General features: G+C 46.8%; 2 protein-coding genes and 2 long non-coding RNA genes across 14 annotated transcripts; 3 read left to right on the forward strand and 1 right to left on the reverse strand.

Annotated features, from left to right (window-relative positions):
* Positions 1 to 23,181: 23,181 nt before the first annotated feature.
* LOC141025840 (uncharacterized) lies at positions 23,182 to 25,191 on the forward strand. Its single transcript, XR_012187923.1, has 5 exons — positions 23,182 to 23,784; positions 24,177 to 24,281; positions 24,502 to 24,589; positions 24,673 to 24,741; positions 25,130 to 25,191. It is a non-coding gene; the product is annotated as an uncharacterized lncRNA (long non-coding RNA).
* A 2-nt stretch (positions 25,192 to 25,193) lies between these two features.
* LOC109779703 (uncharacterized) lies at positions 25,194 to 29,898 on the forward strand. Of its 8 annotated transcripts, none has more exons than XR_005760359.3 (8): positions 25,194 to 25,474; positions 25,619 to 25,688; positions 25,791 to 25,807; positions 25,986 to 26,102; positions 26,295 to 26,468; positions 26,997 to 27,203; positions 28,719 to 29,292; positions 29,703 to 29,898. It is a non-coding gene; the product is annotated as an uncharacterized lncRNA (long non-coding RNA). The 8 variants fall into 8 exon arrangements; XR_012187921.1 differs by having other exon boundaries at positions 26,022 to 26,102; XR_006665483.2 differs by having other exon boundaries at positions 25,194 to 25,465.
* Positions 29,899 to 34,325: 4,427 nt separating this feature from the next.
* Positions 34,326 to 40,547, forward strand: LOC109779707 (PH, RCC1 and FYVE domains-containing protein 1). Of its 2 annotated transcripts, none has more exons than XM_020338347.4 (9): positions 34,326 to 34,786; positions 35,267 to 35,353; positions 36,097 to 36,186; positions 36,272 to 36,358; positions 36,456 to 36,650; positions 37,229 to 39,256; positions 39,407 to 39,553; positions 39,639 to 40,039; positions 40,125 to 40,547. In XM_020338347.4, the coding sequence occupies exons 1-9, from the start codon at positions 34,736 to 34,738 to the stop codon at positions 40,222 to 40,224; spliced, it is 3,186 nt and encodes a 1,061-aa protein (XP_020193936.1). In that variant the 5' UTR covers positions 34,326 to 34,735; the 3' UTR covers positions 40,225 to 40,547. The 2 variants fall into 2 exon arrangements, with proteins under 2 accessions (XP_020193936.1, XP_040248592.1); XM_040392658.2 differs by having other exon boundaries at positions 34,530 to 34,786; positions 36,456 to 36,680.
* LOC109779708 (uncharacterized) lies at positions 35,516 to 44,268 on the reverse strand. 3 transcript variants are annotated; one of them, XR_012187924.1, is made up of 11 exons: positions 44,049 to 44,268; positions 43,837 to 43,935; positions 43,631 to 43,742; positions 43,486 to 43,547; positions 42,922 to 43,299; positions 41,542 to 42,199; positions 41,391 to 41,431; positions 40,744 to 40,878; positions 37,438 to 37,623; positions 37,239 to 37,364; positions 35,516 to 35,865 (listed from the first exon to the last, which is right to left on the reverse strand). XR_012187924.1 is itself a non-coding variant. In XM_045229972.2 (7 exons), the coding sequence occupies exons 1-7, from the start codon at positions 44,061 to 44,063 to the stop codon at positions 41,346 to 41,348; spliced, it is 1,410 nt and encodes a 469-aa protein (XP_045085907.1). In that variant the 5' UTR covers positions 44,064 to 44,268; the 3' UTR covers positions 41,027 to 41,345. The 3 variants fall into 3 exon arrangements, 2 of the variants coding, with proteins under 2 accessions (XP_045085907.1, XP_020193937.1); XM_045229972.2 differs by lacking the exons at positions 35,516 to 35,865; positions 37,239 to 37,364; positions 37,438 to 37,623; positions 40,744 to 40,878 and having other exon boundaries at positions 41,027 to 41,431; XM_020338348.3 differs by lacking the exons at positions 35,516 to 35,865; positions 37,239 to 37,364; positions 37,438 to 37,623; positions 40,744 to 40,878 and having other exon boundaries at positions 41,027 to 42,199; positions 44,049 to 44,263.
* Positions 44,269 to 71,273: the final 27,005 nt, after the last annotated feature.

Genomic DNA, 71,273 nt, shown 5'->3' on the forward strand with positions numbered 1-71,273 from the left:
CAGGGAAACCGACATGTGGGGCACAGCTGTCGGGACGACGTAGCGCAAACTAGTCCAATGGAGGAGCTGGCCCACGACCTCCTCGCCACCGGCAACCGTTCATGTGGGTTGTGGGGACCAACAACGTGGCGCAGCTCCAGCACCGCCTCTGGACACGGCGACCGCGCTGAGCGACACGCTCATCGTCGCTAGACACGGTCGGTTTCAGTGTGCCGAGGGTGGCGTTAGTGCTGTGGCACGACCAACAGTATGTTTGGTTTGTGCCCAAGGTTGCCCCATCAAAGCATTGGGTAGCCAAAATTTTGGTTGAGGTTTTGGTTGCCCATGATTTGGCCGACATCGGCAAGAAAAATGAACTAGAGTTGGCTAGAGTTCATTGGCATGTCAAAAAATGGCAACCATCCAAACAAAGACCAATCTTTGGGTCATGACCAAAATTTTGGTAAGGTGCACTTTGGCCACAATCCAAACACACCCCAACACCCGGCTCGTCAAGGATGCACGGGGCGCCGGGACGCGTCCACGGAGAGGTGTAGCGCGGCCAACTGCATCCTCAGGACCCGAGACCATGCCGGGTCGTCTTGCTTTTTCAATGACATGCGTCGATCGCATGTGAGCAAAGGGCATCTCCAACGTCGCCACGACCGCAGCTGACTACCCTGGCACACCAAAAACCCTCATCCCTCGCGCCGTCGCGCGGTGCGTTCCCAGCCGGCGCCAGCTGCCCGCATTCATGTCGTCCGTCCGTATGCCGTTGTTAAGAGGCTCGGTGCCCGAGGAACCAACTCCGGCGACTTAATGACGCACCAGGACGCTTGGCCTCACCGGAATGCGCTACTTAAAGCGGCAACGCCCAGCTAACCTCCACACCATAGCGCATCGTCCTCCTACCTGGCACCACATCCGCCATGACTGCAAGCGCGAACGCTCTGCGGGAGAGCTTGTCTTCGGGGATGGAGCTCGAGGTCGCCGCCCTCGCTCAAGTCGCCGCACAATTGGTGGCCACGCTGGCGGTCGACGACGGGAGCACCGTCAGCCACGCGTCCTACTTGCCGTCGTCCAACGTCCGGCACCGCCGAGGTCGGAGACTCCTCCGAGGATGAGTAGGGCATGGGAGGCGGAAGGGCATGGTGTGCCAACTGACCGATCTGTCTCCCGTGTTCTACTTTTCCTCGCCGGAGACCGCACCTTCACTTCACGGGTCTTGAACCCCGCCCCCGTACATGGAGATCGCAGATGGAGGACGTCGGTCGCCGCCGTAGAATAGGTTTATGGTCGGTTTTCTTTTATTTTTCTTTCCTATAAAAGTTCGAAATGTAATGAAAATCTGTCGTGTTTGCATTAATCTCGGTCGGTGTATATGAACTTTCACAATAATATAGTATATTGTAGGAGTACTAGCAAGATGCCCGTGCGTTGCACGGAAGATCAAGATCTTGTGGGAGAAAAGGATGAACGAGGGAAGGCCTTACTTGCAAATGCACATTCACGCATTTCACATCTACGGGAACCTACGAAAGGGTTAACGTAAATTGCTTCTCTCTCTCCTCCCCTGATTTTCATGGTGGTGGGCCCCTCCCTCCCCCCAATCTACAATCAACAGCTCACACGTTTCACATTATGTTAATTACGTAACTGGGACTACGTAGGTGTAGCATTACTCGTCCTAAAAAAACCCAACTAAGCCAACCTCCCAGCATATCGCGCGGAAAAAGACCCAGCCGCGCCGTTTTAGTCGGGATTACTGGATTACTAGTAGTAGTATCGATGGATCGCGCGAAGCAACAAGTTTTTTTAGGGGGCGAAGCACCTAGTTTAAAAGGGAAAAAGGCGGTACACTCACAGCACCCCTGTCGCGGTCGCATTGCACCCCACACACGTTCAGTCCTGCACACGGCTCACGCAAACGGAACGCGCTTCGGCTTGCCTCTTCACTGACACGTGGGACTGCACATGGAGAAACCGACCATGCGCCAAACTCCCCCTGCCCACCGCACGAAAATCCTCCCACCCCACCCAAAAATTCCCCCCAAATCCTAGATTCAACCGCCCTTTGGCCAACTAGCCAATAATATTCCCCAACCCCCCCCCCCCCCCCGTCCCCCTCCACTCCATTCGCTCCGCCAAAGCTGCCCTCCCCGCCACGACGATACGTCAGCGCCGCGGTTCGTCGAGGGGACGCACGGCGATCCTCTCGCTCCCACAGTACGCTCTTGTAGACTGCCGTCCTCTAGCCACGCCGCCACCGTTGGCGACGTTCTTGTGGAGGCGCACGGCGGTCAGCGCCGCCACCACTGGCGACGTTCGTGTGGAGACGCACGGCGGTCATCTTCTCCCACGCTACGCGCATTCTAGACTGAGGCCCCGTGCATGTCGGTGTAGCGTTGAATGTTAGCTAATAGACGCTGTTAATCTCACTGTTTGCCGAAGTAGTATACAGTCAATATGCTCTGCTTAAGAAGCTTCCTTGCCCTGTTCTGCACTCAATCTGCTTAGCTGAGATGGCATGCCAAGGCCGATTAGTTGCTAAAATATCCTGCCATATATTTACTGTGACGTAGATTGCCATGGTCTAGTAGCCAATCTGTTAGGTGAAATAGCTCTACACCGTTTTATACTCGATCTTTGTTGCTGCGATGGCCTTTGATAGTTCGATGGCTGTGTGCTCGGCCTCATTGACTGCTGAAACAGCCTGCCATAATTTAGCACTCAAATCTGTTTGCTGAATTAGCTTTACATATATTTTGTTACTTAGATCTGCTCGTCCAAATATCTTGCCATAGCTTTAGACATCGACCTAGGTATTTTCTTCTGGACTTCATAAAAAAGCATATATGTTTTTCCTGTAATATCTAGTAGAAGAACTAATTTGTATGTCTAACAGATGGAAAGGACTTGGATAACTTCTGCTCGAAGATTCTCCGCTGCATATGTCGAGGGGGTTGAAAACTTCATGAACTTTATCAGAGCTGAGTACGGTGGTCCGAAATCAGATGTGCTCTGCCCGTGTAGTAGTTGTATGAATTCAGTTACAAGACCCCAGTCAACTGTGCAAAATAATCTACACTTGTATGGGATGTCGGTCACATATACTAGGTGGGTTCATCATGGTGAAGCTGTGAACGTCAATGTTATGGACTATGTGGAAGCAGCAGATCACCATCTTGATCTGCCTGATGCTCAGGTGGAAGAGGAGGAGGAGGAGGTGGTGGCGGAGCCAGTGAGTTTGACCAACATTGAAACAATGCTACGAAATGCTCGTCCATTCCGTGAACTTTCACCTGCAGAAGAAAAACGTTGGGCCCGCATGTTGGAACAATGCAACGTGGCTATCACCCCAGGAAATAAGTTGTCAGTATTCTCAGCTATGGTCACCTTTCTTCAGGTGAAGACATCTGAGCGGATGACCAACAAATCATTCGATGCGATGTTGGCTGCTTTCCACAAAGCTTTCCCAGATGCGTCTGAGCTGCCACACACCTACAGTAAAATGAAGAATTTCCTTCGTGCAGTTGGAATTGGATATGATATGATCCATGTTTGTAAGAATAATTGTGTTCTGTTCCGGAAGGATTATGCCAACTTAAGTGAATGCCCGAAATGCAAATCATCAAGATGGAAAGATGGCGATGTTGTGAAGAGGATTCCTCATAATGTTCTGAGACATTTTCCAATTACACCAAGATTGCAGAGGTTGTTTCATAATGCTGAAACAAGAGAGGATGTACTGTGGCATTCTAGGAACCAGGAGTACAGAGATCAGAATGTAATGAGCCATCCATCACATGGTAGTGAGTGGAAAAGCTTCAATCAGAAGCACGAAAAGTTTGCTGCTGACCCGAGAAACATTAGACTTGGCTTAGCTTCAGATGGATTTAACCCATTTGGCCACCAGAGCGCCACATATAGCATGTGGCCAGTGCTTGTTATCCCTTACAACATGCCTCCAAATGTCTGCACCAAAGAATCAAACTACATGATGGCCTTGCTCATCCCACGTCCAAAAAGTCCTGGAAAGGATTTTGATTTGTTCATGGAGCCTCTTGTGGAGGAACTTCAACAGCTATGGAGGGGTGTTCTCACTCGAGACCTATATAGCAGCCCACCAGCTGATTTCTTTCTGCGTGCTATTATAATTTGGTGCATCCATGATTATCCAGCTTTGGGCACTATGTCAGGGCGAACGACGCATGGTTACAATGCATGTGTTCGCTGTGATAGGAATCCGCTGTCATACGTAATACTTAGCAAGATCTGTTACATTGGACACCGCCGTTTCCTTGCCAAGGACAAGCCGCATCCTAGAAAGTACCGAAGACATGTGTTCAATGCAAAGCATGAAAACCATGATGCGCCAAAGAGGCTCACCGCCGATGAGTTGCAAGTGGAATTAGAGAAGGTCAGGCATATTACACCAGGAAACCATCTTGATAATGGTAGCGGGAAAAGGAAGCATGGCAGGGCAGAAGAGAGATTATTGTTTACCCGCAGGTCCACTTTGTGGGACTTGGAGTATTGGAAAGATTTGGATCTGCGGCATAATCTTGATGTGATGCACATCGAGAAAAATATATGTGACAGCATTATCGGCACACTTCTTAATATTGAAGGCAAGACGAAAGATACCTTAAAATCTAGGATTGATTTGACACACCTGGGTATCAGACAGGATTTGCAGGTGCAAGATGAAGGTAAACCACGGGATATGGCACCAGCTGTGTACGTCTTGGACAAGGTAAAAAAAGAATTCTGCGAGGTCCTGTCACGTGTGAGATTCCCACATGGATTTGCTTCCAACCCTGGAAGGAGAGTCAGTGCAGATGGAAACAAGGTACAAGGGTTGAAAACTCATGACTGCCACATCCTACTTCAAAGGGTTTTACCTGTTATCCTTAGAGGATTGGGCCGCCCTGACTTATACAGAGCAGTTGCAGAGTTGGGACAATTCTTCAGGGAACTCTGCAGTAGAAATATCAGGATAGATGCTTGGGAGCGTCTTAGAGACAAGATACCAACTATCCTATGCGACCTTGAGAAGATATATCCTCCGGCCTTCTTTGATGTGATGGTGCATTTGGCTGTTCATCTACCTGATGAGGCACTACTTAGAGGTCCAGTACAGTATGGCTGGATGTACCCTATTGAAAGGCGGCTAGGCACTTTCAAGGGCTATGTTAGGAACAGAGCTAGACCCGAGGGTTCTATTGCAGAGGCCTACATTGCTACAGGAGCATTGACATTCTACTCAAAATACATTGAAACAGCTGATCAGCTTAGCAAAGACGTGGATGAAGACAATCTCGGGCTCAATGTTTTCGATTATTCTATTTGAGTTACAGGGAAGAGTCGACAAGAGGACAAACCTAAAGATTTGGACAAAATGGTTTGGTATGTGTTGAATAACTGTCCTGAGATACTACCTTATATCAAGTAAGTGCTAAGTACTGCAGCTTATACATCGTAATCTACTAAACTTGCAGCACATTCTTATATATTTAGATGTTTGACGCGATCACTATGTTGTGCAGCATCTACAAAAAGGAGTTACTGCTGCAAAATCCAAGAAACATTGACAAACTGGTTATGGCAGGATTTGCGAAATGGTTCAAGAGCCATGTAAGCTTTTGAATTGCACTCTCAGTTTTTTTAATATATTGAGTACATAAGATGATCAGCTTGTCTATTTTCTAACCATAGGTTAAGAAGATGCGGGAGGATGGGCAGGCAGTTGATGATGCCCTTTACTCACTAGCAATGGGTCCTGATACTCGGGTAAGACATTATGAATCTTGCGTTGTTGGAGATGTGCGCTACAACACCCATGCACGAGACGAAGGCAGGAAGACACAAAACAGTGCCATCATGAGCACGGATACGTACGACAAAGAGACAACTGAAATGTATGCTAGCATAACAGACATTGTTCAGTTGCAGTATATCTCCAGTTTCGAGGATCATCAGTGTGTGGTTATGTTGTGCTGTCATTGGTATAACCTGTTTTACAGGATCGCAAAACCCAGAGCTGATGATTATTTCAAATCCATCAATGTCAAGGCAGCGTACCAGACCAACGAGCCTTTTATTTTGGCAAATCAAGCAACACAGATATTTTTCTTGGAAGACACATTTGCACGTAGCGATGACTGGAGAGTAGTGCAAAGGTTTGAGCAGAGGAATTCGTTTAATGAAGTTGCACAACAAGATGATGCTTACACTGCTCCTGATGTACAAGATAACACAGATGCTCCTAATATCTTTGAGAACCATCACGTCAATGACGCCGGCGAAAAGATTGCATGTCGTACTGTGGGCATACAAGAGTTGATCAAGAAGAAGCCAACGTTCGAGGACGTTGAAGACGAAGAAGAAGATGACACCGTGGGGAATTACGATTCAGACTGATACACATGGTGAAGATGTTGACACTGCTGCTGTGGATGATGATTACATTGCTTTTGTCGTATTTGCCTGTCAGAAGACGTTTTTTTGTCTACTATGTGAAATTGTGTTTGCTATGACAACTGAAACCTGATGAACATGTTGTTTAGTATTTTCCTATGAGAACATCACTTGTTATGTATGCTGATTTGTGTTTGGTGATTGTATGACGACTAAAACATGATGACATTGTTGTTTAGTTGTACTCATATTTGGCTGTGAAACTTGAATTTGATGACATAGTTTGCTGTTGGACTGCAATTTGCTCGACGTCTTCGAACGACAACAAAGTTGACCCGACAGGTCCTCTGCTAATTTATTTATTTATTACCAAAAGGGCCTCTGCTATTTATTTATATATGAGCAAAAGGGGATACCCCCTGATTTCCGTTAATAGAAATCATTAGATGTTCACAACACTACGCCCAGCCTGCTACACAGGTTTCATTCATTACTAGTTTCAGCAAAGTGCTCATGTCATAGCCACTGAATACATCACGAGTGCTACATACACTGCAAATAAAGAGACAATCATCCTACAGAGCACATCGATTTTGCCCATTATCTTCACAAGATCTTTCATCTCCTCATTGCTGTCAAGGCCGTTCAGCAGCTGTTGCTTGGCCATGATCAGAGGAACTACATCTTTAACCTTCTGCTCTGCATCTTCCTCTTCTGTCGTTCCTTTAGTTACTTGTCCAACACCCCAACCTGCTGGTATTGGGATTCCTCGGCTAACCAAATAATTAGCGTAGTTGCACTCCCCCACATCAGCAACTTCCCAGAAATACAAATCACACAAATCTTTCCTTTTCTGCACGAATCAAATTGGAAGATCATCAACCAAACTATTAAAAAATCAGCAACTGAAAGCAGCAGAACAACACTTAAGCATATTATTACTCCATGATTCGGGCATTTGTAGAAGACTCGGCCAGGGTTGAGGATTGTGGTTGAGACGCGACGGATGACTCTGCGTGATTTGCAGCAGTGACACCACACCAACGGCAGCGGGTTGCGATGAGCAATCGGCTGTTGTGCGCATGCCGGCGTGGGTGTGATGAGACCCACAGGCGATGGTACGGGTGGCGCCTTGGCGCATATTTGGTTGTTGCCTGCTGAAGAGCAGGTGGACGAGCAGCCAGCGGACATGGTTGCTGCGGCCAGAGCTTCTGATGCTAGGCAGAGTAAGTAGAGAAGAGGAGAAGCGAACGTTGGATATGTCGGTTTCATTACTTGCAGAGTAGCATAGCACCATATATAGTCATAGTCTAGGTTTGGATTCGACCAGCTACAGGAGCACGTCTCTCTTTTTTCTAAAACTTAGCAACGTCTCTTTACTGGTACACTACCTTGTTATGTACGCCTTCTCAAGTCTTTGATTCCTCCACCTGACATCTGGGACCCACCGGAAGGGCCTCTATATTTTGCGAAAAAACGTACCCCCCGCTGACAGGTCGGACCCACCAGCTATCTTCGCACGCAAGGAAGTGCCTCCTTATTACGCACAAAAAAATGAATACTCCCCCTGCCAGCTGGAACCCAGCATCGTGGGAGGCTGACTTGTGGGCCTACCAAGTTGACGGGGACGGAGGGCTTTGTCAACTTAGTCAATATGAACGATTCTAGCTCCAGTTACCATACGATGTTCATCCAATGGCAGTAGTGCTTCTTCAACCTCTGGTCTTCTTGCTCCAGCCGCCCAAACCAGTGCCGGTCGTGCCGCATGCTCCTGCCTCCCGTGGCCGTCTGTGATGCCGCGGAGGCCTCACCGCCCCCTACTACTCCCACAGCTGGCCAGGGCATCAATCTACTCACCCACACCCCCTGTTATTCCGCGGCGACGGCAGCCTCACACCGCAGTCGAACCAATGAACCCTCGTACTCCTCTCTGCCTGGGCATCCACTGCCGCGTCTTCCCCGATGATACGTCCATTTTGCATCATGCTTTTATATCGATATTTATTGCATTATGGGCTATTATTACACATTATGTCACAATACTTATGCCTATTCTCTCTTATTTTACAAGGTTTACATAAAGAGGGAGAATGCCGGCAGCTGGAATTCTGGGCTGGAATAGGAGAAAATATTGGAGACCTATTCTACACAACTCCAAAAGTCCTGAAACTCCACGGAAGTTGTTTTTGGAAATAATAAAAAATACTGAGCGAAGAAAATACCAGAGGGGGGCCACACCCTGGCCACGAGGGTGGGGGCCCGCCCTACCCCCTTGGGCGCGCCCCCTGCCTCGTGGGCCCCCTGTTGGCCCTCCGGTGCCCATCTTCTGCTATATGAAGTCTTTCGTCCGAAGAAAAATCATAAGCAAGCTTTCGGGACGAGACTCCGCCGCCACGAGGCGGAACCTTGGCGGAACCAATCTAGGGCTCCGGCGGAGCTGTTCTGCCGGGGACACTTCCCTCCGGGAGGGGGAAATCATCGCCATCGTCATCACCAACGCGACTCTCATCGGGAGGGGGCCAATCTCCATCAACATCTTCACCAGCACCATCTCCTCTCAAACCCTAGTTAATCTCCTGTATCCAATTCTTGTCTCTAAGTCTGAGATTGGTACCTATAGGTTGCTAGTAGTGTTGATTACTCCTTGTAGTTGATGCTAGTTGGTTTATTTGGTGGAAGATCATATGTTCAAATCCTATATGCATATTAATACTCCTTTGATTATGAACATGAATATGCTTTGTGAGTAGTTACGTTTGTTCCTGAGGACATGGGAGAAGTCTTGCTATTAGTAGTCATGTGAATTTGGTATTCGTTCGATATTTTGATGAGATGTATGTTGTCTCTCCTCTAGTGGTGTTATGTGAACGTCGACTACATGACACTTCACCATTATTTGGGCCTAGAGGAAGGCATTGGGAATTAATAAGTAGATGATGGGTTGCTAGAGTGACAGAAGCTTAAACCCTAGTTTATGCGTTGCTTCGTAAGGGGCTGATTTGGATCCATATGTTTCATGCTATGGTTAGGTTTACCTTAATACTTATTTTGTAGTTGCGGATGCTTGCAATAGGTGTTAATCATAAGTGGGATGCTTGTTCAAGTAAGGACAACACCCAAGCACCGGTCCACCCACATATCAAATTATCAAAGTACCAAACGCGAATCATATGAACGTGATGAAAGCTAGCTTGACGATAATTGCCATGTGTCCACGGGAGCGCTTTTCTCTATATAAGAGTTTGTCCAGGTTTGTCCTTTGCTATAAAAAGGATTGGGTCGCCTTGCTGCACTTTATTTACTTTTGTTACTTGTTGCTCGTTACAAATTATCTTATCACAAAACTATCTGTTACCTATAATTTCAGTGCTTGCAGAGAATACCTTGCTGAAAACCGCTTATCATTTCCTTCTGCTCCTTGTTGGGTTCGACACTCTTACTTATTGAAAGGACTACGATAGATCCCCTATACTTGTGGGTCATCACCCGACTCCGCGTTGTCCCCTTCCTAGGCCTCGCCGTCGTCCACCGCCTTGGTGCTCTCGGTGCGGCGTGGTCAATGTGGTCAACGACTGACTTCCATCGGAAGAGTACTGTACGTGGAGAGGCTGACAGCTGGGTCCACGGCCGTAGCTGGGTCCATGGCCACAGCCCAATTTTTTGTGATTTGCCAAGTAAGTCGATTTGTCAGGCCTGTTGGGCTGCAAATCTTTCAAGACGAGGAGAGCTTCATTCGGCTGGCCGAGAAAATGGCCTATCAGTAACGAGAAATGGGTTGTACATTTTTAAAACACATCAAACCGGCAATTAGTTTCAAATTTCTTTTTTTTCATTTCGAGATTATAAATTGCATTGATTTTTATGCGTGGACAATTTGTTGGATTTTATATTGATATACATTTATTTTTTAAATCAGTTTGAATGTGACTCGAAATTTCAGGATTAAAAACAGTTCGGACCGTACCGAAATATGCAAAATTTCGTATAATTTTTTAACCGTGGCCACAATATGGGCTGTAATGCTAACAAAAAGAATATGGGCTCCAAAAAAACCTTAAGAATTAGTAAATGGGCTGTAAATTATTAGAAATAATGGCAGATGGGTTGTATGATATTTTCCACAGATTTGAGGCTTTCCTAAAAAAGGGTTGACGCACAAGCAGTGACTGTTGGATGTCCATCCAACGGCCGTCGTGCTTCTTCAATCTTTGCTCTTCCTGCTCCAGCCGCTCAAACAAGCGCCGGCGGGACTGCCTGCTCTCTCCTCCCCGCGGCCGGCTGTGCTGCCGCGTAGGCCTCACCGCCCCACCGTACTCCCATCGCTGGCCTACCATCCCTCTACTCACCCACACCTGCTGTTATTCTTCGGCGACGGCAGACGAACCAGTAAACCCTCGTACAGTCGTACTCCCCTCTGGGTGGGAAACAACTACCGAGTCTTCCCTGCCTCCGTGTCATTCCCTTCCTAGGCCTCGCCGTCGTCCACCGCCCTGGTGCTCTCGACGCGGCCTGGTCAACGTGGTCAACGACCGACATGCATCTGAAGTGGACTGTACATGGAGAGGCTGACAGCTGGGTCCACGACCGCACACAAGGAAATGCCTCCTTATTACGCGCAAAATAATGATTCCTCCACCTGACATCTGGGACCCACCGAAAGGGCCTCTGTATGTCGCGAAAAAACGTTACCGCCGCTGACAGCTTGGACCCACCAGCTATATCTTCGCACGCAAGGAAGTGCCTCCTTATTACGCACAAAAAATGAATACTCCCCTGCTAGCTGGGACCCAGTATAGTGGCAGGCTGACTTGTGAGCCTACTAAGTTGACGGGGACGGAGGGCTTTGTCAACTTAGTCAATATGCACGATTCTAGCTCCAGTGACCGTACGATGTCCATCCAATGGCCGTAGTGCTTCTTCAACCTCTGGTCTTCTTGCTCCAGCCGCCCAAACCAACGTCGGTCATGCCTCGTGCTCCTGCCTCCCGTGGCCGGCTGCGATGCGGCGGAGGCCTCACCGCCCCCTACTACTCCCACCGCTGGCCAGGCCATCCCTCTACTCACCCACACCCCCTGTTATTCTGCGGCGACGGCAGCCTCACACCGCAGCGAACCAGTGAACCCTCATACTCCTCTACGCGTGGGCATCCACTGCCGCGTCTTCCCCGGCTCCGCGTCGTCCCCTTCCTAGGCCTCGCCGTCGTCCACCGCCCTGGTGCTCTCGGCGCGGCGTGGTCAACGTGGTCAAGGAACGACTTCCATCGGAAGAGTACTGTACGTGGAGAGGCTAACAGCTGGGTCCACGGCAGCCGCAAGGAAGTGCCTCCTTATTACGCGAAAAATAATTATTCCTCCACCTGACAGCACGGACCCACCGGACGGGCCACCATATTTGGCGAAAAAACGTTTCCCCCCTGACTGCTGGGACCCACCGGACGGGCCACCGTATTTCGCAAAAAAAACATTCCCCCCGCTGTCAGCTCGGACCCACCGGAAGTGCCTCCTTATTACGCACAAAAAATGAATATTCCCCCTACTCGTTGGGACCCACCTTGGTGGGGTGGTTGACTTGTGGGCCTACTAAGTTGACGGGACGGAGTGCTTTGTCAACTTAGTCAATATGAACGATTCTAGCTCCAGTGACCATACGATGTCCATTCAACGGCCGTAGTGCTTCTTCAACCTCTGGTCTTCTTACTCCAGCCGCCCAAAGCAGCGCCGGGCGTGCCGCATGCTCCTGCCTCCCATGGCCGGCTGTGCTGCCGTGGAGGCCTCACCGCCCCCTACTATTCCCACCGCTGGCTAGGCCCTGCGGCGACGGCAGCCTCACACCGCAGCCGAACCAGTGAACCCTCGTACTCCTATTCGTGCGGGCTTCCACTGCCGCGTCTTCCCCGGCTCAGCGTCGTCCCCTTCCTAGGCCTCGCCATCGTCCACCACCCTGGTGCTCTCGGCGCGGCGTGGTCAACGTGGTCAAGGAACGACTTCCATCGGAAGAGTACTGTACGTGGAGAGGCTGACAGCTGGGTCCACAGCCGCAGCAAGGAAGTGCCTCCTTATTACGCGCAAAATAATTATTCCTCCACCTGACAACGGGGACCCACCGGACGGGCCACCATATTTTGCAAAAAAAACGTTTCCCCCTGACTGCTGGGACCCACCAGCTACATCTTCGCACGCAAGGAAGTGCGTCCGGGCAAAAAAAATGATTCGCCCCCTGACTGCTGGGACCCACCAGCTACATCTTCGCACGCAAGGAAGTGCGTGACAGTCGGGACCCACCTGGTCGAAGCGTACATAGCGTTGTCATGCTGGTCACGAACGTGTATGTACATACTGGTCGATGTAGAGGCGCGCACGTGTCGTAGCAGAGGTGCGCACGTAGCATGTACACGTACGTACAGCGGCCAGGGTGCAAGAAAGTAAATACGGCCACGTACGTACATACGGGTGGGGTCTCGAACGCCTACTCGCGCGTACGTACGGCCAGGGCTCATGTACATGGCTGGGTCGAAACGGAGAAACATCGTCGTCATCGTGTTCATGGGGATCCAACCGGCTGGGTCGGAACGGAATGCGTCGTCGTGTTCATCGGGAGGGCTTGGACGGAACAGCCGATGGAAACAAGGCCTGGCGTACCGCAGAACGGAGGAAACGGCCTTGTGTTCGACCAGCCACGGTCGAAACGGGATGTTGTTCATCGGGAGGGGTCTGGCGTACCGCAAAACGGAGGAAACAGACCTCCTACGGTCGAAACGGGGGTCCTGTTGATCGGGAGGGGTATGGCGTACCACAAAACGGAGGAAACAGACTTGTGTTGGAGCGCTACGGTCGAAACGGGGGTCCTGTTCATCGGGAGGGGTGTGGCGTACCGCAAAATGGGACTCCACGGGATACTGTTCATCTCCACCGTTGACCCCCTCCAGCCTCCACGGGCTACTGTTCATCCACCGTCGACCTCCTCCAGCCTCCACCTGCGACTGTTCATCCACGGGCTCCTGTTCATCCAGCCTCCACCGCACGCTACTCCACCGGCTACTGTTCAACCAGCCCTCTCCACGGGCTCCTGTTCAACCACCCCTCCACGGGCTACTGTTCATCCTGCCCTCCACGGGGTGGTCCTGTTCATCCAGCCCTCCACGGGGTCCTGTTCATCCAGCCCCAACCGGCTCGATCGATCGGGGTCCTATTCATCCAGAGGGAACACCATGGGGTCCTGTTCATCCAAACCCCCCCAGCAACGCTCACTGTTCATCCAGAGGCAGCATCGACCGGCTTCAGTTAGCAGCAGTAGCGAAGGAATCGCTCGATCGGGTTCAGTTAACAACCATCGATCGATCGCTCGGGTTCAGTAACACGTAGCATGCAGTGCAATCGCTCGGGTTCAGTTAGAGCCAAACGCCTCGCACCCACACGCATGCGTGTACGAGAGAAACACGCATTGCTCGGCCCCGACCACCCACCCCAACCGGGAACACCCCGATATTTTCCTCGCCCTCGCTTCTACCATGGTTTTTTCCGTCATGGACGGCCCAAAGAATGTCATGCAGCTGCGTCTCCAGCCCGCCAGGACAAAAAGCCCATTTTCTGTCATGATTTTTTGACATAGAAGTAGGACCCCACCACATCTATGATGATACCGGGTTTTGTCACAATTATCGTCATAGAAGTGTCATAAGTATGACAGAATTTTTTTTCGTTCGGCCCAAAATGTCACGGATGTGTCTTTTTTTTGTAGTGTGATACTGACAATGTGTACTAGGGGTACGAATTAAGGGGAAGAGTCTAGCTACGGCATAGGTGTAACACACAGTGTTTAATGAGTTGAGGCCCCTCACTCGGTGGAGGTAAAAGCCCTACGTCTCGTGCCCTGAGGCTTGCTTTGATCTGATGGATGAGATTACTGAGTTGAACCTTGCCCGGCTATGGAGAGGGGTGTGGCTTATATAGAGTGCACCGTAACCCATGTCTCCCACGTCGCCGGGGCCATTAATGCCATTGAATGAGGCGGTTACTAATGTAATGAGCCTATACTACAGTAGTTACATGTAATGGTAGTTATAACTCTATTTAGTGGACGACTTAGGATCCCTCGACCGTTGCAGCTCCCATGATGTCTTCTCGCTTTGCGTGTCTGAGTGGTTGATCATCCGCCGAGTGACATGTGGTTGTCCGACTGCTGCCGGTCTGTCCGAGTGATCCTCCTGAAGTGTGCATTCGGATGCGGGCATGGTCCAAGGACATACATATGATGATGATGGGCCCAGGTGGGTCCCGAATGATGGGTCCATGACCCTACCTGTAATAGGTGACCACATCAGCCACCCCCTGGCGTGCCCTGGTGGGTGGTGGGGCCCTCGGGGCTTTGCTGACCCTAATCCCGACGCTCCTATTTTTCTAGAAAAAAAGGGGAGGAAGTTTCATCTCGTTTCACGATACGGAGCCGCCGCCACCTCCTGTTCTTCATCGGGAGGCCAGATCTGGACCCCGTTTGGGGCTCCGGAGAGGGGAATCTTCGGTCTTCGTCATCACCAACCCTCCTTCATCACCAATTCCATGATGCTCCCCCACCGGGAGTGAGAAATTCCTTCATAGGCTCGCTGGTCGGTGAGGAGTTGGATGAGATTCATCATGTAATCTAGTTAGTTTTGTTAGGGCTTGATCCCTAGTACCCACTATGTTCTGAGATTGATGTTGCTATGACTTTGCTATGCTTAATGCTTGTCACTAGGGCCCGAGTGCCATGAATTCAGATCTGAACTGTTTATGTTTTCACCATTATCTATGTTCTTGATCCGATCTTGCTAGTCATATGCACCTGCTATGTGTTATGATCCGTAAACCCCAATGTGACAGTAATTGGGATACTTTTGGATGATGGCCGTAGTTTGAGGAGTTCATGTATTCACTATGTGTTAATACTTTGTTCCGGTTCTCTATTAAAAGGAGGCCTTAATATCCCTTAGTTTCCTTATGGACCCCGCTGCCACGGGAGGGTAGGACAAAAGATGTCATACAAGTTCTTTTCGATAAGCACGTATGATTATTTACGGAATACATGCCTACATTATATCTATGAACTCGAGCTAGTTCTGTGTCGCCCTAGGTTATGACTGTTATATGATGAATATCATCCAGCGAATTCACCGATCCAATGCCTACGAGTTTTCCACATATTGTTCTTGCTAAGTTACTATTGTTATTGCAACTGTTCCAACTGTTACTGCTGTTACTGTTACCACTATTACCGTTACCAGTACTATCAAACTATCATATTACTGTGCTACTGATTACTTTGCTGCAGATATTTAATCTCCGGGTGTGGTTGAATTGACAACTCAACTGCTAATACTTACAAATATTCTTTGGCTCCCCTTGTGTCGAATCTATAAATTTGGGTTGAATACTCTGCCCTCAAAAACTATTCTGATCCTCTATACTTGCGGGTTATCATGGACGTGTAGTCTTCGACGCCACGTGGATGTACTACTACGCGGAATATCAAGAGACACATAGGCAGAGGAGAAAGATGAGTGAAGCGACTATCCAGGAGACAGTGTTGCAGGTGGTCGAGAAAACTAGAGAAGAGACCACAGCTGAGGCAGTCAAGGCAGCGGCAGGCTGCCTGCTGAATTGATTTTGCAGCTGCGTTTTCTTTCTTGGTTGCGGCTGTTGTCCGGTGGTTGAAAGAAAATCCAATCGCAAAGGCAGATGATTTTCCCCTTCCTAGCTTCATCGGGAGCAACTCGGTGAACATAACAGCTGCACCTGCACCCGCGACTGCACCCGCCACTGCCGCTCATAGCAGCCTGTCCTCCATCTCTGGCATGCTCGGCGGGGCTTCGACATTAGCTGAGCTAGATGCCCTCATGGTAATTACGCGTCGCATCCTCATCAACATATCTAATCTTCCGTTTCCTTTGCCTTTCGGATCTCTGATGTCACACACATGTCTTCGCAGGCCGACGATAATCTGTCTACTCTACCACATCAGCGCCAGTTAGTTGATGTGGGAAAGGGTATGATAACGAAGCCCAAGGATCGCTTGTTCCATGCCCGACAGATGCCCGGTGATGCCTTTAGGGTTTTCGCGGCTAGTGTGAAAGCGGGCTACGAGGGTTTGGCTGCTCCGCTATGAACCGGGGAGAGGATGACAAGAGCCCGACGCTGCTAGGACAATGCAAGAATTGGTCGATGTTGTGGCCAAAGAATCTTCTTCGTGTGAAGGTGGCCAGGAGCACACCAATGGCAACACCGATGCAAGGTATGACCACCCCACCTACGCAAATTACCACTGTCTGTCATACTGGGTGAGAGCGGACCACGCGAAGAAGGGGGTCCAACCGTTCAATGGCTGATCACGTCGCCCCCGTGGATGAAGATATGGATGATGACATGGAGGAGGATGACCCTCTCCACTACATCAATACTGGCTATGATGATGGAGGAATGATGAGTTAGCCATATGACTCAGGCTATGACCACCGTGATGAGCGTGAAGATCAGGATGCTAAGATACATGATGTTATACCAGAGAAGGAATGTCCTTGGGTTGAGTGCAAGATGTCTCTGTTCATGCAATCCTCCCAGGACACACCTTCAGATGCCGCCTCAACCCAGGGTCAACTAACCGAGCGTCGTGCAATGCTGAGCCCGACCACAATGGGGGCGGCGGTCAATGCGGATCTGGGAGGCTCAATACATGTGTCAGGGAGAAGCAAAGGAAGAGAACAACAAAGAAAGGCCCTGCTGGCGCCAAATCTTCTAGCTGACAGCCGCCTCCAGCGATCCAGGTTCAGGATAGTGTACCGATAAAAAATGCGTCATTTCTCCATGTCGCAGGAAACCCGATGCTACCGAAGGATGTGCTCGAGGGCATAACTGGGGATCTCAGGAGGCTGCATGATTGTGTGCTATCGACAGAGAAGAGCCTTCTCCTCTCAGAGAATCCAAGATACCCACTTTACGCGGTTCATGTGTCGGCTGCGAGGGGCTACGTCAACACTAGCCCCACGGACATGTTCTTCCTGCGATTTTATTACATCTTCGAGATGTATCACATGAGGCGGCTCGATTCTACGTACGTCCTCCTTTATGCGCTACATCTGAACTCGCGGTAACGGACCCCTACTACATGCATGAGGGCTTCTTGGAAAATGACAAAGTGGAACATGAAGCTGCGACGAAGTACATAGAATACTTCATGGTCGCGAATAAGAACAAGGAAACGATTCTCCTGTCGTATCATCCCTTGTAAGCAATTCATGGATAGCCACTAGAACACATCCTTTCGTACATTTCAATCATTCCTTTGCACGTATGGAGGCTAATTTGAGGTATATTCCTTGTAAGCCACTAGAGATCACCTATTCCAAATGCTACCATCTGATCTGCACCATCCGGGTCAAAGCATAAATAAAACAAGGTGAGTATAGGAGTACTCGCTTTATAGTTATATTGATGATGGCCTTTGGCCTTCAGCATTCTAGCCTTTCGGCATCCCCTTGTACATGTATATATGGTAGCTTTATCCTCCCAGTAATACCAAGTTGCTATTTTTCTACCATGGTATCATGTCCCAGGTTTAGGGTCTCCACCGCACATTGCAACTCATGCTACTCTGATCGATATACTTTTTTAGTCTTCTCTCGATTTCTAGATCGAGGCTACAGGCGTCGTCTTCCGCCGATCGTCTGTACATCTTCGACCTCCTGGTTGCGTCCCACTGTCGGCCACTTGTGTATCTCCGTCCTTCCAGCCGTCGTCCGCTAGCCGCCTATGCATCTCCGATATGCACGTACACCAAAATAGTAACAAATGCCCAAGGCATCAATAAGGGTTGTTTGTGGACTATTTGAGCAGAAAGCAAGCTATGCCCTAATGCACTACTATCCTAAACCACCACAACAATACACCACTATTAACCCCTCCCCCTCGACTCACCCGCGAGGAAGCAATCCATGGCACTCACACTTATCATGGTAATTTTAGATTAGCTCTTAAAGTTGTCTATGATCAAGCAATAATCTACAAGTTCTCCCTGACTAGGGACACGATTATTCAAATAGATTTAACCCTTCATGGGTGTACCAGTTTGCCCATACACATGTCGATCATCTCTTAATAATGCCAGAATGTTAAGTGTGCTACCATTGTATGCTAGCAGAGGGTGATCGACCAAGACACCTCCCCTATATTGTAGTCCAGTCCATGGAGTCACCACCTGAGTTGTACCCTAATCGTGAGTCCGGCCAAATCTCCGATATAGACCCAACTGTTGCACACATGGCCCAAGCCCATTCCACAAGATGGTTAATTCACTTGACAAGTTGTGTCGCACCTACATAAGACCAACAATACCATATATCTCTTTCCTTCTGCAACTCACACTACAAATGGAAAGCCTAAACTATGTGACTTCTGGACTGGTTTGACATAAGGTACTAGGCCAAGTGGTGGCCCATAACCCCTATGCGATTAGCACGCTCAATATTGAATCAAGATAATGAGAACTCGGGTCCTAATACTAATAGTGGCTTAAGTGAAACAATCCACCATGTTCTCCAACATGGACCCTCACCTTCACCTTTAGTCGTGTTTAACCCAATTACCTTGTAATTCCACTTTACACGTTAATCTACCACTGTGATTCGCCACCAGGGTAAATCACGACACGACCACTAGCACAACATGACTAAGCATAGCACAAAAAGTAAGTGCGGTCAGCTAGCTAAGCACAAGCAACTCTTAATCATGCTAATTATACGAATCAGGAATATAGGGTTACAATAATCAGGTCATGCAAAGGATAGCATTAACTCTAACTACTGCTAACATAGTAAATAATGAATGCAAATATAGCAGGAGAATATACTATTATAAACTATAGAGAAATAGGATATCAACATGATCAAATGAGGTTTTGCTTGCCTACATGGGTTCTTTGGCACTGCTCAATCTTGCTTGTTGCTCTCGTCATCTCCGAAACCTATTCAAGAAACCAGAAACATTGGGGAAGAGCAAACGATACATTTACTACTACGTAAAGATATCAACACGATCATGATATGCAATGCATGACATGGAAAAGATTTGCTTTCAAAATTGACACGATGCAACAATTTACAAGTTAATTGAAGTTGAAATACACTAACTATGACATCCCTAGCAACCACACCAACCAAGTGGGGGAGAAGTGGGCCATCATATGAGGCATCCGTAGTGGGCCATCATATGAGGCATCCGTCTCCTCCTCCTCGGTATCAGGGTTAGGTAGCATGCTCGGACATTTCAGAGAAACCTTTAAGCGGTCGATCTCCATACGTTTGAGCACCCCCAACAATAGACTCACTTCATTATCATTCTTCCCCATATAGACATTGTCATTCTTTAAGCTAGAAGAAATAGGAGTATTTGAAAAGGAAAGAAAAGATTTCGCAGATGAAGTACCTACCGTGGAGTCCAAATTGCGCTCAGCCTGGCGACACATTGACTTATACATAGTGTGCTCGTCGGTCAAAGAATAGCCTTCAACGAAGACGAAGTCACGGCTACTACATCGAAGGGGAGTGGACATCCCTTCAGACATAGCCATTGGTGCCTCTGAACGGACTGTAGGTGAAGTAGGAGCAACAACGGGTTCGATAGACGTTGAAGGCAAGGTTGCAGTGGGTGGAACACATGGTGCCGGTGGAGTGGCACTAGGTGACAGCGACGAAGACCACAACTTAGCTTGTGTAGGCCCACCAAACAAAGTGCAGTGGTGGACCGCAACAAAGGCGGGGGATGAACCAGCCCACCCATGCTCCGGCAAACCAAATTCTACATAGGAATATGAATTCATTCGTACGAACCAAATGATTCTAGAAAGAAAATTTTCCTATAGAAGTATTGCAAAATTCCTGTAAACCAAAGGAAGCATTATAATTTTGGAGTTTCCAACTCAATTTTTATTTGGAATTTTTAGGTGTTTGAACTTGCCTGTTAAAAGTCCGCCGTAGGACATGCACACGGGCAAGAAGCGCCAGCAGCATCTCTGCACAGTGCGCACTGCCAAATCATAAATGGTCAATAAAGAGGAATATCGTGCATAAAGACACCACTACTCCGGTAGTGTACGCACAGTAACTACATACAGCTATCCTGTCATACATACGTACTCAGTTATTACTAGGGATACATACACGCACGGCGGCAGAGCAGGCAGTACTCGCTGCTACAGTCCGCTCGTTGCAGCAACACCGTTCTCAGGCCAACTCCACCGCGCGACCCTGTCTTATCCGGATACGTCCGTTTGAGGTAAAACGAACGAATAGCGCGGCCCAACGCGCGGCCTCAAACGGACAAATGTCCGGATTCCGTCCGTTTTCGACCCATCCCCGGTCCAAACTTGCGCTCGGTTTGGGGTGAAACGGATGCGCGCGGACGGCCTCGACGCACGCCCTTGTCTCCCCTCCGTGGCTCGCCTGTCGGGGGCACTAGCAGTCCCTCCGCTCCCAACGCTTCACCCTCTCTCCCCGCCCCGCCCCGCCGCCGGCGCCACCGCTATTCTCCGGCCGCCTCCTCACCGTGCAGTCCCCGACCGTCCATACGAAACCACGTCTCGACATGGCCGCCACCACGCCTGCGCTTTCGCCGTAGTTTTGGCCGTCGCTCGAAGGAGGTTTGGCCGTCGTCGTCTTTGCCGGTGGCAGAGGGGACACGACCGTCGGCGACATACCACGGCGGCCGCGGCAGATTCCGACGAGAGCTCCAGAGCGGCCAGTAGCCGGCCAGCAACCACCCCTGCTGCGTCGAGGTGATCATCGCGGCCTCTTCGCCACCACGACTGCAAGGTGTTCGACATTTTGCCAACAAAGGTATGGACAGTGGAGACGAGTTTTTCTTCCATCACTTCCTTTGTTCATCGGACGATTCGTCGTCGGACGATGAAGATCTTGTGGTGGCTGCACTGGTCGTTCACGACCATATTCAACGGCAGCTTCCTCGGTACAGGGGGTCAGTCCCTAGCCGTACTCCCAACCTGAACCGCAACAGGGAGACAGACCACGCCCCACCTGTCAACTTTGATATCAATGTGCTGCAGCGTTCTCCAGTCTTCGCAAGGCTTGCAGAAGGCCACTCCCCACCTGTCAACTTTGAGATCAACGGCCACCAGTACAACAAGGGATACTATCTAGCTGATGGTATATATCCTCAGTGGTCAACTTTTGTGAAGACAATCTCGAAACCCCAAGGTGAGAAGAGAAAGAGATTTGCCCAAATGCAAGAGAGTGCTAGAAAGGATGTCGAACGTGCTTTTGGTGTGCTTCAATCCCGGTGGGGTATCGTTCGAAACCCTGCACTGTCATGGGATGAAAGGAAGATTTGGGAGGTGATGACTGCTTGTGTGATCATGCACAACATGATCGTCGAGGATGAGCGTGATGAGAGTATCTTCGACCAAGGATTTGATTATCAAGGTGAAAATATTGAGCCCCTGCATCAAGACCCGGCCACATTTGAACAATTTGTGCAATTCCACCGTAAGATGCGTGATTGGCACAGTCATTTGAATCTTCAAAATGACTTGATTGAGCACGTGTGGGATCACATTGACAACCAATAGACGTATTGGTTCATTTTATGTTCAGTCAAGACAATTTCAATTTGGTTGTAAAACTTTTTTATTAAGGACAATTTCAATTGGGTTGTAAAACTATTTTAATTTTCAGACAAATATTTGGACATGCAAACTAGTTTTGATGAGAATATGGGCATTTTTGGCTCCAACGGACAGGATGGGGCAAATGGATGCAGCCGCGCGCTGAGCGCACGGCCACCGTATCTCAGGACACGCCCGGACACGACCCCAAATCCCTACCCAAACGGACAGAATCCGGACAAAACGGACGTCCGTTTGGGGTCGCGCGGTGGAGTTGGCCCTTCTTAACCTGAAATGAAAGGGTACCCCCGGGAAGAGATCCAGTGGAGTAACTGGATTCCCCGAAACCACAAGAATCCTTAGAATGAGATTCCAACTCAGCACGCACGGGCAGCAAAGCGTCCAAGGCGACATCACCCATCTGCGGACGAGAGAGAGAGACCAGCCGCGCAGCCGCTGTGCTGACTCGACGGGGCAGCGCCTGCCTAGCTGCGTGGTCCTCTCCACATGCGCAGGGACACGCACGATCACCCTATGCAGGGCTGATGATGCCTTCGCATTCGCCGGGATGCTGAAGAGGGTGATGAGAAAACGGAAATCAGTTGCCAGATTTTGCGCTAATCCATGGCGGTCGTGCGCCGTCAGATGCCGGCACGGACCGGGCTTTTCGGGCCTTGTAGTAGGCAATCGTGACAGATCCTGAGATTTGACAGGAAATGAATCCAAGATTATGAAGCAGAGGCTACGCGGGCTACAGCCACAGATGTGCCTCGCGCAAAAGGAGAAAACAGCAACAGATGTAGAGAGGGGCGATGGAGCGGACGAGCTCGCCCGCTCTCGCTACGTGTACCAATGGGACAAGGGCGTGTCAGTTCATATGTTGAATCTCTACTCTTAATGTCTCAGTTGATAGTCTCCGTTCCAGGTTTATTTTCGTCCCACCTCATCCGGTTTTTTGTACCTACTCCCACCTCAGGCTGACCCGCCACGAACCGAAAAAACCACGTACCGAGTCCTCCACCAGCCCCCGCGCTCTTCAGGTCGTAACAGCCGATCGCGCCCGAGACAAGCCTCGAAGAAAAAATCTACGACGATTAACCAGCGATAAAAAAAACCTACGAAAATTAACCAGCGAAGAAAACCCGCACGTACGAGCGACGTCACATGCCCTCGAGCGAGAACGACTCGCACGAGATCCCTTGGTCGCCGCCCTCGCACTCGCATCCTTCGCCGCCGCCCTCGCACATCAAGCCGCCGTCGATCCCTGCGCTACTACGGGAGCCGCCGCCGATCCCATTGAGGAGCCACCGCCGATGACGGGAGACGCCGCCTATCCCGTTGAGGAGCCGCCGCCGATGACGGGAGACGCCGCACGCTGACCTACCCCCTCCCCAATCCCTAGCATCGCACCTCTTCCCGTCTGGCGCCTCCTACCTCGGCTGGGCGGTGGCCTCGAGTGCCTCTTCTTCCCCAATGCGGCCTCAACCAACGACGCTGCACCCCGGTGATGACTCCGCCCCACGATTCCCATCGGTCGGCGCCTCGCCAGCAGTGACCTCCCCCTCCATGTATCCTGTTATCCGGTCGTGCGCCACCGCCTCTCCAGGCGCTTAGATCCAGGCTTCCAGAAGGGGATAGGGGTGGAGGCGGCAGCGGAGGGGACAGGGATGTGGACCGGAGAAACTACATGGTGGAGGCACAACAAAGCGTTCAAGCACGGCACCCCATCGCATGCAGCTGCAGGTAACTACTTCCCTGAGTCTCCTTCGTAGGTGTGGTCACTATATTTCCTACTTGTGCAGATCCTAACTGGTTGTAACTCCGTTCATTCTCTTCCTAACAGTAGTTCGTCAGCCACATTGGACTAATCTAATGCATTCGAATTGCCTTGGTGTATGAAAATAACGATATAGGCTTGATGTGTACAAGCGCATAGCTCCTTATCTAGCCTAATCTGAATGTAGCTTATATTCTTAATCTTTTTATGCACACTATTTTAGCCAGCGGTAGGTGTTGGGCACTTTGAGGTATGCAAACCTTCCCAGAGCAGGGGGAGCAAGAGTACCGGTACTGCATTTCTTATCTTCATCACTCAAAATTCCCAGAACTAATCGTGAGCTCTTGCTTTGATACAGAACTAATCTTGAAGGTGATAGCCCTATTTCTTCCCTGTTTTAGATCAACCGTTCTTCTTTCTTCCTTGGAGCTCCACTGTTTTGGATGAACTGGACTAACCCTAGGTAATTGATTAATTTCTCATGAAAATAGAATTTAGATGGGAGTGAAATTGAACTGGAGGGTGCTTAATTCGCCATTTGTTTCTGGATGGAGGCTGCATTATTTTCTTTAGGAGAGAACCCCTTTTCCGTACTATACTCTGTACTTCATAAGGACCTAAATCCCTCTCAATAGTCTTGCAAGGTGAACTCAATTTGTTTTTTTTTGTGCTTAATTGTGTAGAAGGGATGAAGGTCATCCACGAGGTGTCTCAAGGTGAACCCCGTGGTACCCGACCAAGTGGCTGGAGGGAATGGTGTATGCTCACAAGGTACGTGATTTTGCTGTGCTTCTGACTATATGTGTGCTCATGGCCTCATGGGTTCTGATATAGCTGCGCTGGCTATATTTCAGTTTGTACAGACCAATTTGTTTCACTCGGACAAGAATCCCACGAACCTTAATGTGGCCTTTAAGTTTCAGGTACAACATTCTCTTCTGCTCTGTTGCGTCGCGTGCTCCACCCCTGTACCTTATGATTCATGAGTTTCCGGTGACAAAATGTGTTATATTTGTAGAGTCGATGCTTTAGGAGAGGGAAAAGCAGCTGCCCACGCAATGGTTTTCCAGTTATACTCTTTAAAGAATTTGTAGGAGGATCCATTGATTTAAAAACACGTGGAAAGCATTCAGTTTAGTAAATATTGTATATACCCTTCCCCTGAAAAGTTTGACGATGTTACTTGGGAAAAAGGAAAATGCCCATAGATCAAATCCTTTGATACATTGATTACTTTTTAGTTATGCAAAGTTTAAACTTCAGTCATGCTTTATTGGTCGTTTTTCCCCAATAAATATCTACCAACTGCAGGTCCTTGGGGTTGGATGCGGCAACTCGCGGCTCGAAGACAATCTTTTGTGGTGGGCCGTCGCTGGGAACGAAGAGATGCTCCCCTGATTTGGAGCTGTAGAAAGGAAGTGGTTGCAGACACAAAGTGGGGACACACAACTCCCAGTCATAATATTCTTTATCTTGGCTCGTTGTTTGGGGATGGACGCATCAATCTGATGGCGCTCTTCTCCATGCCAAACGGATCCTTGGTTCGGAGGCGCGCGGCGCCGACGATGACAGCCTTTCTATCGACGCAAGGGCAGCAGGAGCTCATGACGCTGTTGATGCCACCACCATGCATGGGGTTGATGCAAGGTGGGACAAGTATGTATACCAGGCAAAGTACTCAATCTGTTTGGCATTTAGCTTTTTGATTCTGTTTTTAGTGAGCTTGATTCAGATAATTTGTTTACGTGATGCCTTCACTCCAGGTAATCTGTTTGTCTGACATTTTGCTTTTTGATTCAGTGTGATCACTAATGGGGAGAACATAAAACTTCAATTGAGGGCACTGTGATTCTCTAGCTACATGTATCATGTAAGTAACGTCTTTCCATGAATCTTCTATTCATTATATAACCTCTCAGGCCCTTACAAAAGTATCTCTGTTGACTCGATTTCTTTCTGCTGATTTTTATAGGGTCACCAACCACACATGTAAAAACCATGTCTCCCTACTGTAATTTGATGATTTATTTACATGTGGCACAGAATAGTTCAGAGTTCACTCCGAGAAAGAATTGCTTTGCATGTACATTTGCTAAAAGACGGATGTGCTGAACTTTCGACGGTTCCGATTGGGCGCTGACATAACCTTTCCTCTTTTCATTGATAGGTCCAAAAGAGATCCTTATTTCACCTTTGTTTATAGGTATTCAACGTGAGGAATTTTATACTTTTGGAGTGGAGCTATCAAATATATATTATGAGTTTCTAAAACATCTATTATAAGGTAAAATCATTATATACATATTATTTTATTTATGTTTCATGTGAGCCGAATCTACCGCAGCCATATGAAAGTTTTGGAAGGCACAGCTTATTGCATGATCACGAAGAAATTATTGGATAGTTCATCATTTTTATGTTTGTATGAACAAGGATTTTTGGTTGTTTGGCCTCACAAAGGTTCTTTGTTGAGCAGGAATTGAACAGAGCTTCCTCTGCCCCGACAGATTCTGAGAAAACCAACCAGCAGAGAACATGAACAAATATAGTGACGAGAAAGGGTGGAGCTGAGTACACCACACATGGATATGATGGTCTACCCTATGTTCTTTTTGGCAATCCACTTAATCACTGACTCAACTTTGTATGGGTGAGCTAACAAGCCCGTGTTATGTCTTCCCTCTTTCTTTGTAAGTGGATGATTTCAGATTGCTCGTCATTATTCAACAACTATACTTGTGATAGAAAAATGTGCTAAACTATAGTACTCCCTCCGTCCCATGATAAGTTTCGCTATACTTGTGAAAGATTAATGTATATTCTTCTAAAGTTATAATACATTCATGGTCTGTGTATATCATTTGTATGTTGCAAACCTGAGTCGGGCAGGCAGCAACTGATTTCTTCATTTGCTATCTTTATATTCTTCAAAGCAATAAAAGTGTATGCGCATTTGGTGAGATTAGGGGAATGTACCGACAAGTGACAAGCATATTTCCTTGCGTGTCGTCCTCGATGCTGCTTCCTTAGTTCACACAGTACATTTCTTAATCACTTTTGTCGCAGATGTTTGACACATCCAACTACCATGTTGATTTTCTGATCATTCTTTGGTCTGGACTATATATGATATATGTATTATATCATCAGCACAATGTGATTCTTCTTCTTCTTGCAGGGCGCTTCCGATGCACAAATGGTGGCGGTGAAGCAGCAGGCCCGAGAGAGCGTGCAGGGGAGGAAGGAGTTCCTGGTGGAGGTGCTGATACTGGCGGTGCTCAGCCACCCTAACTTCGTCAGCCTGATCGGCTTCTGCGCGCAGGGGACAAGCGGCTGCTGTTGTACGAGTACATGCCCTTCGGCAGCCTGGCGAGTCATCTCTTTGGTAATACTTCTCAAAATTATTTAGACTTGCTAATAGAGCATTCGATGTTTAGCTTCTGCCAATCTGTACATTCTGTTCTTAGATTTATTTTCCCTCAATACCTTGTTTACTACAAGGAAGGACTGATATTATTCCCCAGCCAGGGTCGTTGATTATTGTTTATTTTATCATAGTTCAGTGTTTTTCATCTGAAAATAGATTTAAATGTGTACAGAGTAAGGGTCGTTAAATTTTTATCTATAGTCCTTCATCACCATCATCGAGCCGCTGGAAGGTGGGAAGCAGAGAGGACGTGTCATAGGAGGATTCCATCAGATTAGTTAGAAATTAGAATTCCGCTCAACCTAGCATTAAGGTTGGTTGAGCCTGATGCACTAGCACATTGGATTAGTTGGAAATCAGAATGTACGATTAATTATTAGAGAACTATACATGCAGATTACTCATGTGTGTCTCGGTACCATGATTGCATAGGAAACACGTTAATTATGTAAGAGACGATAGGAGTAATGACATCATAGCTCGGGCGTCTTGGGAGGAAAGTGGAGTCGGTGGTGCTGAGCCAGAACAAGTTCACTGGCTCTCCTTCTACCTGCTGGAGCATATGGACGTGTCACGGAAGCCCTTCGTCGGGCCGTTCCTGTTGGCGCTACTGTCTGTCCAGTACCTGAGCATAGCTGGCAACAGGTTCACCCAGGCGCTATCCGACAAGGGGTCCTGCTGGGACAACCTCCGGCTTGTCGACCTGATGGGGAGCATCCCCCCCCCCCACACACACACACTATCACCATCCTATCCAACCAGCCGCCAAGCATCTACTACTGCTCCCACTGGATATGTAACCCATCTGACTCCCTTCGCTTCCTGTTCTTCCCTTGATATTATCAATTTGTGTGCAAATGCTCTTTTTTAGTAACTTAGTTACGGACTCTGATTTTATTCTTGTTTCATGTAGGCACTTATATATGAATAGCGTGCATACATCTGCACAACTGCATAACAGTCACAAATGATTGTTTCGTGAATCTGCAGAGAATCTAATTATCCATGTATGGCAATAGCCAAATTAATTTGTTTACCCAAAATTATCAAGGTGAATTCCTTGTTCTCGTTTTCTCAAGTCGATGATGCATGCCAAATATCCTACCACTTTACATTCGCTCTCTTTAAATCATTCATCTATTTGATCAGGAAGCATCTTGCTATGATCAATAAAGACGGAAAAACAGTGCACACAATAGACGAGTGGCCGAGTACAATGAGCTTCTTTTATAGTCATGGATTATTCATGTGTTAAACAAGTTCTGCTCATCGATTAGTTATTATCAAACCTGTGGATTATGTTTTTACTATAATTTATGATTTAATTTGTACCTTGCAAACTCGGCAAGTAAAAATATCACTTATTTAAGAGCCGAGAGAGTGTTGTTAAAATGTGTCTGATTACCTTTTAAATGTTTTACAAGATTCAGCGATATATGAGTATACTTCCATGTCTACTTGATTTCTATACAGAATATGGAACCAGATGTAGTGAAATGTTTGGATACCATGTCTGGATTCAACAAGCTATTTACTGATGGCTGATTTTTAAGGATGTCTTATGAAGTTGTGATTATGCGAGGAAAAGCTCGTGAGTGGAATTATTCAGTATGGTGCTTGTGATGTTTCCTTCATAGCTCTTTTAGAATCAGCCATTCCTCTATTATTATTCGTAAATGGTCCTCTAAATCCTAAATACACAATAGATTTTTTGTTGCATTCATCTGTGTGTTACAATCTATTTCTTTCATATTTTTTCAGCGGTTCCATTATATATATTCACTTTGAAGGCAAAAATTATATGTTGGCTGGTTGCCCGAGAAATCAAAAAGGCTAAATCTTGAGTTGTATGGAGCATGGTCATTTGCTTGAAGTTTCCAATGGACTGTATATACCATTGAATGAGAGGAATTATTCCATGAGTGTGGACAAATTGAGCTGATCGATTGATTGAGAAAATATTGTGTGGATGTTCTCAGATCTCCTTGCTCCACTACTCCTTGGATTATTACCTTTGTCCATATATTTTGGTTTATCTGAGCTGAAGGTAACCTTCTTAAACTATCCATAAAAATAGTTCAAATTGTTAATTAATTGTTTGCTTAATTGTGTTGTCTATCTATTCTTTTGCACATAGAAGATATAACCTGCAAATCTGCACATGCTTTTGCCAATGTATCCATCCTGATATTTCTTATAATGTGGAAGTTATCAGAGCCCTTTTTTAAGCATCCACTTTGAGTTCACTGGTGGCAGGTAGCTTGTACAATACTGAATTTTCAAGGTAACAAAATCGGTTATGCGTTGCAGCAAAATCGAATGTGGTAGAGAAAATATTCAGGCTTCGTAGCGAAACAATGCCTCTGTTAGGATAGTACACCCAGATCCCTGATGCATTTGGTTTATTATGATGTATTGATACTGAAGTTTGTACCATATCTTGAATTATGATTTCAGCAGTGATAATATACTCTAGATAAAAGGATGGACACATAAGCTTGGGACATGATTGTGGCCGCTGTACTTCAAGAAGGTGCGGAGCTACGGTGAGCAGCAGGTTGCATCGTCATGGTGGTCGCCCTCGACCACGATGGTGTGCACACCTTGGCACCAGGAATTGGCTTGGGACGCCGTGGAGGGAGAGAGAAGGGGGGCGGGCAATGTTGTCGAAGGGGCCGGGGGCGGGGGAGGGGGGATGACTGTGAGAGTAAGGTGTGGGCTGAATGTCATGGTGTAGAGGGGGGGTTGTAAGAAGCCGCGGCGGGGATAGCAAGCCGGGAGATGAGATGTGAGTGTCAGCACTATGTCATGTGGCGAGAGAGTAAGATGGTGGATTGCATTTTTAAGATAAGAATAAAAGGTGTTTACTTTTTTTGGAAAAAACGATGGTTTGCTATGAGAGAAATGTCACATACTTCTTTATATAGTAAAAAATATCACAAACCCTAACAAGTTATTTCTTGAGAATAATTACTAACAAGTGATTTACAGATGAGTCTACATGTTATTAAAATTGGGATGCGACTCACCCTACTAAAAGCGGTCACGCGACTCACCCTACTAAAAGCGGTCACCTGCTTGCATGTAGCAGCTGACCGAATAAATATATACTCCCTCCGTTCCAAAATTCTTGTCTTAGATTTGTCTAGATACGGATGTATCAAGGATTTTGGGACGGAGGGAGTATTATATATGAGCTTTTTTAAGATATGTATATGTTCACTTTTGTACATCAGAGATAAAAGTCAATGGATGCGGATGATGCTACTGTTGATCGACAAAGTCACTGACGTAGTTATGATTGACCAGACTGAAAACTCATCAAACTTTACAAAATCAGAAGAGATGTATACAAATTATGGTTCTTCTTTGTATATAAACTACACACAATAATATATTCTTTTTTGTAGATTACGATAGCGATGGAGATGAATTATGTCGAAGTTCAAATGAATCCATCAAGAAGGGTCCGATGGAGATGAATTATGTCGAAGTTCAAATGAATCCATCAAGAAGGGTCCCAACGACATCGTTGGAAGGGGTAAAAAAGTCACCAAGACTTATACAACAATACAAAAAGTCATCAGAAAAAAAGTTAAAAGGCCCGTAGCAACACAAGGGAATACATTGAATCCAAAAATCCCGGATCCCACTTATTTTTATTGATCTGATTCTGAAGCCCACCTCTTTCTTGCGGCACAGAGGCGCCATACTTAACGCGGGTGATGGCAAAATATCTCAAGTTTGCATGCCAATGATATTTATCGGACTCGAAAGACGATGCATCCATTCAAATTGGGCATCGCTTCTACATGGCATTCGGTGTAACCTACCAAATATCTCCCAGGCATAAATGGTTATTATTTTTAAGTATGGCACCCAAATAATTCATCCATGGCATGTCTTGAAATTAATTTATTCTACTGATTATTCAGAACATGAGTGTTAGATTTTGTAGTCCAAAAAGATGATAATGAAGTTGAGAGAAGAGAGTATGCCTAGGATCTATGAACATGATGTGTGACAAGAGATGGTATGACTTCTTCAGAGAACCATCTTGATCCTTCTTTTTTCTTCATATATGGCCAACCATTGATTATTGTGGTGCGGAAGGTCGTGAGCGCTAGAGATTGTGGCACTATTTAGAGGGTTGGGCGGCAACTCAGGTAGAGGGAGGTAGTGCGTGACAACATTTGCTGACTGTTGATGGTGGTGGCAAGTGGTTTCGTAGGTAGAGGTGGGCGGGTCAATAGACTAGACGGAGAAAAAGGTATGCAGAGGGAGGAAGAAGAGTAGTAGCAGCAGCGGGTGTTGGCGGCAGAGGAGAGGCAAGGGGTTAGCGGTCTCGAGTGCGGGGTGCGGGAGGTCGTGGGCACCAAAATGGTGGTAGGTTTTAGAGGAACGACTGGCTTCAGCGTTGACAGAGGTGGTGACTTGAGCAAGTGGCGACGTGTGGCAACACTCGTCGGCTGTAGGGTGGTGGTGGCAGGTGCTTAGGCAGGGAGAGGCGGGCGGGTTGACAAAGTGGTCAAATAAAAAATCTGCGGCTACGGGAGGAAAACGAAGAATGAGAGGCGGGTCATCGTTGGATTGTTTTTTAATCGAGTGAAGTGGACTTCAATTATTACCCAATTATGCCCACGCTATCTTTTCTCTACATGTGAAATTTAACCTGTGTTATGTTTATATAACTTCAACAAAATATTTTAAAAGCCCGTGGCAACGCACGGTCATTATACTAGTGTGATCGTAGTCAAACAGTAACATACGGTGCCGCGGCTGACGGTGGATAACGTTTGGCGACCGTTCGGCCCGTCACACAAACGGCGGTTTCGTTTCCACCCCGCACCTCCCACCTCCCGACACTTATAGTAAAAAAAAGAATCTATCTCTTCAGCCGCCGCACGAGGCGAGCAACTCTGAGCTACGGCGATGGCGGAGGCGGGAGGCAATGGGTCAGTCCGGATCCGCCACCGCCCCGCGGAGGTGAGCCGCGTCGCCCGGATCCGCCGTCACCGAAGCAGCCGCGCCGCCGGGATCTGCCGCCTCAGTAGGCTGACGGCCCCGAGCAGGAGACGCGCCGCCGCGAGACGAGACCGCGCAGCCGGGCCGCCGCCGCCGCGGCTCCTGGTGGCGGAGAGGTGCTGGCCGGGGGTGCTGCTTGTGGCGGCACTAGGTTACTCCCCGGTCGCTCGCTCGGGAGCGACACGGGAGTTGGGGGCAAGCCCGTACAACTTAAACTTGCACACACAAATCATGATATCACAGGATACCAGATGGTATGAGCTGGTGTTATTGTCTTCAGTACATAGTTTATTTTCCCATGATAAAAGACTGATACAAGGTTTATTTTTGTTGTTTTTTGTTCCTGTCATTCTAGATCATGGATGGGCTGCATACATGTGGGATATGCTGAAGAAGGAGATTCATGTTCTGGACTCATTGTGTGCTCAAGTTGCTGGAGGAGTGCAGCGGCATATGATCCATCAGGAGGCTGTCTCACAAATTCACTCGCATTATTCAGCTGCCTACAGTGAGTTCTTTGCGAAATGACATTGTCCAGCTGGCAGATGGAAGGGCAGCTTCCCCAAGATAATGTGAAGCCTGAGCTAGATGATTGCCCAACTACACTCAAATTCAGATAAACATCAAGAACAGGAAGGGAGTTGAGGAACTTTGCTTAGGGTTTGTAGCACTCAAAGAGGAACAGGTTGAGCCAGCCGGGTCACGGCGGCTGGGGTTTAATCCTATTACAACTCTAGATGCCTCTACCGATCTCCAAATCCTGGCTTTATAGCAATTACAAAACAGAAAGTGAACTGAAAGGTGAAGTTGTTGGACGATCAACAGCGATCCTTGACGCGACGGCTGCTGTCCGATGGAAGATCAACATCTCTCAGCAGCTGCCTCTGGCGCGAAGCGGTAAGTGGAGGCCAGCATTGTTGGATGTGATTCAGACGGTGGAGTTTGAATCAACAGCTGAAGCGATAACCTGCCGTTAACTGAAGATGGCTATTGTTGATCTTCAGATAAGGGGCCTGACAGATAACGCGCGATGTTTTCACTAGGTAAATAGACATTTTTATCTCAGACCTGTGTATGTCATAAGTTTTACTTCTGGAGACCTGACGAAGATTCAAATGTTATGCCCTTTTTTGCAGGGACGAGTCTGGGATGTGTATGCTTCATGCAATCAGGCAGTACGATAGGGATAAGATGATGTTGTCATTGACAAAAGCTTCATAGTCTGTTTAACTTTCTTACTTCTTTCATAAAATTCTTGGATGAGAATTTCAGCAGCCAGAGCTTGGATGGTGTTTTGGCTCTGAAATCTGCAGAAAACTTGGCCACTTCTCAGCAAATAGCTGTTTTTAAGGTATTTCGTTTGCATGATGAGCACGAAAATTGTGGCTGACAATGCGTTACGGGCAGCTCTAGAAGACCATGAGGAATGACATATTCATATTTGACAAACTTAGCGCAGCTGTATTTTAGTTGATAGTGATTTTGCAAAAGAGAATAAAGAAAAAACAGATTTTTTGGATTTTGTCGTAAACTTTTTGTTTTTATCCTGGATGGTAGTAGCTCATTGAGACTAATATGCTCGCGGAACATTTTTGGGGGATCGTTTGGCAGAGACTGAGCGGCCGTGAGAGAGCGACAAGTGGAGTAAAATGGAGTTGGTGGCAGATCCCAGCCCGAAGTGGAGTAAAATGGAGTCGGTGGCCGATCCCAGCCCGTCTACAACCCATAACCGGCGTTACTTGCCGTTTGCACAATCGGCACAACGTCAGCTCCTCCGGTCCACAATAGGCATTAAATGAGGCGCGTACATGCCAAGTAATACAACGTATGATGCATATCCTCGAACGAGTGGACGGCTCGTGATAACGTGACCAGGCGAGCTCGTCCACGCCAATGAGTTTTCGAACAGATGTACTGCTACAGAAACAAACAGCCGCTTCCTCTCTCCTCGCACGCCAACAGATGGAGAAAGCTAAAGGCCAGCCCTGGCCATACGGCCGCATGGTAAATGGAGTACTAAACTACAAGCAAACAGATTCGACATTGTAGCAATAAGTAGGTAGCAGGGCGTGCTGCAACCAACAGAGAGAAATGAATGAATAAGATTTACCTCTGCAACCGTGTCTGCATGTGTCGAGCAAAGCAAAGCAAAGCACACCAGGCAGGCAGGCTCGGGTCTCTTCCCCGTCCGTCATCTTTAAACACACGCGGCAACAATCGCCACTGTTTCCTTTTTCCGGGTCCCGGTCCCGGAGCTGCCTCTGCCCAGCCCGCCTTCTTCCTTCACTTCCTCCCTCCCTCCCTCCCTCCCCGAGCTCTGCCCCCTCTTCTTTCTCGCTTGCTTTCTGTCGCTCTACCGCTATCTTTCGCTTTCTCCCGCTGTTGACCAAAGGCGGCTCGAGCTGCTTAGCCGGAGGGTGCTGCCAGTGCCAAGGTTTCTTCTGCCCGATCTTTTTCCCGCGGCAATGGCGGGGGAGCTTGAGGGGAGGAGCTCCGGAACCAGAGGAGCCGAGCAGGTACGTACGTTGCAGCAAGCAACAAGTGTTCTCATCTTGCATCCTCTTCTGATTGTCTGCAAGCCCCACACCTTCTCAAGTGATTCTTCTTTGGCCACTCGTAATTCACCGCATCCCTGTCAGCATAGACGGATCTGTTCTTCTTCTTCTTCTTCCTGCTGTTTTTGGCGACCATTTTCACCACAGCCATCTGCATTTTCTTGGAAGAAAGAACACGGTGATCCGTTTCAGTCTCATAATATTTCGAAGCTCGAAACAGCTTGGGTTGTTCATTTCACAGTTTTCTTCCCTGGATCCTTTTGTGTTCACTTATACTCCCCTCTGTAAAGAAATATAAGAGTGTTTAGATCACTAAAGTAGTGGTCTAAACACACTTATATTTCTTTACGGAGGAAGTACTACAAGAAGTAGCAATGCTGCAGAAGACACATGCCATGAGTTTACGGTTACATGGTTTAATCTCTCACTTCTTTTCTTCAGGCCATTGTTGCTCTCAAGAAAGGCGCCCATCTACTCAAGTGCGGGAAGAGAGGGAAGCCCAGGTTCTGTCCGTTCAGGCTATCATGTGTGAGTAGGCTCTTTGGCACTACATAATACTACAAGATCAGAAAATTACATGTTCTTTCACTACCTTCATACAATCACCACTAGAAACCTGTATAATTCCCTCAAAATGAAAATAATATAGATGGCTGTGGTGCAGTGCTACAGATTTCTGATGGCTGGACGTACGGGAAATTTGATCAATCATGTTAAACTCAACAGTGAAAACATTTTTACACAATGCACTAGAGAACAAGTTTATTTACTTTTGAACTTTTTCTACAAACAGAAATTTCTCGCAATATTTATTAATAATTGAAATCAAACCGATACGGAAATAAGTCCACGTGAAACTCATATACCAAGGTAAATTACCGACGGTCAAGAAGTTGCTTTCGACTTCAAGTTCTTCACTATATCATCCCACCTCAGCAATGATCAACACCATTTAGTAACTTCTTCTGATTTACCCACCTGTCTCCATCAGTCCATATGGTCCCCGTCTTCTTATCATGCTCCTTCACGCCTTGTTGCTGCTGACAAACAAACCACATGTAAATACCTTACAGTACATAATATATTTACAACCGCGCTATGAATAGATAACTCCAAATGTAGCTTTCAGGATTGGTCATGCATTCTCTGTTGTCATACCAAGAATGCATTTTATAATTGCACTCAAACTTGTAACTGTAAACAGTTCAGGTATAGAAAAAATAAAAGGCATATCACAATAGCCCAACATAACTTTTTTTTTCGGTTTGCAGGATGAAAAACTGCTAATATGGTACTCCAAAGAGAGGGAAAAAAGTCTGAGCTTGAGTTCTGTGTCGAGTGTGGTTCTCGGACAGAAAACAGTATGTGGTTTTCTTCCCCAAACACTTATTATTATGATTCAAGTACACGAAGGCATACATATTCTTAGAATGTCTGTATTTGCAGACAAATCTTTTGCGCTTGCATTGGCCAGAAAAGGAACATCACTCCTTGTCAGTCATATACAAGAATGGTGAATACTCACTGGACTTGGTATTTCCTACTAGGCCTGGAATTCTTGAGTTTAGAATCTCTTTGTTCCTCGTATAACTGCCTTTTCTAACATCTATTTACAATCATGTCTTCCCAGATCTGCAAAGACAAGGACCAAGCTGACTGCTGGTATCTAGGCCTAACAGCCTTGGTATCTGCTCTATATAGTCCTCTTCTTTTGGTTGATTCAACAAGCAGCCGTCGGATAAACAGTTGCACAAATAGCCCTCCTAGCTATATTCAGCAAAGGAATAGGCTATTTTCAGTAGATGACACAAGAAAGTTCACCCAGGTTGGAACCCATGCATGTCATGATTTCTATGTGAGAACATGATTACTTTGTTCAAGTATGAGTTTACCATGACTTGTGACCTTTCCTAGATTACGCTTAGTAAAACTTTTGGTTTTCTGTTAATCAGCGGCCACCCACTGCTCGGCTCAGGAAATTGCGAAATTAATAACCAACATGTTAGGCAGTGTTACAATTCTGGCCATTTTGATAAATTATACTTTCCAAATATATAAATAATAATACAATCATTAGGTAACACCCAGACTAATGTAATGTCAAGTGGGTAATGATACACTTTGTGGAGCTGCATATTTTTTCATAACTACTCCCTCCGTACATCCGTTTGAGAGTCAAGTAATTCCATACAGAGGATGTACTCCCTCTGTAAACTAATATAAGATGTTTTAGGCCACTAAAATAGTGATCTAAAATGTCTTATATTAGTTTACAGAGGGAGTACTAAATAAGCCGATACATCTGATAGCTTATGAAAGACTGTAAATTGCCATGCCTTAGCCACTAGTATTTTCAAATTGTTATATTCAATTGATAGCTTATGGAAGTATCTATTTGTGAAGGTACACTCACTGTATGGCAGTCCTAGGTTGATACAGAACAAAGTATCGAAGAGCAGTCTGGATTGCTCAGAAGCATTCGTCACTCCAAGGCAGAGAACATGGTCAGACCTAGATTTCTACTTGGAAAGAATTACTCCTGAAATGGTAAATAGAGTTAAAAACAGTTTCATGGATATACCAGTGGCTGCAAAAATTCAGGAGGGAATTACCCAAATGCCTAAACTGAAAGCTTCTGAAGGATCACACATGGCATGTGGAATAGATTCTCTGAAGGACATCTTTGCCTGGGGAGAAGTTCCAGGCAGTGTGTTGGAGAATGGAGATGCACCAAAAGATAATGTTTCACTTCCAAGGTTATTGAAGCCAACCCAGATTCTTGACGTGCAGAACGTCGCCTGTGGAGAGAAACATGCAGCAATAGTTACTAAGCAAGGGGAGGTCTTCTCTTGGGGAAAGGAGAGTGGTGGGATATTGGGACACAAAGTGAGTGTCAGTGTCTCCGAGCCTACGATTATCAAATCTCTTAGCTCTATCCCTATGAAGGCTATTGCATTTGGGGCAAAGCACACCTGTGCACTTGCAATTTCAGGAGAACTTTATGAGTGGGGTGAAGGGACTCACAGCTTGGGTCTGTGGGATGATCAGTGTCAAAGAAGCCAATGGTTCCCACACAAACTGTTTGATCCTTTGGATGGCGTATCGGTTCTGAAGATCGCATGTGGCCAATGGCACACGGCAATCATATCCTCCTCTGGTCAACTGTTCACATATGGCGACGGAACATTTGGCGTTCTTGGACATGGCGACACGATGAGCGTGGCTCGGCCCAAAGAAGTAGAGTCTCTGAAAGGGTTGAGAGCCAAGGCTGTGGCATGTGGGCCATGGCACACAGCTGCCATTGTGGAAATATTAGGCACTGTCAAGAGCAATGCTCCTAGTGGGAAGCTGTTCACTTGGGGTGATGCAGATAAAGGAAAGCTGGGTCATGCTGACAAAAAATCCAAGCTTGTACCGACTTGTGTCAAGCCACTCAATGATTCTGATTTTGCTCAGGTATCCTGTGCGAAGGCACTGACAGTCGTGCTTACAATAACAGGTGTTGTTTTCACCATTGGAAGCACATTAGGCAACCGCCGATTGAGTGACACATCTATCTGTTCAGTTGAAGGGCCTCTCAAGACTGAGTTTGTCAGAGATATATCATCAGGCTCTTCCCATGTTGCAGTTTTGACAATGAATGGAAAGGTGTATACCTGGGGCAAAGGCACAGAAGGTCAACTTGGTTTAGGTGACTATACTGACAGGAGCTCCCCAACTCTAGTGGAGTCCTTGGAAGATAAGCAAGTAGACAGTATAGCCTGCGGTTCCAATTTCACTCTTGCCGTTTGTTTACATAGGTCTATCTCAGGCAAGGATCAATCTGTGTGCAGCAGTTGTCAGTTGTCTTTCACCTTTACAAGGAAGAAGCACAACTGCTACAACTGTGGTTCCATGTTCTGCAATTCCTGCAGCAGTAACAAGGTTTCAAGGGCAGCTCTTGGGCCAGATAGGAGCAAAAGGTACCGTGTTTGCGATGTGTGTTTCACTCAACTGCAGAAAATTGAAGGACATGGCACACTAAGTTCACAATCAGCAATCCAAAAGGAGGAGGCATTTCCAACAGAAATAAGACCATATACACCAAAGTTGTCACGCATATTCAAGGAAGCAAATTCTATCATGGAAAAGATGACAACGGCACAGGGTTCCAATCAGAGAAATCAGGACTTGGCTGCACCGGTTCAACTGAAAACACAGAGATGGGGGCAAGTAGAGTGCCCCAGTCAATTTAAATGTGCACGAAACAACATTCCATGCTGTTCCATACCAAATAAACAGACAGTCGACGTTTCTCTTACACAGAGAATGCCTGAACCAGTGCCCCCAAAAGGTACCAGCTCTATGCCAGAAACAGCTACTAATTTGAAAGCAGAATTAGATTCGACAGAGAATATATTACTAGGAGAAGTAAAACAGCTTCAAGCACAGGTAATTCATAGAGTATAACATTGTTTGCAATGTCAGATTTTTTTGTCCTCCTTTTAAATGATACATTATATTTTCACTAACTATTAACTTATTTTTATTTGAAAATGGCAAGCATTGATCTTAATAGTCATGTTGTTCTCATCTAAGCAGGTGACCACCCTAGCAGAACAATGCCGGCATAGAAGCCTGAAGGTTCAGTTGTACAAACGAAAAGTCGAGGAAACCTGGCTGATTATCATGAATGAAGCAGCAAAGTGCAAAGCTGCAAAAGAAATTATAAAGGTTTTAACCAATCAGGTATAACTCTGACCTATGTCAATTCCCAACCTATTCAGAAACTGAGTATTTATGTAAAATAAGTTGTCTGGCGCAAATTGTGCAGAAGAATACTTTATCAAAGAAGATTGATTTAGCTGGTGGGCAATCATACAACTCCATAACTATACCTAGCCATGGACAACCAGTAAAAGCAGAATTACCAGACCCACCAGACAAAAACCCTGTCACCGGCAAATTTCAACAGCTGAGCAGCATCAGGGATCACCATCAGCAAGTGGACAGGGAACGTATACAGTCTTCAAGCGCAGCTGTGGCGAAAGGCTCAGCCACGCATAGAAATGGCAGAAGAGCACCAAGTAACAGCAATACCTATGCCGGGGAAAATGATGCCACCATTCCTCCTGTTGATCCCAATGGCACGATCGAGCAAATCGAGCGCGGGGTGTATGTGACCGTTGTCACATCCCCCGGTGGAAACAAAGGCGTCAAGCGCATCCGGTTCAGGTAACTCCAAAAAGGCCTTTGATACACACACATTCCCTAGATAATTTACTTGTGTGATAATATGCTCTTTCGAACAATCCTACAGCCGGAAGCACTTTGGCGAGAAGGAAGCACAAAAATGGTGGGAAGCGAACGAGAGCAAGGTGTTTGCAAAGTACAGCGGCACGGAACAGGTGACAGAGTAACCAGCTGTGACAACCGACTGACATTGTAAATGGCAATGGATTCCAAATACTCCCTCCGTTCACAAATATAAGATGTTCTAACCTTTTTGTGAATCGGATGTTTATAGACACGTTTTAATGTGTTTGTTCGCTCATTTCAGTCCGTATGTAGTCCATAATGAAATATCCAAAACATCTTTTTGTGAACCGATGGAGTAGTAAACACACTGAAAGATGGTACTGTTCAGTAATGGCAATAGATGGAATGATGGAAGCAAAGGAATCGGGACACCATTATTTGGTCCCTGAGAGGCAGTTTGCAGAACTAAATTGCAACATTACCACTTGCATTGTACTCCATGGTTAACCCCTATATGATGTACAGAGGGTAGGTCTGAGTTGAGTTGGATTAGGGTTATGATGCCTCCTCTTGAGTGATCCGATCACTCAGAAGTCAGAACTCGGATGCAAGTTTGTAGTGTGGATTCATTGGCGTTGCCTTCCTGATCTGAGTCACATAGTGCGAGAGCAAAAACGTACCGGAACGGCTGGTTTTGAAGCTCCCCCTGCCTGCTAGCTCCTCCCCGCTTTCGCAGAGCTCCACGGCTACGCATCTCCCCTCTGTCGCGTGCCGCACCTGAGCCGCCTGCTGTCGCCGCCCTAGCCCTGTTGGTGCTGCCGCAACAACATTGTGCATAAGGCAGTACAAGTTTCCAGGCAAAAAAAAAATGTTCTACAAGACGAAAACAAGTAGCTCGTCATAACTGGCAAGCTGATTGCTGTAGAAATACCTTGCAATTTATCTAAAAACATTTCCTGGAAAGAAGATGAATGCACAGACCCAAGTCCAGGTATATTATGTTATACTTTAGATATACAGAGCATTCGACGTTTTTGTTCGTCTTCTGCCTATCATATGTTTTACAGAATGCAGACTACAGAGTGATACAAGCCTGCCTAGCTTACAACATGCAGTTAAGACTACGACAACCCTCTCTCAGGCCCAGGTTGATACAGGCAACAACACTGAACTCTGAGCCTCCCGATTTGGGGGAAAAACTGCAGAGACACTCTGTAGAGAACAAAAACATGGATACTACATATTCCAACTATATATATTCACGAGCAAGAACCAGAAATGCTCAATCTAATGCGGCTTCGAGCTGCTTCGGAGAAGTGCGACATACCGACAGGCAAAACCAGCAGGATGAGTGGTCGCTTCTTCCCACTGCAGATCACACCACCAGCTCAAGAGTCTAGAGCAAAACTAGCAAACATCTAAACTGTGAAGAGCGTGTCGAATCTTCGGCTGTCACAAGCACAGCCTCGTCAACTCACCGTCGGTCTCCTCTCTGGGCGCCTCCGACCGCAGCGATTCGCTCTCGGCCGCGCATCTCTTGTATGGCATGAAACCTCTTTGCAGACTGACCGAAACAGAGCTCTCGCACTTTGTTAACCGCGGCACAGGCGTTTTGTCGCTCTCACTGCTGTTTCCTCTCCCTCGGGAGTCGGCAGCATCTGAATTATGCGCAGCTGATCCAGGGCCAGTGTTTGATCCTGTCCAGGATCCTTCCCTCTGCATGAACTTGTGGTCTGCGGTCTCTGAGCGATGGCGCTGGTGCTGATTTGGAGCCATGGCTTGCTGGTAGAACATTGCACCAGGCAGGGTGCCAAACCATGGCACCGCAGATTGTGTGGCGAAACCATCCGGTTGAGGAACAAAATACACAAACTGCTGCATGCTGCTCGGCCATGGATTCCATGAGCTTCCTTCTGTGGCACCGCCAGAAGGTAGGTTTCTGCTTCCTTGTGTGGTTGTATCGTCTGAAGCTTCAGTTCCGACGTCGCCACCATTCTGCGGGTTGCCGGTGCTGGTATTCGGCTTCTGGAATGAATCATTCACCACGACTTTCTTGCCGAATAGCTTAAGGACTGATGTCGCTGATCCTGTACATGACCCCTCTTTGACATCACCATTTGCAGTGAACTCTGAAGCCTGAAATTGGCATTTCAGAAATGTGTTAGAATTGAAAGGTACCGGAGGTGTTAAAGCAGATCATATAGCTGCAGAAAATAGCAGATGAACAGATCATGTTAGGTAAAAATTCACAGGGAGGATGTCTGGAGTTTGTTTTCTTCTCGAAGTGATGTCAGTATTACTTGTTTATGTCCCATGTGGTGTTTAGCCTTTATCCTCTTATTAAACCACTCATCCTTATATGAGGAGCTGGGTGAAGCCAAACTTGGCTCGAATTTGGGCTCTTTCTTCATAATTAATCTAACAGTGTTTGTGCTACTCTCATTGTTCGCAGCGAGCGTAATTTCTTGTAACTGATATTCTGCCTTCTATAAAGCTACTCTAGAAAAAAAATATGCTAAGATTCGTGCAACCATTTTCTTTTGTCTTTTTTTCTTTTCTTTTAAATTTGACGGAGTCACTTAGACGTGCAATATCTAGGACACATCTAGATGTGCCCTAAACAGACCATTAATCTAATCCAATTTTTTTTAATGAGAGCATCTATGCAACTGGAATTTTCTTATATTCCGTTAATTTCAACCACCTTTAGATCTATTGAGTATATGGCCAATCGGTTTTAATCTCAAGGCAAACTTAAGTCTAAGACGATTGACTGAAATTTAAGGAATTTCAGGCGAGAGCGCATTAGTAATTATCTTTTTTATATTGATATTTGATATTAGAAAAGAGTACGGTACCTTAGTCGTATTAGGCGAGAGGCAGCCGTCCCCTCTGTCCACCGACGAGCCGTAGAGGGAGCCGGCGGCCGACGGAACCGGCGACCTGCTGCCGCTGGAGTTGTAGGAGAAGCGGCCACCGGAGGCCTCGACCCGCGACGCGGTCAGCACCGACGTCGGCGACCCTTCCTCCTGCTCGCCCATCCGCACGGGAGGCCTCTCCAGATGCGTGAGCCCCGGGGCGTGCTTACCGCCGGCCGCCGCGCCGTCGTCCGCTTTGCGCGGGTACGGGTGCGTCGGTTTCCTCTTGGGCCGCGGCGGGGGGATCTGGATCGCCGCCGTCGCCGTCGCGGCCGCGGCGCCCGAGCCGCTGCAGCTCCCGGACGACTCTCTGGTGACCTGCAGAGCGCGAGGCGAATCCGGCGTCAGGAAAATCCGCGGCTGGTAAAACCGACGTCATCTGCTCACGGACCTCCCATGGATGATCCGTGACTTACTTTGGCAGCGAGTTCACGAATTAAAAAAAATCATGGCCGAGAGGTGAGATGAGACAGTTGGTTAGATGGTGAGGGAAGGCGAGCCGACCTTAGAGAAGAACTTCTGCGCGTGGCTCCGGATTTGCACTGCCGTCTTGGTGCCTATGTGCTCTACGAGAGCGCGCACAGAGAAAGGGTGAGCGAACCGAGCGTGCGAAATTGGTTGGCTCGTTCCACGGGCGCGCGATCGTTACCTTGTATGCGGCGCCAGGCGCGGCCGTGCAGCTGCAGGGCCTCCAGGAAGCGCTTGTGCTCTTCCTCGGTCCACTTCTCCCGCTGCTTCGTGATGGTGTACGGCTTGCGTGCCTGGTCGAGCAACAAATTCGTTCGATTTAGGGGGGCGGTTGCAAACACAAACACAAACACAAACACGCGGGTTTTACGCAGGAAACTGCGGTACCTTTGGCACGTGGTCATCCCCTGATAAATCCATGTCGTGGGAACTCGGACGACTCCCGCGATGATCCGCCGTGCTTTCGTCGGTTGCCATGGCGTTCTCCTGCAAGCAAGCACGTACCACGGAGAAGAAGAAGCATGAGCATCCATACTCTGCTTCCGATCGAGAGCACCATTTTAAGTCGATCGCACCCGGAAGAAGTGTGGATGAATTACCTGCGTACAGGCCATCTCCTGCCAGCGAGAACAAGATAATCACACTACCCAACGTCGCCACACCAAAAGCCAAGACCAAGAACAAGACGAGGTGCTCGTTGTCGATGGAGCGCGAGGAGGGAGGGGCAGGCAGGAGAAGAGAAGAGAGGCGAAGAGGCGAGAGACGAGAGGAGTCGGGAGAGGGGACGAGGAGAGGGGAGTCGCATAAAAGAGAGGGGTACGTTACGTGGGGGGCCCAGCGCGCTGGCGAGTGAGGGGACGGGAGAAAAAGAGCATGGAGGGGCGCGCCACGTCGGACGGGATTTTTCCATCTTCCCGGCGCCCTCGCGGAGAAAAAAAAACAAAAATATAAACCCTGCGGTTTGAGCCGCTCGTTCTTGTGGCTGTGGCTCCTCCTCCGCCTCACTCGCTGTCATGTGCCGTTTGCCACCGTAAAACTTGGCCTCCAACGCGTGTGAGAACATGAGCTCTCCTCTCCGCCTGGCTCGTGGCGCCTGCCTGCCTGCCTGCATGCAACGCGTGCTCGCTCGCTCGGCGCGGCGCGGCGCGGCGTCGGCTTGCACCGGAGGAAATCACAGGGCCGCCTTAACCATAGGGCTGCTCAATCCCGTCCGATCATTCGCCACATGCTGAAGCAGGCCATGGACACGCTCACTTCTCTCCTATCGGTAGAAGGTGAACCGTTTTTAGACCATCGACGGCCTACCTGTGCTCCAGAGGAAGAAAATCCTAAGAAAAAACCCGCGGAAATATCCCAGCCACGAGATTTGTTGGGGCGCCACAGGCACATGCGCCCGTGACTGTGCGGGCGGACGGAGTAGAAAAATCGCGAGAGGATAACGAAAAGGGAGGGCCGGGGTGATCTTTCCGTGCGCTTTATGACACGTCAGCCGGCGTTGGGTCGCGGGGGGCCGACACGCGGCGCGGCTCTGGAAGCGGCAAGTGGGTCGGATAGGCGTGCCTTTCGCTCGCGCTCGCCGCAAATGGGCGGCTCCTGGCCACGAGCTCTCGGGTCGGCGCTACAAAAATCGCCCGAAACGTCCTGGCCATATGTTTCCAGCGAGTCGCCAGTGGCCTCCTCCTGTGGCGTGAGGCCGTGAATCGTGATCCATCCGCACAGGGACGGGGACAGGGACAGGCAGTGTGCGGGGCCCGGCGCGGCTCTCCACGGGAGCGGAAGAAGGTGGAAGAGGGGAAGGGCGACGTGGCCGGATAGGATTAAGAAATGCGTCGTGCTTCGATGCGGGCCTGGTTCAGTCCATGTCATCAGATTGTTGTTGGTACTGCTTCTTTTTCGAAAATATCAGATTTATTATAAAAATTCACCGAAAGTACAAACGCTCAGACTAATAAAAATCACATCGAGGACCATGGACGCCTGAACAGCCATTGTTGCCGCTAGAACGAGCTGCCGACGTACCGATGTCGCCGCTCCCATGCTGGAGCCGGCCTGACCTTGTCGATGACAGCTGGAAAGTCTTTGTGCACTTGGCCTAAGGACAAGCGTTCGGGAGCCACAAACATCGCCATTTGAATCCTTGAATTGATTTGAAGAATCTGATAGCAAATCTCGCCGTTGCGTATGCACGAAGAGAAACCTTGGATGCGGTGCAAGTGTAGTGCTGACTTTTTTTTAGATGCGTGGGGCCGTCCGCCTGGCTAACATAAATTTAACACAAGTACACATTGAAGCTTAAACCTGACTTCATTGTTTTTTCATCACAGTACAATCGCATAATTTGACCTAAAATTTCTGTACATACGCTTATTCATAGATGGAGGAAGTAGATCGTATGGATGTGACGATTTGCATAAGGAGGAAGACTCTGGACGCGGATATTTGAGGGGTAAGTGGCTAACACGTTCGTATGGCTCTACCGACATTGGGGGTTCATATTATGCGAGTCCAATTGCAGATGCTGTAACTCAATGTGATAATGGCCACATGCGCTAAATTAGCACTCAGTTTTTTTTTTCTTTTTTTCTACCATCACCACAGGCTGGTTTCGCTAACCCACGACCAGCACCAGCTGGAGGACTTTTGGTCCAGTCCAAACCGGCATTTCCTATTTGGCGCTGCACGCGCCGGTTATAGCCTGTTTCCGCAAACTGGCGCCTGCAGCGGCGCTAGCTGGGGTCGGCCCAACTACCATTCTTTTCCCTGTTTGGAAACTCAAAAAAGGAAAGAAAAATGTGCGCAGCCAAGAATCAAACCAACGATCTCTCCGTCAATAGCCAACTCCTCAAACCACTAGGCCACAACCCTAACTCGAGTATACAAATATCCTTTCCGTCTTTTCATACATACAGGAAATGCCCTTTATGTTCTCTGTGTTCTTTCCCTTTCTTTTTTTGTTTCCTGTTTTCTTTTTTTCTTAAATGCGTGAAATGTTTACAAATAGACGATATCTCTTTTCTAATTTGTGAACTTTTTCATTAAATCGATGAACTTTTGTCAATTTCAATGAACTTTTTCAAACTCGATTAACTTTTTTTAAATGAATGAACTTTTTAACATTATGATGAACTTATTTTAAAATTCGGTGAACTTTCTTTAAAATTCGATGAACTTTCTTTCAATTGATCAACTTTTTTTAAATTTGATGAACTTATTTAAAAATTCAATGAACTTTTTTTCAAATTTGACGAACTTTCTTCAGATTTGATGAACCTTTTTCGAAATTGAAGAACTTTTTTCAAATTCAATGAACTTTTTTTTTCAAATTAGATGAACTTATTTTTAAATTGATGAATTTTTTCAATTTTGTGAACTGTTTTCAAAATGGTGAATTTTTTAAAAAAATTGACGAATTTTTTCAGTTTCGTGAACTGTTTTCAATATGGTGATCTTAAAAAAATGATGATTTTTTTCTGTTTTGTGAACTGTTTTTTTACGTTGATGAACTTTTCGTAAATCATTGACCTTTTGTTTAATGGGAAATGTTTGCTTTCATCCGGTTGATTTCTTCCTCCCGTAAAATGCTCCTTCTGCTCGACACGTGTTGTGCACTGGCCCCACGCACCGCTCTCCACTCTTATCCCTTCGCACGAACCACAGGCCGCACAAACCACGTGTTTCCCTCTGTTTCATCCCCTACCTTTTTCTCCCGCTTCTGGATCTCGCCATTTCTCCGCTCCGTCAGCTCGTCCCCGTGGTTACGCACAACCAGCTGCTGCAGGGAGGGGGGAGTGCTGCGGTGATGGAGTTGCAACACGTGGGGGAGAGGGCGGAGGAGGAGGCAACCGGTGCTGTTGGGGAACGTAGTATTTCGAAAAAAATCCTCTGATAATGCAAGATCTATCTAGGAGAAGCATAGCAACGAGCGGGGAGAGTGTGTCCACGTACCCTCGTAGACCGAAAGCGGAAGCGTTTAGTAACGCGGTTGATGTAGTCGAACGTCTTCCCGATCCAACCGATCAAGTACCGAACGCACGGCACCTCCGCGATCTGCACACGTTCAGCTCGGTGACGTCCCTCGAACTCTAGATCCAGCTGAGGTCGAGGGAGACTTTCGTCAGCACGACGGCGTGGTGACGGTGATGATGAAGTTACCGACACAGGGCTTCGCCTAAGCACTGCGACATATGACCGAGGTGGAAAACTGTGGAGGGGGGCACCGCACACGGCTAAAGATCAACTTGTGTGTCTATGGGGTGCCCCCTCCCCCGTATATAAAGGAGGGGAGGAGGAGGACAGCCGGCCAGCCACAAGGGGCGCGCCAAGGGGGGAGGAATCCTACTCCTAGTAGGAGTAGGTTTCCCCCTTTCCTAGTCCAACTAGGAGAAGAAGGAAGGAGAGGGAGAGGGAAAGAGGGGTCGCGCCCCCCTCCCCTAGTCCTATTCGGACTCCCCTTGGGGGGGCGCCTCCTCCTGGCTGCTGCCCTCTCTCTCCCCTAAGGCCCACTAAGGCCCATAACTTCCCGGGGGGTTCGGTAACCCTCCGGCACTCCGGTTTTATCCGAAACTCTCCGGAACACTTCCGGTGTCCGAACAACATGGTCCAATATATCAATTTTATGTCTCGACCATTTCGAGACTCCTCGTCATGTCCGTGATCTCATCCGGGACACTGAACAACCTTCGGTACATCAAAACACATAAACTCATAATATGAATCGTCATCGAACGTTAAGCGTGCGGACCCTACGGGTTCGAGAACTATGTAGACATGACCGAGACTTATCTCCGGTCAATAACCAATAGCGAAACCTGGATGCTCATATTGGCTCCTACATATTCTACGAAGATCTTTATCATTCAAACTGCATAACAACATACGTTGTTCCCTTTGTCATCAGTATGTTACTTGCCCGAGATTCAATAGTCGGTATCATCATACCTAGTTCAATCTCGTTACCGGCAAGTCTCTTTACTCGTTCCGTAATGCATCATCCCGCAACTAACTCATTAGTCACATTGCTTGCAAGGCTTATAGTGATGTGCATTACCGAGAGGGCCCAGAGATACCTCTCCGACAATCGGAGTGACAAATCCTAATCTCGATCTATGACAACTCAACAAACACCATCGGAGACACCTGTAGAGCATCTTTATAATCACCCGGTTACGTTGTGACGTTTGATAGCACACTAAGTGTTCCTCAGGTATTCGGGAGTTGCATGATCTCATAGTCATAGGAACATGTATAAGTCATGAAGAAAGCAATAGCAATAAACTAAACGATCATAGTGCTAAGCTAACGGATGGGTCTTGTCCATCACATCATTCTCTAATGATGTGATCCCGTTCATCAAATGACAACACATGTCTATGGCTAGGAAACTTAACCATCTCTGATTAACGAGCTAGTCTAGTAGAGGCATACAAGGGACACTCTGTTTGTCTATGTATTCACACATGTACTAAGTTTCCGGTTAATACAATTCTAGCATGAATAATAAACATTTATCATGATATAAGGAAATGTAAATAACAACTTTATTATTTCCTCTAGGGCATATTTCCTTCAGTCTCTCATTTATAATAGAGTCAATAATCTAGATTACATAGTAATGATTCTAACACCCATGGAGTCTTGGTGTTGATCATGTTTTGCTCGTGAGAGAGGCTTAGTCAACGGGTCTGCAACATTCAGATCCGTATGTATCTTGCAAATCTCTATGTCTCCCTCCTTGACTTGACCGCAGATGGAATTGAAGCGTCTCTTGATGTGCTTGGTTCTCTTGTGAAATATGGATTCCTTTGCCAAGGCAATTACACCAGTATTGTCACAAAAGATTTTCATTGGACCCGATGCACTAGGTATGATACCTAGATCGGATATGAACTCCTTCATCCAGACTCCTTCATTTGCTGCTTCCGAAGCAGCTATGTACTCCGCTTCACACGTAGATCCCGCCACGACGCTCTGTTTAGAACTGTACCAACTGACAGCTCCATCATTCAATATAAATACATATCCAGTTTGTGACTTAGAGTCATCCGGATCAGTGTCAAAGCTTGCATCGACGTAACCATTTACGACGAGCTCTTTGTCACCTCCATAAACAAGAATCATATCCTTAGTCCTTTTCAGGTATTTCAGGATGTTCTTGACTGCTGTCCGGTGATCCACTCCTGGATTACTTTGGTACCTCCCTGCTAAACTAATAGCAAGGCACACATCAGGTCTGGTACACAACATTGCATACATGATAGAACCTATGGCTGAGGCATGGGGAATGATTTTCATTTTCTCTCTATCTTCTGAAGTGGTCAGGCATTGAGTCTGACTCAACTTCACACCTTGTAATACAGGCAAGAACCCTTTCTTTGCTTGATCCATTTTGAACTTCTTCAAAACTTTATCAAGGTATGTGCTTTGTGAAAGTCCAATTAAGCGTCTTGATCTATCTCTATAGATCTTGATGCCCAATATATAAGCAGCTTCACCGAGGTCTTTCATTGAAAAGCTCTTATTCAAGTATCCTTTTATGCTATCCAGAAATTCTATATCATTTCCAATCAACAATATGTCATCCACATATAATATTAGAAATGCTACAGAGCTCCCACTCACTTTCTTGTAAATACAGACTTCTCCAAAAGTCTGTATAAAACCATATGCTTTGATCACACTATCAAAACGTTTATTCCAACTCCGAGATGCTTGCACCAGTCCATAAATGGATCACTGGAGCTTGCACACTTTGTTAGCATCCTTTGGATCGACAAAACCTTCTGGTTGCATCATATAGAAGTCTTCTTCCAGAAATCCATTCAGGAATGCAATTTTGACATCCATTTGCCAAATTTCATAATCATAAAATGCCGCAATTGCTAACATGATTCGAACGGACTTAAGCATCGCTACGGGTGAGAAGGTCTTGTCGTAGTCAACTCCTTGAACTTGTCGAAAACCTTTTGCAACAAGTCGAGCTTTGTAGACAGTAACATTACCGTCAGCGTCAGTCTTCTTCTTGAAGATCCATTTATTCTCTATGGCTTGCCGATCATCGAGCAAGTCAACCAAAGTCCACACTGTGTTCTCATACATGGATCCCATCTTAGATTTCATGGCCTCAAGCCATTTCGCGGAATCTGGGCTCATCATCGCTTCCTCATAGTTCGTAGGTTCGTCATGGTCAAGTAACATGACCTCCAGAATAGGATTACCGTACCACTCTGGTGCAGATCTTACTCTGGTTGACCTACGAGGTTCGGTAGTAACTTGATCAGAAGTTTCATGATCATTATCATTAGCTTCCTCACTAATTGTTGTAGGAATCATTGGAATTGATTTCTGTGATGAACTACTTTCCAATAAGGGAGTAGGTACAGTTGATGTCTACTACACAACCTTCTTCTTGTAGACGTTGTTGGGCCTCCAAGTGCAGAGGTTTGTAGGACAGTAGCAAATTTCCCTCAAGTGGATAACCTAAGGTTTATCAATCCGTGGGAGGCGTAGGTTGAAGATGGTCTCTCTCAAACAACCCTGCAACCAAATAACAAAGAGTCTCTTGTGTCCCCAACACACCCAATACAATGGTAAATTGTATAGGTGCACTAGTTCGGCGAAGAGATGGTGATACAAGTGCAATATGGATGATAGATATAGGTTTTTGTAATCTGAAAATATAAAAACAAGAAAGGTAACCAATGATAAAAGTGAGCACAAACGGTATTGCAATGCGTTGAAACAAGGCCTAGGGTTCATACTTTCATTAGTGCAAATTCTCTCAACAATAATAACATAATTGGATCATATAAATATCCCTCAACATGCAACAAAGAATCACTCCAAAGTCACTAATAGTGGAGAACAAATGAAGAGATTATGGTAGGGTACGAAACCACCTCAAAGTTATCCTTTTTGATCGATCTATCATAGAGTTCGTACTAGAATAACACCTTAAGATACAAATCAACCAAAACCCTAATGTCACCTAGATACTCCAATGTCACCTCAAGTATCCGTGGGTATGATTATACGATATGCATCACACAATCTCAGATTCATCTATTCAACCAACACAAAGAACTTCAAAGAGTGCCCCAAAGTTTCTACCGGAGAGTCAAGACGAAAACGTGTGCCAACCCCTATGCATAGGTTCATGGGCGGAACCCGCAAGTTGATCACCAAAACATACATCAAGTGGATCACGTGATATCCCATTGTCACCACAGATAAGCACGGCAAGACATACATCAAGTGTTTTCAAATCCTTAAAGACTCAATCCGATAAAATAACTTCAAAGGGAAAACTCAATCCATTACAAGAGAGTAGAGGGGGAGAAACATCATAAGATCCAACTATAATAGCAAAGCTCGCGATACATCAAGATCGTATCACCTCAAGAACACGAGAGAGAGAGAGAGAGAGAGAGATCAAACACATAGCTACTGGTACATACCCTAGCCCCGAGGGTGAACTACTCCCTCCTCGTCATGGAGAGCGTCGGGATGATGAAGATGGCCACCGGTGAGGGATACCCCCTCCGGCAGGGTGCCGGAATAGGGTCCCGGTTGGTTTTTGGTGGCTACAGAGGCTTACGGTGGCGTAACTCCCGATCTATTCTGTTCTCTGATGTTTTTAGGGTATATGGACATATATAGGCGAAATAAGTCGGTCAGGGGAGCCACGAGGGGCCCACGAGGGTGGGGGCGCGCCCAGGGGGGCAGGCGCGCCTCCCTGCCTCGTGGCCACCTCGTTGCTTCCCAGACGTACATGTTGGGGAACGTAGTACCTACGCACACGCAAGATCATGGTGATGCATAGCAACGAGAGGGGAGAGTGTTGTCCACGTACCCTCGTAGACCGAAAGCGGAAGCATTAACACAACGCGGTTGATGTAGTCATACGTCTTCACGATCCGACCGATCAAGTACCGAACGCACGGCACCTCCGAGTTCTGCACACGTTCAGCTCGATGACGTCCCTCGAACTCCGATCCAGCCGAGTGTTGAGGGAGAGTTTCGTCAGCACGACGACATGGTGACGATGATGCTGTTCTACCGACGCAGGGCTTCGCCTAAGCACCGCTACGATATTATCGAGGTGTAATATGGTGGAGGGGGGCACCGCACACGGCTAAGAGATCAATGATCAATTGTTGTGTCTATGGGGTTGCCCCCTGCCCCCGTATATAAAGGAGCAAAGGGGGGAGGTGCGGCCAGCCTTGGGGCGCGCCAGGAGGAGTCCTACTCCCACCGGGAGTAGGACTCCCCCCCTTTTCCTAGTTGGATTAGGACTTGGGAGGGGGAAAGAGAAGAGGGAGAAGAAGGAAGGAGGGCGTCGCCCCCTTCTCCTTGTCCTATTCGGACTAGGGGGAAGGGCGCGCGGCCCAGCCCTAGCCGCCTCTCCTCTCTTCCACCTAGGCCCACTAAGGCCCATTATGTTGCCGAGGGGTTCTGGTAACCTCCCGGTACTCCGGTAAAATCCCGATTTCACCCGGAACACTTCCGATATCCAAACATAGGCTTCCAATATATCAGTCTTTATGTCTCGACCATTTCGAGACTCCTCGTCATGTCCGTGATCACATCCGGGACTCCGAACAACCTTCGGTACATCAAAACATATAAACTCATAATATAACTATCATCGAAACGTTAAGCGTGCGGACCCTACGGGTTCGAGAACTATGTAGACATGACGGAGACACGTCTCCGGTCAATAACCAATAGCGGAACCTGGATGCTCATATTGGCTCCCACATATTCTACGAAGATCTTTATCGGTCAGACCGCATAACAACATACGTTGTTCCCTTTGTCATCGGTATGTTACTTGCCCGAGATTCGATCGTCGGTATCTTAATACGTAGTTCAATCTCGTTACCGGCAAGTCTCTTTACTCGTTCCTTAATACATCATCTCGCAACAAACTCATTAGTTGCAATTCTTGCAAGGCTTAAGTGATGTGCATTACCGAGAGGGCCCAGAGATACCTCTCCGACAATCGGAGTGACAAATCCTAATCTCGAAATACGCCAACCCAAAGAGTACCTTCGGAGACACCTGTAGAGCACCTTTATATCACCCAGTTACGTTGTGACGTTTGGTAGCACACAAAGTGTTCCTCCGGTAAACGGGAGTTGCATAATCTCATAGTCATAGGAACATGTATAAGTCATGAAGAAAGCAATAGCAGAGTACTAAACGATCAAGTGCTAAGCTAACGGAATGGGTCAGGTCAATCACATCATTCTCCTAATGATGTGATCCCGTTAATCAAATGACAACTTATGTCAATGGCTAGGAAACATAACCATCTTTGATCAATGAGCTAGTCAAGTAGAGGCATACTAGTGACACTTTGTTTGTCTATGTATTCACACAAGTATTATGTTTCCGGTTAATACAATTCTAGCATGAATAATAAACATTTATCATGATATAAGGAAATAAATAATAACTTTATTATTGCCTCTAGGGCATATTTCCTTCAGTACACTCCAAGTCTCCTTGATTGCTTCCGTTCCAAAAATAACTCTCCCGAAGGTTTCATTCCGTTTGGACTCCATTTGATATTCCTTTTCTTCGAAACACTGAAACAAGGGAAAAACAGGAACCGACACTGGGCTCTGGGTTAATAGGTTAGTCCCAAAAATAATATAAAAGTGTTTAATAAAGCCCATAAACATCCAAAACAGATAATATAATAGCATGGAACAATCAAAAATTATAGATACGTTGGAGACGTATCAACAGTTACCTCATCAAGTTCTACTTTCCTCCCACTCACTTCTTTCGAGAGAAACTCCTTCTCTAGAAAGGATCCATTCTTAGCAACGAATATTTCGCCTTCGGATCTGTGATAGAAGGTGTACCCAACAGTTTCCTTTGGGTATCCTATGAAGACACATTTCTCCGATTTGGGTTCGAGCTTATCAGGTTGAAGCTTTTTCACATAAGCATCACAGCCCCAAATTTTAAGAAACGACAACTTGGGTTTCTTGCCAAACCACAGTTCATATGGTGTCGTCTCAACGGATTTAGATGGTTCCCTATTTAACGTGAATGCAGCCGTCTCTAAAGCATGACCTCAAAACGATAGCGGTAAATCGGTAAGAGACATCATAGATCGCACCATATCTAATATAGTGCGGTTACGACGTTCGGACACACCATTTCGCTGTGGTGTTCTGGGTGGCGTGAGTTGCGAAACTATTCCGCATTGTTTAAAATGAAGACCAAACTCGTAACTCAAATATTCACCTCCATGATCAGATCGGAGAAACTTTATTTTCTTGTTACGATGGTTTTCCACTTCACTCTGAAATTCCTTGAACTTTTTAAATGTTTCAGACTTATGTTTCATCAAGTAGATATACCCATATCTGCTCAAATCATCTGTGAAGGTAAGAAAATAACGATACCCGCCGCGAGCATCAACACTCATCAGACCGCATACATCAATATGTATTATTTCCAAAAGTCTGCTGCTCGCTCCATTGTTCCGGAGAACGGAGTCTTAGTCATCTTGCTCATGAGGCATGGTTCACAAGCATCAAGTGATTCATAATCAAGTGATTCCAAAAGCCCATCAGCATGGAGTTTCTTCATGCGCTTTATACCAATAGGACCTAAACGGCAGTGTCACAAATAAGTTGCACTATCATTATTAAACTTATAACACTACTGGAATCAGCAGATTTGCCATCTGCCGACTCTTTGCCGTCAGCTAGCGGACGACAAAGAAAGGCTTTGCCATCAGCCACCGGAAAACGGACGGCAAAGAGGCAGCGGACGGCAACGGAAGGCTTTGCCATCAGCATATCTTTGCCGTCTGCTAGCTGACGACAAAGAGGATGGGTGGCGGGCTTAAGAGGACGACCTAACGGCCATTTTCTTTGCCGTCTGCTGGCGGACGGCAAAACTTCTTTGTCGTCAGCCAGCGGACGGCAAAGAAAATGGCCGTTAGGTCGTCCATTTCCCCCGGCCCCACCCCACTAGGTACACTCTTTGTCGTCTGCTAGCAGACGGCAAAGATCTGTGACCTACTAGCAGAAAAGGGGCCGCGCCCGTGCCCCCCTCTCTGATCTGCCCGTCCCCTGCCCGAGCCGCCGCCACCTCACCCCTGCCGCCGCCCCTAACCCGCGCCGCCACCCCCGTCGCCGGCCGCCCCGCGCCACCCCCGTCGCCGGCCACCCCGCACCGCCCCGCCCCGGGCCCGTGCCTGAGCCGCCGCCGCCCTGCGCCACCCCGTCGCGGGCCGCCCCGCACTGCACCGACCCCGTCCCGAGCCGTCGCCGCCCGCCCAACCGAGCCGCCGCCGCCCCGCCCGCCCGGCCGCGCCGCCCCCGTCCTGAGTGGCCGGCCGCCCCACACTGCCCCGCCCCCGTCCCGAGCCGCCGCCCGGCTGCACCGCCCCCTCCCCTGCGTCGCCCCCCGCCCCGTCCCGCCTCGGATGTCTGGCCTCCCCCTCCACCGGGATGCCGCCGCCTCCTCCAGCGGCCGCCCTCCCATCCACCGGCCGCCCCGAGCCTCCTCCACCGGCGATCCCCTGCAGGTGAGTTCTCCCCCCTTTTTTAGTTTAGTTTTTTTGTTTCTTTTAGTTTAGTTTTAGTTTTAGTTTTATTTTAGTTTTAGTTTAGTTTAGATTAGTTTTAGTTTAGAAGAAGAAGAAGAGTAGAAGGAGGAGCAGGAGGGAGGAAGAGGAGGAGGGAGAAGAAGAAGAAGAAGAAGAAGAAGAGGAAGAGGAAGAAAGAAGAGGAAGAGGAGGAGGAGGAGGAGGGAGGGGACCACACCCGACACCCTGACACCACGCAAGATTTTGGTTTAGATAATTAGAAGAAGAAAAAATTGAACAAAATGAAGAATAAGTAGAAGAAGAGGAAAAAGGGAAAAAGGAAGAGGGTTGCCAAGGGGATAGATGGTGGAGCCAGTGGGTCCCGCCGGTCCCGACGCCCATGCCGAGAACCCCCCGTTCCGAGTGCTGACCCGTCGACCATGCGTCGCCATACCTGAGGGCGCCCGGGGACGAGCGGGTTAGGGGTTCCTCGGTGTCGATGGAACCCTAAATAGCAAGTATCGTCGGTGCGAGATACATGTGGCCGTCGGTGTCGAACACTACATCCTTGTCCCACAAGTGACACCGACGTCCCGCGTCCCAAAGCAACTGTTGTCGGCGTCGATGGCGGTCGAACACCATCGCGAATTTGCCTGGCAGCCTCTGCGAGGACGATTAATAGGCAAGTGTTGAAACTTGAAACACCCAAACTGACTCAAGTCGGTTTGGTTGTTTGAAATTTCAAAACTTGGCTTTAATCCTCATCGCAGAGGCTGCCATACAAATTCACGAAGGTGTTCGACCATCATCGGCCAACAGAACTATTGTTGCGGGAGGCCGGGCACCGGTTTCACTTAAGGGATATGGATCTAGTGTTCAACGTCGACCGCCTCATGTAACTTGCACCGATGGTAGTTGTTATTTAGTTTACTCGGGGACGAGCGGGTTAGGGGGTTCCTCGGTGTCGATGGTACCCTAAAATGCATGTATCGTTAGTGTGAGGTACATGTGGCCGTCGGTGTCGAATACTACATCCACGTCCCACAAGTGACACAGGGGTCCTGCGTCTAGCAGCAACAGTTCTCGGTGTCGATGGCGGTCAAACACCGTTGCGAATTTGTCTGGCAGTCTCAGAGATGACGATTGAAAGCTAAGTGTTGAAACTTGAAACACCCAAACTAACTCAAGTCGGTTTGGTTGTTTGAAATTTCAAAACTTGGCTTTAATCCTCATCGCAGAGGCTGCCAGACAAATTCGCCAAGGTGTTCGACCGTCATCGGCCACCAGAACTATTGTTGCGGGACGCCGGGCGCCGGCTTCACTTGTGGGATGTGGATCTACTGTTCAACGCCGACCGCCTCATGTAACTTGCACCGATGGTAGTTGCTATTTAGTTTACCCGGGGACGAGCGGGTTAGGTGGTCGCTATGTTACTCATCTTTGGATTTAAATGTGCAGTTATTTCGTCGCTGCGAGGGTCTAGTGTTCGACGAGCTCCGCCCCTGCGTTCGTTGGTGAGCACAAATGACATCTCCTCCCCCCTTCATTTGCTCTGTTCCGGTCTTCGTGCCGATGAAACTTGCCAGCTATAGGTGTCAATCATCAGTACGCGTAACCACTATGCGTCTCCCGTTCGAAAGGGTTACATCTATAAATATGCATGCATTTGCATATTCATAATCGTGATTCTTTCGAATTGTCCAACGTTATCCATGGACAACCCGAGTATGTGTAGATTGGGTTCGTTTTCCCATATGCTCTGCTCCGGATCCGATGCAGAATTTCGTCAGTGCCTCCCTGTTGTTCTCCGGGTACACATCCTCTCTGCTTATTGCCGAGACGTGTATGAGGAGAACAGCGGGGAGGTGCTGCCGAAATTTTGCGTCGGATCCGGAGCAGAGCATGGGAAAACGAACCCAATCTACACATACTCGGGTGTGATTAGGACCTATCTTTACCTATTAGCGTGTAGGTTGCATGGACGTAATAAAACTGACAAACTCCATTAACTGATGGATATGGTTTGCTTAATTATGTATATATTTCTTGTGTGTCCAGTAGGAAGTCAATATGAGTGATCGTGCATGGATGTACACCGGTTACACTAGTCAGAAAGTTTGGACCGAGGAATGGTTAACAAAAACCAAGGGGTTTGTTAGAGTCGCATTTGCAAATGGCCAGGAATTAAGCTGGTGCCCCTGTGCCCGTTGCGACAACTATAAAAAGAGAGACGAGCTTGAAATGAGTAAATACCTGCAGAAGTTTGGTTTTACGCCTGGTTACACGATCTGGACATTACATGGTGAGTCTTCCCAACGTGCCAGAGCCGAGGTGGTTCATCGTCGCACCGACGAGCATGGTACCGGGACCGCAGACATGGTGCAAGACTTTGACGATGCTCGGGACTCGGACGAGGAGATGGAGGAATCTGCAAAGGCCTTCACTGAAATGTTGGAGTCCTCAAAACGTCCTCTCCACGAGCACACTGAGCTTTGTCAGCTGGATGCCATCTCACAAATAATGGCTTTGAAGGCTCAATTCAACTTGGGCAGAGAATGCTACGACGCGATGATGACAGTATTTGGACGATTTCTACCCAAAGGCCATGTTTTCCCTCCAAACCTGTACCAGTCAGACAAAATCCTCCGTGCTCTTAAGATGCCCTATGAGAAGATACATGCCTGTGAGAAAGGATGTGTCTTATTTAGGCTTCAGTATGAGGACTTGAACTATTGTCCCATTTGCAATTCTTCCAGGTATGTTGTGGTAGACAACGGTATGGGTGAGAAGACGCAGACCAAAATACCCGTTAATGTTCTTCGGTATATGCCAATCGTACCAAGACTTCAACGCCTTTTCATGGTCGAAGAGACGGCCAGACAGATGACATGGCACAAAACGGGCAAAAGAACCGAACTAGATGCAGATGGGAATGTGATGATGGTGCACACATCGGATGGCGAAGCGTGGAAGCGCTTCGATGCATTACATAAGGAAAAAACGGCAGATCCAAGGCATCCTCGAGTCGCCGTCAGCACAGATGGGTGTGTTTGGTCAGATGGCAACCCCATACAGCTGTTGGCCCGTGTTTGTCATTCCACTCAATCTCCCCCCGGGCAGATTATGCAAAGAAAGAACATTTTCCTGACGTTCATAATTCTAGGGCCCAACTATCCAGGGAAGAATATGAATGTGTACATGCAGCCGCTTAAGGACGAATTGCAAGAAGCTTGGGATAATGGGTTCAATACATACGACGCCTTTAGCAAAGAGAACTTCATAATGCGTGCCTGGTACATGTACTTGACGCATGACTTGCCGGCGTATGCGCTATTCGTTGGCTGGTGTGTGCATGGAAGGTTCCCGTGCCCCACATGCAAGGGAGCTCTTGAGTTTCGTTGGCTGACGGCAGGGCACAAGTATAGTTGCTTCGACTTGCATAGACTGTTTCTACATCCTGGCCATAAGTTCAGGAAAGACAAGAAGAACTTCATCAAAGGTAGAGTTGTCAAACACTCTGCACCACCTGCGTTGACAGGACAACAGACCCTAGATCAGTTAAACACTCTCGAGCCAGATCCAGAGCGTCCAGGGTATTTCAAGGGGTATAATAAGGAACACGCTTGGACTCACAAGACATGCTTCTGGGATCTGCCTTACTTCAAAGACCTCCTTTGCCCACACAACATCGACGTGATGCACACTGAAAAGAATATTGTCGAAGCCATTTTTGGTACATTGTTCGGCATAGAGGGGAAATCAAAGGATAATACTAAGGCTAGAATCGATCAAGAGGAGCTATGTGATAGACCATTACAAAACATGAAAGAACCGAAAGGAAAGGGGAACTGGACGAAGCGAAAGGCATGGTTCAATCTTGGAAGGCCAGCTATGAAGGAAATTATTTTGTGGGTGAAAATGCAGTTGATGTTCCCCGATGGGTATGCAGCAAATCTAAAGAGGGGAGTGAGTCTTCAAAAATTGAAAATATTTGGTCTAAAAAGTCATGATTGGCACATATGGATTGAGCGGATAATGCCGATGATGTTGCGTGGCTTCATTCCTGAGGATGAATGGCTAGTACTGGCAGAGCTAAGCTATTTCTTCCGTGTTCTTTGTGCGAAAGATCTATCGCCTGGCCTCCTAGAAGAAATGGAACAGTTGGCGCCGGAGTTGATCTGCAAGTTAGAGATGATCTTTTCGCCAAGCTTCTTTAATCCAATGCAACACTTGATTTTGCATCTCCCGACCGATGCACGATTGGGGTGCCCGTGCAAAATCGTTGGTGCTACTCAACTGAGAGGATGCAGAAGACGCTTCGAGCAAAATGTAAAAATAAACGTAGAATAGAAGCATCGATGGCGGGGGCATTCATCACTGAGGAGGCGACAAACTTCGTGACAGCACACTACGAAGCCAAAAATCGTCATTTACATAATCCGAAGCCTCGGTACAATGCTGACGAACCTCAAAAGGGTCAATCCAACCTCAGCCTATTCAAAAGGAATCTCGCACCAGCCAGTGGTTGGAAACCAGTAAGGTTGGATGTTGAAGAATGGCGGACCATTTCGCTGTATCTCTTCAACAACCTAACAGAAGTGCGCCCGTACATCGAGTAAGATCTCGGTACATTGTTTCACAACTTCTAATTCCTTTGAACTTCTCTTATTCCTAGATATTTGATGCAGTCGATACGTCGCCATATTCTCGTATGGAGCGGTGATCCAAAAGGATTCCATCGAAGAGTATGAGCTTCTGGCAAAACAAGGAGCCGAATATCCCGGTTTCATCTCTTGGTTCAAAAAAACGGTAATTTCCATTAGACCCTTTCATTTCTTTGGCTAATTTGCGACTAATGCAACAATCCTTTTGTATTAAACTTATAGGCTAATTCAGAGATTATGGATGCCGAATTGAGACAAGTAGCTAATGGTTTTGACTATAAGGTCCGTTCATTTGACAAATACGACATCCACGGGTATCGCTTTCGTACCTATGGCAAAGAGCTATCTATGCCGACCGAAAGTCTACAAATTGTTGTGTCTTTGCTATCGGCGAAGGAGGTATCGAGTATTATGGAAAAGTTGAAGCAATTTATGAACTTTAATTCTATGGTGAAAACCCACCAAACGTCGTAGTCTTCAGATGTTATTGGTTCCAGCCGAGGGAGACTAGAAGGACTCATGAACATATAGGGCTAGTCGAAATCAAACAAAGCACCCATTTGGATGTTCCCGATGTCTATATTACGGCTCAACAGGCAACCCAAGTTTTCTCTACCGTGGGCCTGTCAAAGTGATCCAAATCTCAGTGGTTGGGACGTCGTTTATGAAGTGCCGCCACGTGTTAGACCACCTCCCCCCAATGAAAAGGATTATGAACCTCACATTAACCAAGACACATATGACGAAGGAGAATTCTTCCAAGAAACATGTCTTTCCAAAAAACGTTTCAAGAACCGCTCCACTCCACCCCAGAACATTGAAGTAGACAACGATAGTGAATCCGACTTCACCCCTGAGCCGGAACAAGAAGAGCCGGAAGAAGAAGAAGTTACTGCTGCAGATGACCTGTCAATGCTTGAACGATTACGTAAAGGTGACCTTCCACATGATGATGCATTTATTAATGATGATGATGAGCACGTCATTACCGATAGTGATGATGATGATGCTTTTATTAATGATGATGATGAGCACGTCATTACCGATAGTGATTATTAGGTATTCAAATTTTTATGTTGTACTTGATTTATATAGTTATTTGTATGATTGTATGATTTATATAGTTGGTATTTATAATTTTCTTACTTTGTATGATTGTTTCTTATACATAGTGCCATGGTCTTGATGTCCGTCCCGGTCGGCCCTTGCCCGCTTTATGATTCGGATGTGGTAAATTCTCTTTCATAACTATTTGTTGCATTTCACATTTATGACAATTATGGCCATCAAGTTGACATAGAGATATTTTAATCTAGGTGGTATGTGAACCGGAATTTGAAACGGACCCTCTTGTCGAGAAGTTAAATTTAGTTGAAAAAGAAAATGAGTATTTGAAAGAAAAAAAATAAAAGAATTGAAGAAGAGAAGATGACATTGGAGTTGTATGTTGCCGATGTCATCGACGATCACAAGATGAAGATGAATGCAATGCGCTTGAAGATGGATGCAATGCGCCTGAAGCTTAAGACGATTAGAAAATATGCCATTGATAATGAGGCTTGGTATCATTATGCCGTTGGATCAATTGTTACCTTAGTTACGATCTTCATCACATTTGCTGTGATGAGGGTAAGTTTTCTCTAGTGTTTTGCTTTACAAATGGATACTTAGCTTATTTTCCTCCTAAATGGCATAATTACCTAAGTTAGATAAAAAATGAGCTATACTTAGCTTATTCAGTTCATTTATGACATACTTAGCATACTTAGGTAAAAATGGCATGATAATCTTTGTTAGCTCCAAAATGATATAGACTTAGCTTATTTTCCTCGAAAATGACATAATAACCTTACTAAGCTCCAAAATGACCTATTTACCTAGCTTAGCTCTAAAATGACCTACACTTAGCATTTTTACCTAGCTTAGCAATAAAATGACATTTTTACCTACCTTAGTTAGAAGAAGAAGATAAAGAAGAGGAGAGGAGAAAAAGAAAGAGAAGAAAAAAAATCTTCTTCTTCTTCTTCTAACTAGTCTTCTTCTTCTTCTTCTAACTTTCACCTTTCCCAATTTGCAGATTTGCTTTACATGAGGAAGCTTGGATTCGTGGAGTGTACTATTCTTCTGGTGCTTCCTTGTTGTTTATGAAAACTTGTTTGGATATGTATGTCTATATGGATATGTTGTTGGAAACTTGTTTCTGGTTATGTATATATGGATATGTTAGACTTTGTTGAACTATGTTGTTGGATTTGATGAAATATGTTGTTGGACATGCTGTTGGATATGTTGGATATGTATGCATGTATATCTGTGTTTGAAACCATGTCTAATTAATGGGATTTAAATAAAAACAGGGGATATATAGCCTCTTTGCCGTCTGCTAGCAGACGACAAAGAGGACACGTGGCAGTCACCTGTGCAAACTGGGAACACTAGCTGCCTATTTGGTCATTTTGCCGTCTACTGGCAGACGGCAAAGTGACCAGCTATGTCGTCTGCTAGCAGACGGCAAAGATTCAAACCTCTTTGTCGTCTGCTGGCGGACGGCATAGCTGGACACGTGGCATCTTCCCAGTGCTGCCTAGCTGAGCTCTTTGCCGTCCGTCAGCGGACGACATAGAGCTTCGACTCTTTGCCGTCCGCTGGCAGACGGCAAAGAGCGCCGTTAACCCCCTAACGGCTATCATGCCACCGCACTGCCGTCCGCTGTCTTTGCCGTCTGCTGGCCTCGGATGGCGGACGGCATAATCCTTTGTCGTCCGTTTCTAGGAAGCGGACGACAAAGAAGGCCTTTGCTGGCACGTGTTCATCCGGACAGTTTGCCGTCCGCTAGAAGACGGCAAAGAAGTTTGCCGTCCGTGATCTATGCCTTTGCCATCTGCCATGGCGGACGGCAAAGAAGCTGATTCCAGTAGTGTATGTTTTGACTTCAGTACTATGAATATGTGTATCACTACTATCGAGATTCGATATAAATAGACCACTCATCAAGGGTGCATGACCATAAAAGATATTACTCATATAAACAGAACAACCATTATTCTCTAATTTAAATGAATAACCGTCTCGCATCAAACAAGATTCAGATATAATGTTCATGCTTAACGCTGGCACCAAATAACAATTATTCAGGTCTAAAACTAATCCCGAAGGTAGATGTAGAGGTAGCATGCTGACGGTCACATCGACTTTGGAACCATTTCCCACGCGCATCGTCACCTCGTCCTTAGCCAATCTTTGCTCAATCCGTAGCCCCTGTTTCGAGTTGCAAATATGAGCAACAGAACCAGTATCAAATACCCAGGCACTACTGCGAGCATTAGTAAGGTACACAGCAATAACATGTATATCAAATATACCTTTCACTTTGCCATCATTCTTATCCGCCAAATACTTGGGGCAGTTCCGCTTCCAGTGACCAGTCCATTTGCAGTAGAAGCACTCAGTCTCAGGCTTAGATCCAGACTTGGGCTTCTTCACTTGAGAAGCAACTTGCTTGCCGTTCTTTTTGAAGTTCCCCTTCTTCCCTTTGCCCTTCTTCTTGAAACTAGTGGTCTTGTTGAGCATCAACACTTGATGCTCCTTCTTGATTTCTACCTCCGCAGCTTTTAGCATCGCCAAGAGCTCGGGAATTATCTTATCCATCCCTTGCATATTATAGTTCATCACGAAGCTTTTGTAGCTTGGTGGCGGTGATTGAAGAACTCTGTCAATGACACTATCAACCAGAAGATTAACTCCCAGTTGAGTCAAGTGATTGTGGTACCCAGACATTCAGAGTATATGCTCACTGACAGAACTATTCACCATTTTGCAGCTATAGAACTTATTGGAGACTTCATCTCTCTCAATCCGGGCATTTGCTTGAAATATTAACTTCAACTCCTGGAACATCTCATATGCTCCATGACGTTCAAAACGTCGTTGAAGTCCCGGTTCTAAACCGTAAAGCATGGCACACTGAACTATCAAGTAGTCATCAGCTTTGCTCTGCCAGGCGTTCACAACGTCTGGTGTTGCTCCTGCAGCGGGTCTTGCACTTAGTGGTGCTTCCAGGACGTAATTCTTCTGTGCAGCAATGAGGATAATCCTCAAGTTACGGACCCAGTCCGTGTATTTGCTACCATCATCTTTCAACTTAGCTTTCTATAGGAACGCATTAAAATTCAACGGAACAGTAGCACGGGTCATTAATCTACAACAACATAGACATGCAAAATACTATCAGGTACTAAGTTCATGATAAATTAAAGTTCAATTAATCATATTATTTAAGAACTCCCACTTAGATAGACATCCCTCTAATCATCTAAGTGATCACGTGATCCATATCAATTAAACCATGTCCGATCATCACGTGAGATGGTGTAGTTTTCAATGGTGAACATCACTATGTTGATCATATCTACTATATGATTCATGCTCGACCTTTCGGTCTCAGTGTTCCGAGGCCATATCTGCATATGCTAGGCTCATCAAGTTTAACCTGAGTATTCTGCGTGTGCAAAACTGGCTTGCACCCGTTGTATGTGAACGTAGAGCTTATCACACCTGATCATCACATGGTGTCTCGGCACGACGAACTGTCGCAATGGTGCATACTCAGGGAGAACACTTGTACCTTGAAATTTAGTGAGAGATCATCTTATAATGCTACCGCCGTACTAAGCAAAATAAGATGCATAAAGGATAAACATCACATGCAATCAATATAAGTGATATGATATGGCCATCATCATCTTGTGCCTTTGATCTCCATCTCCAAAGCACCATCATGATCACCATCGTCACCGGCTTGACACCTTGATCTCCATCGAAGCATCGTTGTCGTCTCGCCAACTATTGCTACTACGACTATCGCTACCGCTTAGTGATAAAGTAAAGCAATTGCATGGCGATTGCATTTCATACGATAAAGCGACAACCATATGGCTCCTGCCAGTTGCCGATAACTGTTACAAAACATGATCATCTCATACAACAATTTATATATCATCACGTCTTGACCATATCACATCACAGCAAGGCCTGCAAAACAAGTTAGACGTCCTCTACTTTGTTGTTGCAAGTTTTACGTGGCTGCTACGGGCTTCTAGCAAGAACCGTTCTTACCTACGCATCAAAACCACAACGATTTTTCATGAAGTGTGATGTTTTAACCTTCAACAAGGACCGGGCGTAGTCACACTCGATTCAACTAAAGTTGGAGAAACAGACACCCACTAGCCACCTGTCTGCAAAGCACGGCGGTAGAACCAGTCTCATGAACGCGGTCATGTAATGTCGGTCTGGGCCGCTTCATCCAACAATACCGCCGAATCAAAGTAAGACATGCTGGTAAGCAGTATGACTATTATCGCCCACAACTCTTTGTGTTCTACTTGTGCATATAACATCTACGCATAGACCTGGCTCCGATACCACTGTTGGGGAACGTAGTATTTCAAAAAAATTCCTCCGATCACGCAAGATCTATGTAGGAGAAGTATAGCAACGAGCGGGGAGAGTGTGTCCACGTACCCTCGTAGACCGAAAGCGGAAGCGTTTAGTAACGCGACTGATGTAGTTGAACGTCTTCCCGATCCAACCGATCAAGTACCGAACGCACGACACCTCCGCGATCTACACACGTTCAGCTCGGTGACGTCCCTCGAACTCTAGATCCAGCTGAGGCCGAGGGAGAGTTTCGTCAGCACGACGGCGTGGTGACGGTGATGATGAAGTTACCGGCGCAGGGCTTCGTCTAAGCACTACGACAATATGACCGAGATGGAAAACTGTGGAGGGGGGCACCGCACACGGCTAAAGATCAACTTGTGTGTCTATGGGGTGCCCCCCTCCCCCGTATATAAAGGAGGGGAGGAGGAGGCCGGCCGGCCACAAGGGGTGCGCCAAGGGGGGAGGAATCCTACTCCTAGTAGGAGTAGGTTTCCCCCTTTCCTAGTCCAACTAGGAGAAGAAGGAAGGAGAGGGAGAGGGAGAGGGAAAGAGGGGTCGCGCCCCCTCCCCTAGTCCTATTCGGACTCCCCTTGGGGGGCGCGCGCCACCTCCTGGCTGCTGTCCTCACTCTCCCCTAAGGCCCACTAAGGCCCATAACTTCCCGAGGGGGGGGGGTCCGGTAACCCCCCGACACTCCGGTTTTATCCGAAACTCTCCGGAACACTTCCGGTGTCCGAACAACATGGTCCAATATATAATCTTTATGTCTCAACCATTTCGAGACTCCTCGTCATGTCCGTGATCTCATCCGGGACTCCGAACATCCTTTGGTACATCAAAGCACATAAACTCATAATACGAATCGTCATCGAACGTTAAGCGTGCGGACCCTACGGGTTCGAGAACTATGTAGACATGACCGAGACACCTCTCCGGTCAATAACCAATAGCGGAACCTGGATGCTCATATTGGCTCCTACATATTCTACGAAGATCTTTATCGGTCAAACCGCATAACAACACACGTCGTTCCCTTTGTCATCGGTATGTTACTTGCCCGAGATTCGATCCTCGGTATCATCATAGTTCAATTTCGTTACCGGCAAGTCTCTTTACTCGTTCCGTAATGCATCATCCCGCAACTAACTCATTAGTCATATTGCTTGCAAGGCTTATAGTGATGTGCATTACCGAGAGGGCCCAGAGATACCTCTCCGACAATCGGAGTGACAAATCCTAATCTCGATCTATGACAACTCAACAAACACCATCGGAGACACCTGTAGAGCATCTTTATAATCACCCAATTACGTTGTGATGTTTGATAGCACACTAAGTGTTCCTCCGGTATTCGGGAGTTGCATAATCTCATAGTCATAGGAACATGTATAAGTCATGAAGAAAGCAATAGCAATAAACTAAACAATCATAGTGCTAAGCTAACGGATGGGTCTTATCCATCACATCATTCTCTAATGATGTGATCCCGTTCATCAAATGACAACACAAGTCTATGGCTAGGAAACTTAACCATCTTTGATTAACGAGCTAGTCTAGTAGAGGCATACTAGGGACACTCTGTTTGTCTATATATTCACACATGTACTAAGTTTCAGGTTAATACAATTCTAGCATGAATAATAAACATTTATCATGATATAAGGAAATATAAATAACAACTTTATTATTGCCTCTAGGGCATATTTCCTTCAGGTGCTGCAATGGAGCATCGCTGCGCCGGTGGCGGCGCGACACTAAAGCTTCGCCGGCGGCCAATCGGGGGTTCTGCGATGGGAGATGCGACGGCAGTCGGTGCTGCGATGGAGGAACACCCGCACAGTAGGGCGCTGCAATGGGGCATGCAGCAACTGTCATGGTGCATGTAGCACCGTCGCGCCGGTGGCGGTGCTGCACTAAAGCTAACGCCGGCGGCCATGCGATGGGGGCACCGCAGTGAAACATGCTGCGGCCGTCGAGGTGCTGCGAAGGAGCACCGTCGTGCCGGTGGTGACGCTGCACTGAAGCTTCGCCGGCGGCCACGGGTCCTGCGATGGGAGGTGCGACGACAGCCGCGCGGTGGGGACGCTGCAGTGCAACATATAGCGGTCGTTGAGGTGCTGCGATGGAGCGCCGCCTTGGCTTCAATGGAGCGTCATCGTAGCTGCAATGAAGCTTCATTGGCGTGGCGTGAATGCTTTTGTGTGCTTGGTGTTGCCATGGCCATAGGCCCGTGGCTGCAATGGAGCAGCATACCAGTGCTGCATGCCGGAGCTCCCGGAGTGTTGCACGGCGATGCAACTATTGGTAGCGGCTCTTGGAGCTGCATTGCATCGCTTCCGACGTTTCCGGTGCTACGAGGTCGCCGGACGGATGTGCGAGGATGGGTGTTGCGTTGCTCTAATGAAATAGGGTCAGACGAGGCACGTGAGGCGAGGCTGTGTTGCTTAGATCAAATGGCCACCTAGCGCGAGATCGGACGGCTACCCAGGCGGAGAAATCATCCGGCTGATTTATAGCAGCCCCTTAATAGGGCAACGTTTTTCTGCATGTTCACGTAATTTTTACGAAATCTGTGATGTATGAGAGGCTATGATAGTTTTTTAACTGCTAGCGCTGACTTTTGCCACTTGGGACCACACGCCCTAGTGCTTAGCCAAAGTGCAGGTCGCGAGTTTGCTACGCCGAGGAATCGTAATGTTTTTTATTCTTTTCGCGCAGTTTTGTACCATATCTTTCCCGAAACAGGCACACCAAAGGTTCGGGAATAGGCCTGCTTAAAAAACGGCCCAACCAACGAACGTGCAGGCGCCAACTAGCCTAATGGGCGCTGAAGGCGCCGACTAGGGGTTCCCATCCAAACCAGGCATCGTTGCCTCTCCAAAGAACAAACACTAGCTCAGGGCCCAAACAACACGGCCTTATGACCACAACACTAATCCGCCGGGCCCGTCCTGTATTTTTCGTTTCCTCCAATTACGCAAGCCAGGGAGCTCCTGTGTGCCGCTCTCTGCGGCAAAGTGTCGGCCGCACGCATAGGTGTATATCTGACTGGGCCGGCCCAAGCTAGCAAGCAGCAGAGCGAGTCTGTTGAGCTAACGTGCGTATATAAATATTTATCTGTGCGACACAATTAAGAATCAAAACAAATTGCAGATCCTGAGTATTTTTCAAATTGCGAACGCAAAACATTTGTCTGAAAAAATGGAAATGTTTTATGAAACATGAACACTTTTAAATTTGTGAACAATTTTTTTTAAAACTCCAACATTTTCGAAAAACAGGAACATTTTTGAAAATACTGAACATTTGTTTGAAACTCCGGGGAACAATGTATACGCGAACAATTTTTCAAAACAGGGACAAATTTTGAAATTCCAATTCTTTTGGGAAACACGAACGTTTTCTGAAACTCTAGGAAAAAAATTCAAAGCACCAACATTATTTCAAAACGGATTTTTTTGAAATTCCAAAACGAACTTTGGAACACGAACATTTTTTGAAAACTAGAACTTTTTTAAACTCCAGATTTTTTTTGGAAACATGAACATTTTTTGGAAAATCCAAAAAATTATTGAGACTGGAACAGTTTTTTTAACCCCCGAAGAAAATTTTGAAACATGATCAAAATTTGAATTTGTGAATTTTTTTTAAAAAAAGAACACTTTTTGAATTTTACGATTTTTTGGATTCAATAACATTTTTCGAAATTAGCAAACAAGATTTGAAACGGAATTATTTATTGAAATCCCCAATTTTTTTTGAAAAGCTTGTGAAAATTTTGAACAAAAACATAAAGAAAATAAAAAAACATAAAGATATAGAAGTAAAGAAAATGAAGCAGATAAAAAGTAAAAGAAAAAAACAATAATAATAAAACCATTAGGAAGCGAAAAAAACCAGTAAAAACGTTTCAGGAATCTTCTAGATTGCTCCCAAACCCAAAAAAACCAGGCTGGAACCTTTCGGAATGGTCTCAAAACCGGATGCGATGTACTCGTTAACTTCTAAGTTGGGTCTGCTAGTTCAATCACTAGCTTGATCGGGTCTGTGCGAAGGATCGACTACTTGACGCAGAATGCGTCAAATAGGAAAAGTGCGCAAGCCTATGTACACAAAACCAGGAATTTCTAATAAAAAGTACACAAAACTAGAAGACATCTGATTCTTGCCTAAAAAAAGGACACCTCCATTTTTTTAAAAGGAAAAACATTCCTCACTCAAAAGAAAAAAAAATCCAAGACACCTCCAATACCGCGTGGTAGCTCCTATTAGATGCTCTGTGAGTCAAAATACCACCCACCCGCACAAGACGTTGCTACCTAGGACAGTCCAACTGGACACTATAGTGACCAATACTGTAGCAATTGGGTTTTAGTCGGGTTTCTTCTTCAAAATATCAAGTTATTTTTATCACTAGTAAGGTACATGTGCATTGCACTGATTAGATTTGGCAACCAAATTATGAATAAATACCACAGTACAACATGTAAGTTTTGAGTCATATATGCATGATGTAGATGTTCGTTTAATTCTTATAGTTCATCTGATTTGAAATCAATTAGTTTTTATAAAAAAGTTAATCTATTTTGAGATTCATAGAATTGTGCGTTGTAAAGTATAAAGTAAAAAGAAATAATGGCAATTCATCTAGAAAAAAAGTTTGGGCAATTATGATACGGAAATTCTAGATTATACATGTGGCAGAATCTGGTGGAATGTAGATGATATCCAACTGGTGTAGTGCTCGGATTTGCCATCTCTGCACCGTCGGATTGACTTCATCCAACGACCATCTTTCAAAATTATTCGCACACTATATAGGGGTATAGAAAAAGTGAACTTTTTGAAAGCGCGAACAATTTTGAAGTTTGTACACATCTTTTAAAATTTTGGACCATTCCTTAAAATCCTTGCCATTTTTGAAAATTGGGAATATTTTTGAAATGCAAACGTATTTTCAAAATTCTGAATATTTTTGAAAACGTGAACATATTTTCAAATTTCTACACATTTTTTGTTTGTTTGAACATAATATCTAATTTATCAACAGTTGTGACAAGAGGTCCGGTTTGTTCAAATTCCTTTTGAAACATGTCCGAACATTTGATGTTTAGGGCTGGATGGCTGGCTTCCGTATCGCTGTCCACATACTCTCTGTTTTAGGG

The sequence above is a fragment of the Aegilops tauschii genome, chromosome 6 (assembly GCF_002575655.3).
Source record: "Aegilops tauschii subsp. strangulata cultivar AL8/78 chromosome 6, Aet v6.0, whole genome shotgun sequence".
NCBI lineage: Eukaryota > Viridiplantae > Streptophyta > Magnoliopsida > Poales > Poaceae > Aegilops > Aegilops tauschii.

Bases quoted from the DNA above. Each gene is read 5' to 3' on its own strand.
- LOC109779707 (XM_040392658.2), top strand. From the start codon at position 34,736: ATGGCGGGGGAGCTTGAGGGGAGGAGCTCCGGAACCAGAGGAGCCGAG. The intron at 34,787-35,266 runs GTACGTACGTTG...TCTTTTCTTCAG, and splicing joins GAACCAGAGGAGCCGAGCAG to GCCATTGTTGCTCTCAAGAA. The intron at 35,354-36,096 runs GTGAGTAGGCTC...TTCGGTTTGCAG, and splicing joins GTCCGTTCAGGCTATCATGT to GATGAAAAACTGCTAATATG.
- LOC109779708 (XM_045229972.2), bottom strand. The intron at 43,300-43,485 runs GTCGGCTCGCCT...CGCGCTCTGCAG, and splicing joins CGCAGAAGTTCTTCTCTAAG to GTCACCAGAGAGTCGTCCGG. The intron at 42,200-42,921 runs GTACCGTACTCT...TGCCAATTTCAG, and splicing joins TCTCGCCTAATACGACTAAG to GCTTCAGAGTTCACTGCAAA.